Source organism: Elgaria multicarinata, chromosome 1, assembly GCF_023053635.1.
Source record: "Elgaria multicarinata webbii isolate HBS135686 ecotype San Diego chromosome 1, rElgMul1.1.pri, whole genome shotgun sequence".
In the NCBI taxonomy this organism is placed as follows: domain Eukaryota; kingdom Metazoa; phylum Chordata; class Lepidosauria; order Squamata; family Anguidae; genus Elgaria; species Elgaria multicarinata.
In genome coordinates this window covers 18495766-18556713 of record NC_086171.1, presented here as the reverse complement: position 1 = coordinate 18556713, position 60948 = coordinate 18495766, and the positions used below count along the sequence as shown (strand labels likewise).

The 60948-nt window shown below is 40.7% G+C and overlaps 1 protein-coding gene, 1 long non-coding RNA gene and 1 other non-coding gene across 4 annotated transcripts; 1 reads left to right on the top strand and 2 right to left on the bottom strand.

Moving 5' to 3' along the window:
* Nucleotides 1-548: 548 nt before the first annotated feature.
* On the bottom strand, nt 549-16591 carry LOC134397372 (uncharacterized). 2 transcript variants are annotated; one of them, XR_010025361.1, is made up of 4 exons: nt 16460-16591; nt 7606-7652; nt 2628-2765; nt 549-876 (listed from the first exon to the last, which is right to left on the bottom strand). It is a non-coding gene; the product is annotated as an uncharacterized LOC134397372 (long non-coding RNA). The 2 variants fall into 2 exon arrangements; XR_010025360.1 differs by lacking the exons at nt 7606-7652; nt 16460-16591 and adding an exon at nt 2889-3011.
* LOC134413515 (small nucleolar RNA SNORD93) lies at nt 7434-7523 on the bottom strand. Its single transcript, XR_010026521.1, has one exon. It is a non-coding gene; the product is annotated as a small nucleolar RNA SNORD93 (small nucleolar RNA).
* A 28-nt stretch (nt 16592-16619) lies between the features above and the next one.
* Nucleotides 16620-27973, top strand: TOMM7 (translocase of outer mitochondrial membrane 7). Its single transcript, XM_063123944.1, has 3 exons — nt 16620-16774; nt 22781-22829; nt 27761-27973. The coding sequence occupies exons 1-3, from the start codon at nt 16672-16674 to the stop codon at nt 27774-27776; spliced, it is 168 nt and encodes a 55-aa protein (XP_062980014.1). The 5' UTR covers nt 16620-16671; the 3' UTR covers nt 27777-27973.
* Nucleotides 27974-60948: the final 32975 nt, after the last annotated feature.

Genomic DNA, 60948 nt, shown 5'->3' with positions numbered 1-60948 from the left:
GTTTAGGAAGGACAGCTTCAGTTTGTTCACAGTACTCATTGCCAGATGCCCATCACCCTCCGCCCTGGAAACTCTTAACCTTCATTCCAGAATAGAAAGCCAGTTCTATTTACTGAGTGATGAAAGAAAAGCAGTTTTGTTATTGCACAAAGGAACTTCCTTCCTATTTTGCTTTTCTTCACTTGTTCCTTTGCAAGATCCGGCAACTCTATGCCAATGTTTTGTTTGCGCAGCTAATTAGTATGCATTGTTCTGTAGGTAATGCATGAGTTATAAAATATGAAACTTGATTTAAATCAATAATCTGAATCTGTCTCTTCCCCCACTGGAGAAAAGTGAGATAGGGAAATTATTTTCTCTGATTCCTCCTTCCCCTTGAAAAGTTATTCCGGAGGGTACATAATCACAGTAACCATTGTTTGAAAAATAAAAAACAAACATCAAAGCACACAATGAGTGTTGTATATAATCTACATTAAATAATCAAAATCACAAAATACATATTAATTGCACAAATTAAGAATATTTACATACATTTGCTTCCTTTGCCTAATTTTGCCTTTTGCAACTGGAAATATAAATGGCCTACTGCCTGAACATTGGCAATCCCGTTCTGCTATCACACTCACGTTTTGGTGGAATGTAATTTGACGAAGCATTGCTTATGCATTTTTGAGTCTGTCCTAGCTTTAAAAAGTTGATTCTCAATATAAATCTGTTATGAAATGCTGCCCTTCTGCTAAGCAGTCATAAAATCATGTAATACACACCACTCTCTTCAATCCATGGCTAAGATCCAAAGGGCTAGATGTGGAGTTCCATGCATACACAACAGGGCTTTTCCAGCCCCCTCTCACACCAGAGGCTTTTACACCCCTGAAAAATAAAAAGCAAACATCAAAGCACATACCTAGTGTTGTATATAATCTACACTAAATAATCAAAATTACAAAATGTATATTAATTGCATAAATTAAGAACATTTATACAAATTAAGAACATTTACATATACCCCAGAAACCCTCCAGAGCAGGACTCAATACCACACAAAGAGGTAAAGTTAGAAACAAAAACTGAAAACCTTTCAACCTTCTGCCCCAAAGTAGATATTCTTTCTACTCATACACCGGACACTTTGGATCCTAGCCCATCACAAGCTTATGGTTAAAAGTACTAGAAAAATGCTACAGGCAAAATTAAAGAGATAATTTGAACAAATGGAAAGCTCCCTCACTGGCTTGGAGCCAGTAAAAAAAGCATTTATGTATGCAGAAGCACAGAAGGTGCTGCGGTCAATTCTGCCAGATTTCTGCATGCTTGAGAGTTTGAATAATAAGATAACAAAATTCTATTAGTTTATTTTGCTAAATTTCCATTGAAAGGTTTGCAGTTTATTCACTGATGCCAAAAGTTTTGAAAGGACAAATATCTATTTGTACTGGTTTGAAAGTATTGTTACCTCAGCTATACACTATTTTTCAAATGTAGAATAGATTTTTGCATATTATGGAAACCATATGCTTAAGTTATTGTACTTCATTTTATATATACTTATACTGGCAGCAAATCTCCAGGGATTCAGCCAGGAATCTGGAAATGTCATAGATTGAACCTGCAACCATTTCCATACAAGGCATGAGCTCTACCACAGAATTTTGATCCTTCTCAAAGGAAACCATTTGTGATTGTGTTCTTTAGTTATGTAGCCACCAAAGTTAGGAATGGTTCACACGACACGCTAAGCCATAATGTTGAACTCAAAATATTTAAACACTGTGGTTTAGCATGTTGTCTGAACAGGGTCACTATCATATTGCATACACATCATTAAAGTAAGAGAATGTTCGGTTATCTCAGGCCTTCTGCTACTATCCAACAGTGGTTTTGTGCAGCACATTCCTATGCATACTTAGTTGGAAGCCCAACAATTTTCAGTGAGGCTTACTCTCTAGTAAGCGTGATTTAAGATCACATCCTTAAAGTACTTGCACTACAACATACATTTCTTTCAAAAAGTATTACTGACTTATTAACAATTTTAATTATCAGAGGTTTTTATTGATTAATCAAACAGACTGACTACACATTGTAGTCCTGGAAGGCACTTTGCAGAGGCCACCTAAGCTTCAGGTCACAATGAGTTATCTAGAACCCACAAGCTACATGCCTGCTCCATTACAGGGAGGGCAACCCCATCCTGTCAGAGGAATCACCCACTCGGTCTTGTCTGGATTGCCTTTCAGTTTATTAGCCCTCATCCTGTAGTCAGGCACCAATCTAGCACATCCATAGCTTCGCATGATGAAGATGAAAACGAGAAATAGGGCTGCATGTCATCAGTGTACTGATGACAATGCACTCCCAAACTCAGAATGACCACACTCCGTTTTATGTAGATGTTAAATATCGCTGGGGACTAAAACAACCCCCATGGAACCCTATGCTGGAGAATCCATGGGGCTAAGCAATATCCTGCAGGCGCCACCTTCTGGACATGGTGATCCAAGTAGGAGTGAAACCATTGTAATGCTTACCCCCACTCCTGGTTCAGTTGCCCCAGAAGTACACTAAGGTCAATGGTACTGAAAGCCAGCGAGAGATCATGGAGAATCAATAGGGTCACATACCTTGTTTCTCTCCCAACACAGGTCATCATAGAAGACAACCAAAGTAATTTCCAGACCAAAACCTGGCTGAACCCTTGAATGAAATGGATCCAGATAACCGGTCTCATCCAACAGCGTCTGGAGCTGATTGGCAACCACCTGCTCAAGACAAGAACAAAGGAGTAACACTGGTGTGTTAACATCCATGGTTATGCAGCGGTGGTTCTAGGGGGAAATTGCAGCAGTGATTCCCTGAAACAGTACTGTTAATAGGTGTACTACCTCAGAAGCAGTCAGGTCACTTGTCAGCCATTTCTCAGTTTTCTAGATCATGGATCTCTAGTCATAAAACAACCAGCCAATTTTTGCTTAGTAAATAGTTCACAATATCTTCCAGCAGTTTTCTTAGCTGCACTTAAGAAAAGAAGCACATAACAACAAATGCATTCCTTTCATTGTACTTTTAATTTTTACCTTAAAAATGTAAAATACCAGTAGCTACATCGACGAAAATGTTCATCATGAAAATTAACATTGTTCACAATACATTCCAGTTTAAAGACACCTTATTCTAGTAACTTTCTTTACATTTTTGTAATATTTATTGTGCTTTTATCTTAGTTCCTTTTTATTTATTGTTTTATTTATTGAAGACAACTTGGAAACGCTTTGAAATCAAAGGCATTGTAGACATGCTTTGAATAAATGGATGAACTAATGTTGACCTCTTGCCAAATAGGAACTCATGGGGCTCTTTTGAAAATCAAACTAGAGTTCAAGTCTGCCCTCCAGTGGTACAAAGGAAAAATGTTGATCTTATATTATTTGGAGGCACAAGTGGAAAAGGAGATGCATAATACTAGGGGGACTGACATAATGTAATATTAGGTTAGGCATCATTTGTTTCCATTATTGCAGTAATAGCATACTTCTTGAGAATGTCTGCATTCCTCTGTATCAGGATATCTACACATATTGTATAATCTCTCTAACTGAAAATCGTGCGCGATGGCTGAGAGGCTTAAATTAGAACTGTGAAATTAGTATTGGTAAGACTTGGCAGAACAGGGACTGGGAAGTGAAAAATAATAATTTTCAAGAATGCTATTAAGATTTTCCCAAAGGATTTTCCAGAATACATCTTTAATTAAAAAATAATACATTGAAATATTTTGAGGATTACCAGCAATAGCTAGTTACTGGTACACAAAAATAAGGCAATAGTAATTTAACAGTATTGTGTGTCTATAGATTCAGATAAATTTGCCTTATATTAATATTTGTTTTAAGTGCCCACCTGTAATTTCAATTCCAAACTAGATTCCAGTTTCTTGCATTTATTTGAGTTAGTTGTTGAAACAGTTGTCGAGGTGACACTGCTCTCTAAACATGTTCAGTCTTATTAAACTACAAGGATAATTAGAGTTTGGAATTAAAACATTACCCCCTAATGAAGCACAATGAAAATGAAATAACTGAAGTAAATATTCATGTTCATTCTTTCAGAAATTAAACATTTGTTGCTGTTGTTTAGTTGAAGTTGAAATGAAATAGTTAATTCTTTTTGTATCTTATTTTAAATCTTATATTCAATAACGAAAGGCTCCTACTCCACGTGCTATTAACATTTCCATGTTTCCATACTAATCTTTCTCAAACCCTGGATCTTTTAAGTTTTTTTCCCAAAGAGCCACAACAGAGTAACATGTTCTACTCTGTCTCTCTTATAAAGGATGACCTATACATCAGATAAGGTCTTGACCTCTGCTGTGTAGATCTGTGCCCCACTATCTTCCACTGCAGTGATTTTTTTTAAAAAAATGTGCGACCAGATACAAAATATGCATTTTAAAACAAACACAACAAAAAAAGTATTGATCTAAAAAAATATTTCTGCAGTTCAAAAATTCCAGTCATGCAGATGTAAAAAGTGACTGATAATGTGAAGAGTGAGTACTCCTGGATCCTTCAGAACCCCAGATCCTGAGCAAGCACCATAGCCTCCCTGCTGCCGCCACAGACATTCCCTGCAGTCATCAGTGTGACTCTCCAGAATGTTCACCAATGTTTCAAAAATGAAAGAAATCGTTCTAGAACAAGTCCTGTCAACCTTTATTATGGTAAGGGTGGTGATGCCAGAAAATATCCAACAGGACATTCTTAATAGGGGCTTTACTGGGGCAAAGCTACATAAAACCCTTGTGTCTGAAAGTATCATAGCACAATGGACAGTCTGGCCCCCAATTAAAAAAGGCTTCTTGAAGCGATTTAAAGATTCCAATAAATACAAGAAAATGCTCAGCGGCATGGAACTTCGGGAAGAGAGTAATTCATCCAGATTTGATTATTATGAGGTTTAGTCACATATTGACCTCGAAGAGGAACTTGGAAAGTATGCATTCTCAGCCCTTCCAAAATTCTTCATTCTAGGTAGAAATATGCTCTCTGCCACCTTGCAGATGACAATCAAAGTCAGCCATGCCCTACAACCATACTCTTTTCCTTTATTTTCATACAGCCCTCTAATCAATAGAGCACCTCACAGTCTTGGTAGATAAACTGAAAGCTCTCAGAGAGGTCCTATCATAGAAGGCTATTGTCTCTCAAGACAAGAGGACAATCTGATATTGGGAAGAAAACTTTTAGCTATCTGCCCCAATTACTTGATTTGTACTTTCCAGTTGCTTGTGATCTACCAGAAAAAGAAAAGTAAAATTAGCAGTGAACAAAGCGTTCCATGTTCTTAAGGTACTACTACTTTTTTCTCTTTCTGGTGTATGGAACACCTGCACAGTGTCCCTGCATCACAAGAGTAGGATTACTCTTTCTCCAAGAGTTGACCTCAGTTGTTCCAGGATCTGATCTAGTCTGTGTATCAAGGGTGCTAGCTGAGGCTTGCAGTACTGTGTTTGAGAATTTTTTCTCCCTTTTGTTCTTAGTTTTTTTAAATAATCCTCAATATGAATAGTTTGTTGGAGTTCATGATGCTTTTCATGTGAAATTTGAAAATAACACTCCTCTGCATTAGTGCTTTCAAATTCCCAGTTCTGATTATTTCCTTCCCACTGAATACAACTCTACGCAACAAAGCATGTGCATGCACGCACACAAGAAATTGCACAGATGTGTTTCAACAGTATGGACTACACGATCACATGCCACTATGCAAGTCTAAATTTTCCTTTAAAAACACCTTAATCCATTGTTGCTGCTTGGCAACCCTTAACCATTTTGTGGTTAAGCAGTATGGTTTAGCATGTTGTCTGAACCAGGCCATTGTGGGTTCTGAAGTACTGGTGACGATAATTACCAATCAGCAAAACTAAACAGCACACAGAAAAGCACCAAGGAGGCATTAAACTAGAATTGTCCCAATGGAACAGCATCTGTCAGTGGAACAGATTTCCAGTCCCCCCCGCTCCTCCTTTCCCCAAAGGGTGGAGGATTCCCTGGAGCAGTTTTGAAGGGAGGGCAAAGGAGGCTATGGAGGGCTGAAGAGGAAAGGAAAACTTTGTTGTGTTAGTTGCAGTCCACCCAGAGGTGAGGTCTGTACAAATAATTATTTATTATCTGAGGCTAGCAAGTGTGATCATATTGGCATAATTATTCACATGTAACAAAACATTGAACAATTCCAGTATATTGAATAAATGATCATTTCTCAAGAAATCAGCGGATTCTGGCAGGTGAACTGTATTTTCCGTTAATCACTGCCATCTTCTGGTAAAAGATGAAATGACATCATAAGGAACAGCAACTTCCCCTATTTTTCTGTTTAAAAACAGTTTAGCAAATGTTTTATGCATTTTTGTCTCTTCTGTTCTTTTCTTTATATAGAACTCTCATTAAAAAGCACTGATGCCTCGGTTTAAACACAATTTTGGTATCTTCACCTGGCTAATTGCCAAATTCTGTTCTACTGTACCTTGTTCTAGTAAATCTCTCCCAGTTTCTAATAAATAGTCAATAATTTGTGAGGCTCCTTCAAATTATCTAAATTCCAATAGCTGAAATAGCACCAAATTTTTATCCTGTATTCCACAATGATGATCTGTGTTACACAGCCTTTCCATAAATGTGTTATCTTCAGTCGCCAAACTTTGAAGAGCTTCTCTTTGAGGTTCATTTGAATAGTTCATCTGCCTTTTTAAAACTTCACTACAGAATAATTTTGAAATTTATTCAAGTTGTTACCGATTAAATCTGGAGGCTCATCTATGGTGCCTCCAGCTGCAATTCAGTGTATACGTGTGTGTAGGTGACAATCACATTCATATTTTGCTTATTCTTCTTCCAACTACACTCTTACTCAACATTTATGCCGTACAACCTACCTCCAGGTGTTTAAAAAGACAGTTTGAATACTTGTTGAAGGGAGCTGTGAAGGGCAACTGAGAGGACAACCCCAATGTATGCAATTCTAACACATACACGTCTGATCACATCAAGGCCAAAGCTGTTGCAACTTTTAGTCAGCAGTTAATATGATTAGTCTGCAATCCTACGCACATATACATGGGATTAAGCCCGACTGAATGTAGTGGCAGTTGCTACTGAGTAAAATTGCTCTGTTAGGCTAGTTGACAATTGGTATAAAAACTGTGCTATAATCCTGTTTATGTGCAGTGGTTTTGGGGGCAAAATATTCTTCAGTTGTAAAAGAGTTACTAGGAAGATTTTTAGGGCATATTTAGTATGCATTTTACTATAAACCAAAGACTGTAATACAACTGGGTTTTCTAAGGACAAGTGTCTATAAATCTAGTAAAGAAAATGAAAATAACTGTAAAGATTAGTGAAAATTTCAACCTACTTTAGCTGCTATTCTGGCCTCAGAAAATCCTTTAAGCCATCAAATCTGTGCATAACACTCTACAGAGGTATGCACGATCAGCTCATGGTTTTCATCTTTGGCCAGATACTCTATTCACAATTACACAGATTGAAAATATTTAGTAAGTGATGTGCTTCAAAGCAGGCAAGTACATATGCAATATACCTTTTCCTTGAGTAAGATGTGATGATGATGATCTTCTATTAAAGAATCTACAGAAAGAAAAGGGAAGCCTAAGATTAATATTTTAAAAGGAATTATGTTGCCTGACACATGCAAGATAGCAAAACTTCACACACAAATTTCATTCTTTGAAGTTCCATGAATTAAATTGTTTTTTTCTTAATGGAGCTAAACATTCTTATTTTAAATTAAGTTTTAGCTAAAAATGAATAATAACGGTTTTAGTATTTTCATAAAGTAGTAACAGAATTCTGACTAGAGATATAAGATTTCTGAAAATGTTGAGGCTGTAAAGAGGAGGGAGTTTTTTCTAGGGATTTCAGAACAATTAGAAATTTTGGAAAAATGGAAAAATAAACAATGCTTTTTTAAAGCGCTCTTTACAGATCTAAAGGCATTTTGTTACTTTAAGACAGCCGTCCTCAACCTGGTGCCCTCCAGATATTTTGGACATTGGCTTCCATCAGCCTCAGGCAGCATGGCCAATGGTCACTGTAGTCCAAAACATCCAGAGGGCACCAGGTTGGGGAGGGCTGCAGTAAGTACATAAAGCAGCCTTTCTGTTCCTGAAGTTATTTTATGTATAGCTTCATTTGTTCATAAAATTATCATTATATTTTACAACTTTTAAAAGTAAACCCAGTTAGCAAATTTGTAATTATTGTCTGAATAGTTTAGAACTACATTAAATGACTGCACAGCAACAGAAACGTACAACTCTATAGAACAAAACGCAAACTGTCAAGAATGCACATTTACTGTCAAGAATTCACAGTGGTGACTCTACTCACATGTTGGGAAACTGAACCTAAATATCTTATCAGTAAAATATACTTTAGATCAATAATTTTAATAAGGAATGAAAAAACTAACTACCCTAATTTACAGAGAGGATTAAAAAGATATTTCCTCCATGGCTTCATTATTTTCAGACATTTTACATCTCTATTCTTTCTATAAAAGTGTTCTTACTACATAGTTTTTAGAAATTATTTCTGGGGAAGTAGAGGCTGGGTAACAATATATAAATACTTTGTCTTAAATTCTAAAAGAAAATATTTCATAGCCCAAAGCTGTTCAATTTTTTTGGAAAAAAGAAAAACAGTCCTTGGGGGGGGAAATGGGGGAAAATTTGTCTCACTCCCATCCCCCTGAATTTTCCCAGTTTTTTCCCCCGGGCCTTCACATCTCTAATCCTGACAATCATCTCTCTTCAAGAACTAATTGTAACTTATTTCTTAAATCTAATTCTATACACATTCACTTCCCCACTAAACTCTAAAGCAGAACTTGTAGAGCCTTGTCTCAAATAAATGTGCCAACAGCCAAAAATAGGAGCCAACATAAACTGCTACACTATTGCCCCGCTCGTGCTCTTCGCTCCTCTGATGCCATGTTTCTCGCCTGCCCAAGGGCCTCTACTTCCCTTGCTCGGCTTCGTCCATTTTCTTCTGCTGCCCCTTACGCCTGGAACGCTCTTCCAGAACATTTGAGAACTACAAGTTCAATCGCAGCTTTTAAAGCTCAACTAAAAACTTTTCTTTTTCCTAAAGCTTTTAAAACTTGATGTTGTGCGGACTTTATACTGTTAGTTTTACCCTACCCTGTGCCTGCTTACCCTACCCTGTGCCTGTTGGCATTCTCTTCTCTTCCCCTCCTTATTGTTTTACTATGATTTTATTAGATTGTAAGCCTATGCGGCAGGGCCTTGCTATTTACTGTTTTACTCTGTACAGCACCATGTACATTGATGGTGCTATATAAATAAATAATAATAATAACATATCCTGCTTTTTGTAACTGCCAAAAACTTAAGTTGCTGCTACTAAATAATAAACAACTTGACATTCCTACATATACATTATCATTCAACAAGCCAGGTTTACATTATGACTCAATAAGCTACCAACTTTTCTCCTTTTTTACTCCCTTTCTACTCACCAAATTAGTCTGAAATTTATATTGCTCACTGCTTTGTGCTGGAATTTGGTGAACTATAAGAAGCCGTGCAAACCTAGACTACTGTGCTGTAAATAATAGCTTTCTCTAGCAGCTAAATGTTATCTGCCCAGCCCAGCAGTTTTTAATCTTTCAGTAGTTTGCTTGTTCTTAGTGGATCACACATTACTCTTATGCTACAGCTGCGATGTGGGAAGCTGTTTGAAAGGCTTCCAAATTAACCAAACTCTGGAATGCAACTGTGCTAAATGCCTGAGGAGAAAAGTGAAGTACTGATAACATGCAGTTGGGTTTGCTGGTTTTGTGGATTCAAGTTGTTCTCCCAAGCTGATTCTGAACAGTGAGGCACACAAGCTTCCCACCACTTGAGGGGGAAGATTGTGAAGAAATCTAATTCTGTAATGAGCCAACCTTTTCTACCATGTTGGGCACTGCAGCTTCCTATGTATAAGTGGGAGGCTGCCAGCAATTGGAATTGTACCCTGTATGTGTAAATATGTCTATACACGTTCCTCTTCCTTGGAAGAGATTGCCACTTCCAGCATCTCTTGTGCTGTCCCATTTGGGAAAAACACCAGACAGTAAGTGTTGGATGCAATGGATCTCTGCACATCAGGGATGCAGAACCTCAAGCTGAAGGCCAAACCTGGCCCTCTGGGATTCCTAATCTGGCCCTCCAGGATTCTCCAGAAGGCTGCACCCCTTTTCCCCAACTACTGATAGTTGGGTGGTTTCCCAGATTTTGTGCAGTTTTTCCTGATTCTATAAAGTTGAAATATCTCTCCAAAGGTTACTTGCAGTAAGAGCTGTAAGCTACGATACGCTGGTATTTTAGCCCTGCCTCCTTTTTCCTTCAGCCCAGCCCACCACTGAAATGTGCCTCCCAAAAGTTTCTCCAAAATGGAATTCAGCTCTCAAGTGAAAGAGGTTCTGCGCACCTGCTGTATATCATCTTTCCACCAATTAGACATGCTTTTGTATACCTCCACCCTATGCTGCTGCTTCAATGCTTTGAAGAACGCTATGCATTGAGGAGCAGAATTTATAGTGGTAAAATTCCACTGCTGTTATAATGCTTGTTATATTTGATAGATGAGATTCAGGTTGCATTGAAGCTTGATTTATATTCATATTAATGAAACACTGCTAAGTAAAGTATAACTTGTCTAATTAAGACATACAAACTGAATTTCAGTAAAAAGATGGCTAGGACAAATCCTAAGGAGGTAGCTATTCTTCATGTTGCAGCTGTGAAACAATCCAAAAGCGTTTCTCAAAACTGTGTGTATAGGCAACAAAATAGTAAACAAGACAGAGTGGATGAATTCACACAATCAGAGGGAAAATAAGCCACAGTGCCTAATTAAGCCATGAGCTGCCTAGTTAGCCACTGAATGCAGGTTATTGTGATGTCCGAACCTGGAAAGGGCGGGTAGCTGGGGTAGTTTACAAACCACCCTGAAACCCTAGAACAAGCCAGGAGTTTCAGAGTGGTTTGTAAACCACTCCAGCTACCCACCCTCACTGGGTTTGGGCGTCACAACTTGAGACTGGCGAAGGTAATTATGATAATTAGATGGCTTGCGACAGTCTCGCAAGGGGAGGGAAAATAAGCCTCTGTGTCTTATTTTCCCTCTGTGATCGTGTGAACAAAGACAAAGTAATTAAGTATGAAGTGCATATAGGGGCAAAAAACCGTATTTCACATATACTGATAGGTCTAGAAGTGGAAGTATTTCCCCAGGAAAAAGATTTTGCGGCTTTGCCATCTAAGTAGGCATTTAAAAAATTGAAAACAAAATGAAAAGTACCATCATACCTTTATATAAATTTATTCAGCAGTCAAATTTGTATTGTCTTAGGTTGTCCTATCTTTAAAAAGAATCAAGTTGGAAAATCTACAGAAAAGGGCAGTTAGAAACCAAGAGCTTGGACTATCTTTCTTAAGAGAAAAGGGTAATGGTGTGGCTTTTTACCCTTAGTCCATTAATTATCTTGATAATCATTTAAACCCCTTTCTGACTTATTGGCCCTATTCACATGATCATGGCTATGTGTGACTTGGGGAACTACGGAGTGGAGAGGAGTAGAGAAGCCACAACACGTGCACCCCATGTGGATTACTTGCCCATCCCTGCTCTGAGGTTCCTGCATCCTCCTCTTGCCGCTGGTTATCCCAGTGGCTGCCATGGCAGAAGAGGACATGTGCTGACTTTTCCAGCTGCTGCTAAGTGACAGTGACCAAAGAGAAAAGCTGCATTGCCTAGATGCTCTAGGCAGCCATCTTGCTGTTCGCAGCATTTCTTGTGAATTTATCCACATGTTGCCCAACAGACAACATGGGAACCCACCCGGGGTATGTTCCACCTACTGCAGAGGGTAGGTAACCGGGGTGAGCAAAGTACCCATCATGGGGGAACAACCCCCCGACAATATGCTAAGCCACCTTGGATCGCTCTCAAATGTGACCCACAGTGGCTTAGTGTTACATAAAACCTACAGATGGCAGATAATGGTACTGTAATGGTAAGCCAGGTGGAAAAAAGGCAGGATATCAATGTAATAAATAAATAATAAATAACTCCCATACAAGCTGCACGCCCATACATGTCACTTGTTTCCCATACAAGATGCATGCCTGTTAATGTAGCTTCTCTCACCAACCAGAGCAACCAAACTAATGATGAATTGAAAGCTTAAGTCATCCAAACTGGAGCTCTGGGTTTACTGTGCCCATTATAATCCAGAATCGCAAACCAGGAGTTTGTTCTTGATTTACAATTCTGACTTGTTTGGATAGTTCAGACATTTATGCTAAGCTTTTAACTGCTGATTATTTTAGTCCCTCCAGTTAGTGGAGTCAATTGGGACAGAATAGGTTGTGTGTATTTCATACATTTCAGTCTGGTTTCAGGCCAGGGCAAGGCACTGAAACAGCCTTAGTTGCTCTGACCGACGACCTACTCTGGGTGAAAGAAAGGGGGAGTGCTACCCTGTTGATCTTCCTGGATCTCTCAGCAGCTTTTGATACCATTAATCATGGTATTTTACTGGATTAACTCTGCGAGATGGGAGTTGGTGGCACTGTGTTAGTGGTTCCGCTCCTACTTGCAGGGCTGATTCCAGAGAGTGGTATTGGGGGATTCGTGTTCTACCCCATGGCTATTAAGCTGTGGGGTGCCACAGGGCTCTATTCTATCCCCCATGCTGTTCAACATCTATATGAAACTGCTCGGTGACGTCATTAGGGCTTTGGGTGTCATCAGTATGCTGATGATACTCAGCTCTACTTCTTGTCATCGGAGACAGCTGGGGCAGTGAAGGTGCTGTACATAGGCTGGATGAGGGCCAATAAACTGAAGCTGAACCCTGATAAGATGGAAGCTCTGTGGATTGGTGGTTCCCGAGTCCGGAATTGGGTACGCAACCTGCTCTGGATGGGATTGCACTCCCTCTGGAGGAGCAGGTGTGTAGCTTGAGAGTTCTCCTAGATCCATCCTTGTGACTGGAAGCCCAGGTAGACTCCGTGGCCCAGAGTACTTGGGGCCAGCTTCGGCTGATCTGCCAGCTACGGCCTTTCTTGGACAGGGACAACCTAGCCACAGTAGTCCATGCACTGGTAACTTCTCAATTAGACTACTGCAATGCACTCTACATGGGGCTGCCCTTCAAGATGACTCAGAAGTTGCAGCTAGTGCAAAATACAGCAGCTAGACTGCTGGCAGGTACATCTCACAAAGACCACATAACACCATTCTTAAAGGAATTGCACTGGCTGCCTATACGCTTCCGGTCGGAATTCTAGGTGTTGGTAATGAGGTTTAAAGCCCTAAGTGGCTTGGGACCTCGATACTTGAGGGAGTGCCTCTTATATGCCTGCCCGAGACTTGAGATCTGTTGGAGGAGCCCTCCTCCACATCCCACCAACGCAAGACATACACTATGGTGGGACATGGGAGAGGGCTTTCTCTGTTGTGGCACCCCAACTGTGGAATGCCCTCCCCTTGGAGGCCCAACTGGCGCAAACACTGATTTTATTCCGGCGCCAAGTAAAAATATGGCTTTTTAACAAAACCTTTAATGGTTAAATTCACCAAGCTTGCACATTGTTTTAACTGTTTTGTTTTTACTGCTTTTAAATTCTATACTGGTTTTAGCTTGATTCATGGCTTAATTTGTTTTTAGCTGTGTATACTGTTTTATATTGTATAATTTTATCTGTACGCTGCCCTGGGATCCTAGTGATATAGGACGGGATAATTTTTTTAATAAATAAATAAAATACAGCTCGTGAACAAATAAAATACAGCTCGTGCAGTCTCTTGTTTTGTGAGTGGAGAAGGAAGCCATAGAAATAAAACACAGACGTCATTATCACTCAGCTATCTTTATCAACAAAGCAACTATGTTTCCCCCCCCCCCAACTGTTTTACTCATATGGAAAATTATGCAGTTTCAGCCAAGTAAGAGTGCGATCCTATGCAGATTTGGACAGAAAAAAGCCCTATGGTTCCCAGCATGTTGGGAATTATAGGTCTGGTCTTTTTTCTAAACCTGCGTAGAATTATTATTATTATTATTATTATTATTATTATATTTATTTGTATCCCGCCTTTTGCCCAATGCTGGGCCTCAAGACGGCCTTACAAAGTTTAAAACATACATTGGGGGAGGGGGAACACGAAAACATTTAAAATATACAACAAAATTATAAGACATTAACATAGATGGAGGCCTGCTGGAACAAAAAAGTTTTAGCCTGCTTCCAAAAGCCCATTAAAGAAGGAATTGCACCCTAGAATACCTAGGATCCATCTACTAACATTTGTCTAGTGGAATGACCCTTAACGGGGGGAGGGGGGGATGACTAAATATGAATATGACAAAAATGTAGTTATGCATGATATACAGAAAGTAGATAGAAATATGTATTTTTTCTGGAGACTTTTAACTGTATTACCAGGAAATACTTTCCCCTACTAAACGTAACTAACTTATGAGAATTAACTACCATACCAGGTGGCGATACTAGTCTTTTAAGGCGGGTTAGCCAATTTCATTGTGAATGACGATCAAGACAGGAGTTCGAAGGAACCTCTACGATTAGAGTCAACATACTTTTTGCATGTTCGACGTTGTGGATAAGTAACAGGGAAATACTGCTACCTTCATTCATGCTTGTTTTAGGCACCCATAAACGTCTGGCTCGTCTCTTTCGGTCTAATGAGTCATGTCATCACGTTTTGGAGGTTTGCAAAGGCCCTACAGAAAATACTTCCCTGGATGGCAACATTTATGTGGCGGCCTTAAAAGCATTTTCGCACATAACCCGTTTGTCCGCGTGTATTGGCGGTGGGGGCGAGGGATTCGGGAATGCGGTATATTTATTATTATTATTATTATTATTTATTTATATAGCACCATCAATGTACATGGTGCTGTACAGAGTAAAACAGTAAATAGCAAGACTCTGCCGCATAGGCTTACAATCTAATAAAATCATAGTAAGACAATAAGGAGGGGAAGAGAATGCAAACAGACACAGGGTAGGGTAAGCAGGCACAGGGTAGGGTAAAACTAACAGTATAAAGTCTGCACAACATCAAGTTTTAAAAGCTTTAGGAAAAAGAAAAGTTTTTAGTTGAGCTTTAAAAGCTGCGATTGAACTTGTAGTTCTCAAATGTTCTGGAAGAGCGTTCCAGGCGTAAGGGGCAGCAGAAGAAAATGGACGGAGCCGAGCAAGGGAAGTAGAGGCCCTTGGGCAGGCGAGAAACATGGCATCAGAGGAGCGAAGAGCACGAGCGGGGCAATAGTGTGAGATGAGAGAGGAGAGATAGGAAGGAGCTAGATCGTGAAAAGCTTTGAAGGTTAATAGGAGAAGTTTATATTGGATTCTGAAGTGAATTGGAAGCCAATGAAGAGATTTCAGAAGTGGAGTAACATGGTCAGAGCGGCGAGCCAAGAAGATGATCTTTGCAGCAGAGTGGTGAACAGAAACCAACGGACTGATGTGAGAAGAAGGAAGGCCAGAGAGAAGAAGGTTGCAGTAGTCCAACCGTGAAATAACCAGTGCATGAACAAGCGTCTTGGCGGAAGAGACAGACAAAAATGATCGAATCCTGGCAATATTATACAGGAAAAATCGACAAGATTTAGCTACTGCCTCAATATGAGGAATAAAGGAGAGCGAGGAGTCAAATATAAAGCCAAGGCTACGAGCTTCCTTGACCGGAGTAAGCGTAACATCATTGACAGTAAGAGAGAATGAGAGATGAGGAGAAGGTTTAGGAGGAAAAACGAGCAATTCAGTCTTTGCCATATTGAGTTTCAAACGACGATGAAGCAGCCAAGCTGAGATATCTGAAAGACATGCCGAGATACGATCGTGAACATCAGGAGAAAGTTTCGGAGATGACAGGTATAGTTGTGTATCATCGGCGTACAGATGATATTGGAGGCCATGAGATTGAATAAGCTTGCCCAAGGGCAACATGTATAAGGAAAACAACAACGGGCCAAGCACCGAGCCTTGCGGAACCCCTACTGAAAGGGGAAAGGAGGAAGACGAGCTGCCATTAGCCAACACACTGAAAGAGCGACCCGCTAGATAGGAGGCAAACCAGTTATAGACAGAGCCACAAAATCCAAGGTCATGAAGGGAATCTAAGAGAAGATCATGATCAACCGTGTCAAAGGCTGCAGTTAGATCAAGGAGAATAAGAACGGAATAATGGAATAACGGAATATTTGCTACCACGCAGCTATCACAGACACTATTAGTATGGGTGGAAGCAACAAAATGCCCCCCTTGCGCCAGAGGGAAAGGGTGGGACACGGCTCGTGCTGGAATTTCTACCCGATCACCACAGCTTCTTACTTCGCCCTCGCCAGTATGTTCCGCCTTCGTTTTCCTCAACAGCGACAACGCGTTGCCTTTCGGAACGGCCTCAGGCACCACCAGAGTTTGGGAACAGAGACCCGCCCAGCGCAGGCTCTCCCGCATGCGTGGTAGTGTCAGACAGCGAAGCGCGGCCTTTCCTGCCCGCCCCCTTCCTTCTCGTCTACGGTCTCTGAGGCGTCACTGCCGCCATGCCGAAGCTCAGCAAAGAGGCGAAACAGCGGCTACAGCACCTCTTCAAAGGGGGCCAGTTCGCTATCCGCTGGGGCTTCATCCCTGTGGTGCTCTATCTAGGTCAGTGACGAGGGGCAGGAAAAAGGCTGAAGTCGGCTGCAGCCGGGATGCTAGACTTGGTCTACCCGCCTTGCTTGCCTGCCTTGAACTGAGCGAGGCGCTGGCCTGAGGGGTGGCGTCGCGTCGCGTCCCGTCCCTTGGCTGTCCGTTAACGGCCGTCCTCCCCAGGGCAGTTCCATGGCGCGCGGCGGGTCACAGGCGTAGCGCCTGTGACGCAGCGAGGGTAGCGCGTGATGGGGCGCTTGGTGGCTCACGTGGCCGATTCCCCATGGCTCCTCGTGAGAGCGGGGAACCCTCTGTGGGCGAAAGCTCCGCGTTCCTTCGCCCCCGCCGTTTTGACCTGCGTATTCTCCGCTTCAGAACTGACCCCGGGCTGATAGTTTCGAGTTCAACTTGCCAGAAAGAAGCAGCAAAGAGATAGTCGGGTTTCTCCCTATTTCGGAATAGCCCGCCTGCTTCTTTCTAGCACCGCCTAGTCTACCCATGCTGCAGAATGAGGGGGTTGAATGAATCTGTCATCACTTCAGATTTAGGTGGGACAATACAACTTTTGGATGCTCCTGTGCGTTAAAGACAACTCCTCCCTGCAAGAAGAAAACCAGTAGAACTTGGAGTGACTTAGGCAACAACATAGCTCTCTGATGTATTAGTTTTCTGCTTGTAGAGGGTCCTAATTTGGGGGTGGAGGACACAAGCAAACTTTCAAATCTGGCATCTCCTGCCTGAAGTGCAGAGACAATTCACTTCAAGATCCTACCACTTGATTTTGTTTTATCTGTAGAACAGATGAAATCTTTGTATTCTAGATTTCTGTGGGCTGAAAACATGCTGCTCAAAATCACAATGGAGCTGAAATAGCAGCAGATCTTTGTGAAATATCCTATTATATTGTGCTGAAATAAGGGTTCACATATTCTCTTATTCAGGATAGGACTTCCTGCCCATGCCATATACCTGCCTTGTACAGTCATGTGAAATAGAAAGTACACCCTCTTGGAATTGTATGATTTTACATATCAGGACATTATAACAATCATCTGTTCCTTAGCAGGTCTAAAAATTAGGTAAATACAACCTCAGATGAACAACAACACATAACATATTACACCGTGTCATGATTCATTTAACAGAAATAAAGCCAAAATGGAGAAACCATGTGTGAAAAAGTAAGTACACCTTATGATTCAATAGCTTGTAGAACCACCTTTAGCAGCAATAACTTGAAGTAATCGTTTTCTGTATGACTTTATCAGTCTCTCACATCGTTGTGGAGGAATTTTGGCCCACTCTTCTTTACAACGTTGCTTCAGTTCATTGAGGTTTGAGGGCATTTGTTTATGCACAGCTCTCTTAAGGTCCCACCACAGCATTTCAATCGGGTTGAGGTCTGGACTTTGACTGGGCCATTGCAACACCTTGATTCTTTTCTTTTTCGGCCATTCTGTTGTAGATTTGCTGGTGTGCTTGGGATCATTGTCCTGTTGCATGACCCAATTTTGGCCAAGCTTTAGCTGTCGGATAGATAGCCTCACATTTGACTCTAGAATACTTTGGTATACAGAGGAGTTCATGGTCGACTCAATGACTGCAAGGTTCCCAGGTCCTGTGGCTGCAAAACAAGCCCAAATCATCATCCCTCCACCACCGTGCTTGACAGTTGGTTTGAGGTGTTTGTGCTGATATGCTGTGTTTGGTTTTCGCCAAACGTGGCGCTGTGCATTATGGCCAAACTTCTCCACTTTGGTCTCGTCTGTCCAAAGGACATTGTTCCAGAAGTCTTATGGTTTGTTCAGTGCAACTTTGCAAACCTAAGCCGTGCTGCTACATTCTTTTTAGAGAGAAGAGGCTTTCTCCTGGCAACCCTTCCAAACAAACCATACTTGTTCAGTCATTTTCTAATTGTACTGTCATGAACTTTAACATTTAACATGCTCACTGAGGCCTGTAGAGTCTGAGATGAAACTCTTGGGCTTTTTGCAATTTCTCAGCATTGCACAGTTTGACCTTGGGGTGATTTTGCTGGGACGTCCTCTCCTGGGAAGATTGGCAACTGTCTTGAATGTTTTCCACTTTTGAATCATCTTTCTCACTGTAGAATGATGGACTTTAAATTGTTTGGAAATGGCCTTATAACCCTTCCCAGATTTATGGGCAGCAGCAATTGCTTCTCTAAGATTATTGCTCATGTCTTTCCTCCTTGGCATTATGTTAACACACACCTGAATGCTCCAGACCAGCAAACTGAAAAAACTTCAACTTTTATAGAGGTGGTCATACTTGCTGATGATCAGTTAATCATGGGCATTTGATTAGCAGCACCTGTCTGCTACTTAGCATCTTAATTCCTATGGAAGCAGTAAGGGTTTACTTACTTTTTCACACATGGCTTCTCCATTTTGGCTTTATTTCTGTTAAATAAATCATGACACAGTGTAATATGTCATGTGTTGTTGTTCATCTGAGGTTGTATTTACCCAATTTTTAGACCTATTAAGGAACAGATGATTGTTATTATGTCCTGATATGTAAAATCATACAATTCCAAGAGGGTGTACATTCTTTTTCACACGACTGTAACTGCTTTCTCATGTATGCAGTAGGTTTTTCTCCCTGGGGGAAACAAATGGGAGTTTATCTGAGTGAATGGATGAGTGAAGTTAATTGAAAAGATAATTAAAATAAGGGCTGTTTTGGTCAGATGCTGGATACTGTATGACTGGAAGGAAAATCAAAGATGTCAGCACAAAGACTGTTAACTATCTATCTGAGAAGGTGGTGGAAAGTATAACAAGTAGCATTTCTTGACTTGCCCCAAATGTGTGCAGGCTGCAGGTGGCCTTCAGAGGTCTTTAGTGTGGCCCAAGTGGGTGCCTTAGCTGCCATCATCACATCACAGCCCTACAAGCCCTGGTGATTAGTTGTTTGGCAAGCTTGGGGAATGTGATTGTGATGAGCAGGATGGTGTGTGGGAAAGGTAATCTCTCTGTGCCATCTTCTCCATCGGAATTGTGAATCCCTCAGCCTTGTCACCAGTTCTGCTGCCACCGGAGGGTGGGTGAGAATGAGAGGCAGATACTCTGGGGCTTGCCCTCTGGATTAGGATAGCATTGGCAGGCACAGAGACAGTTGTAAGAGAGGCAGACCAAGTTTGTGATTGTACGAGCTATATAGTTGCCTCTCTCTATACCTCTCTATATAAGTGTCTGTGTGAAAGAAATTAGATGGATGGATGAAGGGGAGACGGTCTGGGTTTGTAAAAGAGTATGAATGGGTGATGGAAGAAGGAGGGAGGCAGAAAAGAAAGAAGAAAGGGATGGCCCTCCCAACTATTGGATTTGGCCTCATCCACTACTACTATTATTGAACCCCTGACCAATGAGGGAATATTAGGGCCCTTAATCCGACAAACATTGCCCACCTCTGACTTGCACAGTTGATTTGGTCCTGCAACATTTCTGTAAATGCTAATGACACTTTCCTATGTTTTACACTATTAATTATATTAAGTACTATAGATAGAGCAGTGTGAGCAGAAGGTAAATGGTGGTCCATCAGTGGACCACCTAGGACAATTGCTGCAAAAGATGCTAGACTAGATGGATCTTGGTCTGATGCAGCAAGGAACACTTTGATGTTCTTGAGCAAACATGCATACTCACGATCACAACAGAGATTAGTTTAATTGTTCACAGATCCTGAGTATGCATGTAGGTTAGGGTGACCATATGAAAAGGAAGACAGGGCTCCTGTATCTTTAACAGTTGTATTGAAAAGGGAATTTCAGCAGATGTCATTTGTATATATAGAGAACCTGGTGAAATTTCCTTTTCATCACAACAGTTAAAGCTGCAGGTGCCCTGCCCTCTTTTAAATCTGGTCACAGTAAAGCTGCAGTATAGCTCATGCAGCTTTAACTGTTGTGATGAAGAGGAAATTTCACCAGGTGCAACATGCATTCAATGGACACCTGCTGAAATTCCTTTTCTATGCAACTGTTAAAGATACTGTAGCCCTGTCCTCCTTTTCATATGGTCACCCTAACGTAGGTGGATGACAGAAGATCCTAATTTTCTTGTTGCCAACACAAATACTGAATACTATTTGTCTAAGAGGTTCCATGGATAAAAATACAACAGTAGCATTGCCAACCAAGAGTTGCTATTCCTATTTGATTCTGTCTTAACTTCCCACCCATCCAATAACTGTCAGTTAAAGAGCTGGAACTGTATCCCATGCATATTTACTCAGGAGTAAGTCTTTCTGAGTTTAGTGGAGTTTCTCCCTGAGTAATCATGGGTTGTTGTTGAATTGTGGGTTGTTGTTATATGAAAATTGTGCGCTGTAGTTTAACTATAGATTGTTAACTACAAACAATCCAGAGAGCCCATGGTTTGTGTTGGGTTGTGAACTCTGGGTTGCTTGTGGTTAAGAACCCATAGTTAAACCATAGTTTAGGGTTTGCACATAACAAAACCCACAAACAGCCGTACCCTGCGTTATCATTAAATGCGAACTGGGCCAAATAATTATGTCAATGGTAGATGTTGCAGGTAGCAGAGTGCATCTAGTAATGTATTTTGGGAGAGAAGATGGCAATTTCCCTCCATTTTGGGTAGCAGGAGGGTTACTGATTGCTTGAAAGTTACCAGGTTTCCTGAAACTGGAGGCTTTAGAATCTTAGAGTGTTCTTTATTGGGATTTCCCAGTTCTTGCTGAATTCATTTCACACACTCTTTCTATTACGCTAAATTTTCACTTGACTAATTGAGAATTTTTTTGTGAATTGTAACCTATGCATGAGTGATTTTTTTGTTGCATTGTGAACAAGGAAAGCAGATTTAGCTTTCCATAATAGTGTAGCAAAACTTCTCACAAATGTTAGGATGCAATGGTTCTGTCCTTTAAAGTGTCATTAACAGGATCATTTTTCATTTGCTGAGCAATAATTCCATTGATCCATGGAATCATAGAATCATAAAATAGTAGAGTTGGAAGGGGCTTATAAGGTCATTGAATCCAACCCCCTGCTGAATGCAGGAATCCACCTTAAAGCATACTTGACAGATGGCTGTCCAGCTGCCTCTTGAATGCTTCGGGTAGGAGAGCCCACTACCTCGCTAGATAATTTGTTCCATTGTCATACTGCTCTAAACAGTCAGGAATTTCTTCCTGGTGTCCAGCTGGAATCTGGCTTCCTGTAACTTGAGCCCATTATTCCATGTTCTGCACTCTGGGATGATCGAGAAGAGATCTTGGCCGTCCTCTGTGTGACAGAGGTTTCATAAGACTGGTCCTACAGGCTATTACTTATGAAACTTCAATAAGGGAACAGGCTCAGCTTGCTGCTGCTTAGGAAGCTCTGTTCTGCTTTTCTTCAACAGCAGAGATGACCCTGTTTATTAAAAGCAGAGTCTTGTCTCACTCAGTGGCCCAGTTCATATAACTCAGGTCTTTTTAAAACCCTGGATTGTGAACTGAGCAAGAACAAGCAAGTGTGCTGGCTCCCATTGCCTGATCACTCTCTCTGAGCAGAAGAGGCTAAACAACCCAGGGTCATTGTGCCCCTGTGTTGTTTAGCATTGTGTGCAAGAACTGGGAACTCTGGGTTGTTGTGGGAGAAACAGCCCAGGTTTGGAACCCAAGGTTTGTCTCAGGGTTCGAACTTTGGGTTGTCTTCCCCCAACAACCCAGAGTTCCCTGTTCTCTCACAATGCTAATCAACCAATGAATTGAGTATCCCTGGGTTGTTTGGCCTCTTCCAGTTACAGCAGGAGGAGTCCAACAGCAGGAGCCAGCATGCTTGCTCATTTTAGCTTAGTTCACAACAACCCAGGGTTTTAAAAAACTCTTGATTGTTCTGACATGCAAACCAGTCCAATATAATAGATTTTAGTGGGCAACTAAAGCCACTTGATGTAGTGGGCAACTACATCAAGATTTATTCTACTATGTAAAGAGCTATAATATGTTCATGATAAAATTTGACACATGTATTATTATAACCAGGTTTTAAGAGAGGTGCAGATCCTGGAATGCCTGAGCCCACCCTTCTGAGGTATGTGTTCAGTTTTTAATACCTCTGCAGAAATCATGCATGTTGAAGCAAACAGTGGGAAATGTACTTCGATGATTAGCTTGTAGGTGATAGTTTGAGACTTAGGCTGCAGTCCTTACTTACTTGGGAATAAATCCCTTTGAACTAAGTGGAGCTTACTTGTAAAGAGACACATATAGAATTGCATTGTTAGACATGCTCAGGGTTGGGCAGAGGGGGGCAGTGGGGCCAGTTCACATGGACCTACGATTTTGAAGGGGTCTACTCTGAGTCCCCCTGGTAGAGGCAAAGGGGGACCTGTTGGTAAAGATTTGTTACAAAGTAGCTCTCCCGTGAGTGAGCTTACTGACTCCATTTTGAGACGGCCAAAAAGCTGTCATTGCCAGCAACAGCGGCCTCTAATGAGAGGAGCTTCAGTGTTCTAAAATGAATAAAATCATACTTTTGGTCTGCAATAGTGCAAGAACATTTGAATGGATTAGCAGTTTTGAACATTAACATTGACAAAGCAAAGTTGCTTGATTTTTCTGTTGTTGATGATGAATTTGCCCAAAGAAAAGCACGTAAAGCATTTCTGAATGTGAAGAAGTGATGTCTTATATACATCCTGAATAAAAGTGCTTGCCATTACCTTTTTTATAAATCGTTGTAGTTCATATGCATTTAAAACTGATTAAAAAATACTTAATGAGCAGTTTGAAATGGGGCCTACATTTCCCATCTGGCCCGGGCCTATTACCAGCTTTGCCCGGCCCTGGACATGCCAGGAGACTTCAGACAAATAAATGAATATGCTATGTTCTCATTAGATAAGTTATAGATCAGGGTTTGATATAAACCCTTTTTTTAGTTTATCCAGCAAAAGGAAATACTCTTTCTGTTGGTTGCTAACATTAAAGCTTCAAGAGGTGTGACTTCTCTTGAGTGACGTCATCTGTCTTTTGGATTCTGCTTCTGTGATGTTATAAACAGAACTGGTAACCATAGAATGATTTAAACACTGACAACTGAAACCACATGAAACTTTTTTTTTTTAAAAAAAGGCAGTTTATAAGGTTGTGGTTTGGATACAGCCACAAGATGAGGACCATTTTGTTCATTTTGCTGTTATCTGATGGGAGTGACTTCATGGGAAATAAAAGATTACATTTTAACAGTTGAAATGAGGTGAAGAGTAGGAGCCTTGTAAAACTAGATTGGGAAACAACTAACCAGTGGGCTTCAGAGTGAAAACAGAGTAATTTTTCCAGCTATTGCAGAGGAGCGAACAAACATGAAGTTTAATGACCTCAGGGATTGTTAGAAGAATGCTGCATTCCTCATTTTTAAAAAAATACTTGACAAGGCAAATCATGGTAAAATACATTACCAATGCTATGTTAAAGATGGTAACTTGACGTCCAGTTTTGCAAATGCATAAATAAAAGACATCTCCTTTATTTTAAAATTCTGGGATTAATACAAAAATCTCTCTCTCCCCCCCCCCCCCCCCCCTATTTATTTCTGTTTGCATTTGTGTTACCTCTGTATGGTGTTACTTTATTGTTTGGATATTCTGAGAGCAGACATTTAATATTAAATTTATCGCTTAATAGTCTTCACACTGTCTGATGTCTGACTGCTCTTTAGACTCCTGTAATTAAACTGTCATGTTAGGTCTCATTGTATATTTTAAAAATCTGCAATTGATAAATTTACTCAATTTTATCTCTTGTCATATGTCTGTACGTATTTGCATATATGACATTTTCTAGTTAAAATGCATTTGTTCTTATGGAAGAATACACTTTTCTCTAATATGAAATCTTAACCTACCATGTTAAGCAATTAAGGGTGCAATCCTATGTTTAGACAGTGTTTAGACAGAAAAAAGTCCTACAATTCCTAGCATGCCCCAGCCAATTTGTTTGGCTGTATGGATGCTGGATGTTGTAGTGCTTTTTCTGTCTTAACAATCCATAGAATTGCACCCAAAAACAAAAATGAGAATCTAAATTGCTCTGTAAGTGCATGATGGCCAGGTTGGCTTCATAGAATTAAAATAATAATCTGAACCTTTTTTTTTTCTTAATTTGGTGGGATATTAACCTTAGTCATCATGGTAACTGCTTTTCTTCTAACATTTTGGAACTGGTTTAAAAAATAAATAAATCTGTGGCCTGGACCATGTGTTACTAAATTCTGTTTTAAAACATGGATTTCCATTTCTCTGACATGGATCACCATATCTGAAGGACGTTTGGTATTTTGTATTAAAAATAATTGTGTTGTATCACAGTTTTGTAGCATCTTACACATTTAGGGTACAATCCTGTACATGTTTAATCAGAAATAAGCCCTATAATTACCAAATATGCATAGGATTGCACCCATAAAGTGTCATTGTAGTAGTAAAAAGAAACAAAGAAGATATGTAGGTATGGGTCTTTAACTATTTTATATTTTTGGTTAGGCTTTGGAATCTCCAATGCTTTTTCTGATGAGCAGAGAAAGAATTTTAATATGATTTCAGTCTTCAGTATTTGGTAGTGCAATCCTATATTTATTCAGAAGTAAGTCACATTATGCACAATGGTACTTATTCCCAGAGAAATGTGCATAAGATTGCAGCCTCAATAAGCAATATTATAAGGTTGCTGAGGATAGAAATAAGTGAAAATCAGATGAAGCACAGACAAGATAAACCCTATAGATTATTTCTAATGTCTTGAACATTACTACTTAGTACCCTAATCTTGGTTGCTTTTAAAATAGAAACCTTATTTCGAACTTTCTGAGGGCCTTTATATGCATTTTAAACATCTTTACTCTAGAGCAAGCGCAGGGTCCCAGATCCAGATTGGGACTTGAGTGTGGGGCAGGGTGGCTTTAACAATTTCCTCCTCCTATGGGCCTGCTCTGCGCCTGCAATTTCTATTACATTAAAAGTCAGCTAAAAGATAGGTTGCATTCGGGCACCACTTTTAGCCATGATGGGTTAATAAGCTACTCATAGTAGCTTATTTTGCAAATAAGCTTGTTTTCCACTTCACAGTCAGACAAATAAGCTAATGTGTATAGTTTATTAAGCTACTGCACTTAAGTTGAGCCATTTCCCTGTCCTGTTGCAGTCCTCCCACCCCAGCAGTGGCGCTGTTTCATCCATTGACAACATCTCAGCAGCCTATTTTAACCTTCCGCAATATCCCAATGGTAGGGGAGAGGTTAATTCACACTACCAGCATCACCCTGATAAGGGGGTGGTGACTCTGAAGTGCTGGAAGTATGCAGGATCGGGACTAAACTTCATACACAGCTTCCCCTAGTTGGGAGATATTCAATGCACCAACCAAACCCTGTATGAATACACACACAGGAGCACAAACCCTGGGTGCACCGAACCCAGTCCTAGAAGTATAATGTCTGTTTTGAAAGGAACCAAGATTATTTGGGTAGTAAATAGTGCTTAGTAGTGCTGTGTTCGCTTTATGAATCACTACTTTGCAATAGAAATTGCAGTTGCAGGAGCCCCAATCAAGATCAAACCCATGGTGTGTGTATGTATGTGGGGTGTGTGTAAAAGTCCCCATAGTCCCCCCTCATAATAGGGTCTTGATCTAGTTCAGGGAGAAGGCTGTGCCTGCTCTTGTTACATGTTTAACGTAATGTCCGTTTTGGCCCTTAGTTGGCCTGGAATAGGACAATTTTCATGTCTTATTTTGTTCTATGTTAAAAGGGTTAATCGACAATCATAAGTGAAGTGTCAAAACTCCTGGCAGAAAAGTATGTTTCTAGGAATAAGTGATCCTAGAAACAATATGTGGGATTTTTATTTTTGGTATGCATAATGGAATGTAAAATTCCCATGAGACACATGCACTGCAAGTATTTTTGGAGGGAAATGTGGCTAAATCTTAATATTCCTAGTCTACATCATTATGGGTTAGTCTCAAATTAACAGTCTTGAGATGTTAATGTCTTTAAGCCATCTATGATTTCACTGAAAGAATGTGACCATATACTACCCCACCTACACCTTCAAAACTAGAAAACAGATAAGACTATTCAGTTACCCCATCTTATCTGGGAGGGTTCACTTAGGACTTCAAATATGATGCTGTTCCTAGAATTTATTATCACCTCAAGTTCTGTTATGATTTGACAGTAACTTCCAAACCTGACTCTAAACCCAAACCCCACTTCTGCCATTGACTCATTGGGTAACATTGGCCATCTGTCCCTTAGTTGCAGGTACTTATTGGAGTAGTGTTTAAAACAAACTAAGTATCACTGGTCTTTTTTAATCATTCTGTGATCATACCCAAGTCCTGTTTATTAATATGGTTCTGTTATATCTGCATTGGGCTGGATCGTGCCTGAGTAAGGGCTAAAACAAACAACAACACCCCCGCTATTTTTACTTTAGAGTAGGTGCAGGAGCCCTGAACTGGGCTAGTGGGGCTTTAAACCTCCCCTCAGCTATGGGCCTGATCCATTTCCTTACCACTGTGCCTACACTAGAGTAAAAATGAAAAAAGGAAAGACATAGCTACTAGATACAGATGTAAAGTAATGTCTGTTTTGTCTCTAAGTTGTTATTGAGTAAGTAGGGCACCAATCCTGTACCACTTTGTTGCTAACCCTTTTGCAGCAAATGTTTAATGAGTGTGTTTAAACTGTGGTTATGTAGCCACCATGGTTAGGAATGGTTCACACTACACACTAAGTCATGGTTTACATGATATGCTAAGCCATAATGTTCAGCTCAAAATGCTTAACTACCATGGCTTAGCATGTCGTCAGAACAGGTTAAGTGAGACTTAATTGTGAGTAGACAGTTATAGGATTATGCTCTAAGTGACTAAGTTGTTGCACTGGTGTGTGTGTTTGAAAGAGCTATGTTGCTGCTTCTGACAATGTTGTTCCTCTTCTTCCCCGTCCTTCTCTCCTAGTCTGCTTTGGGGATAAAGGATTTAACCACAGCATTTTGGAAGCAGCTGCTGAAGATGAATACATTCCAGATGCTAGAAAGGACACTTGTGCTATGCTACTGGCCGGCTGTTTCCTGAGAACACATAATACATTTAGAACACAATGGAATTTCTTTCAATCTAATTTATGTCACATTTCTTTTACTTCTGTTGGAATAAATATTTAATCTGAAATCCTTGAATTTAATGATGCATCTATTTTTTCAGATTATGACATATGGGGCTCTTTATACCAGTGTTTCATGACAGGGGGATTTGATTATTTCAGCTTCACCTTTGTAATCATCAGATTACAGAGCCTGTAATCATCAGAGCCATCAGTCTTCATTTTAATCATGGGTTGGACAAAATCACATCTTTGGTTCTCCACAGAAAAGCAATGTCATAAACTATGATGTTATCAATTTAATTGTTGCTGAAAGATCTCCTGAACTCATTCAAAAATTTTAGTAGAGGTTATGGAAAATGTGACTATTGGAAGGATAGGGAGTAACTGTTGATTTCCTTGGAATATTACAAGATGAATCATAATGGACATACAAGCAAATCAAGATGAATCATAATAGGCATACAAGCAAATCTAAATGTTGATTCCAATGTTCACCTCAATACACTATGCTGATAAACCCTCCTTCCCACTCACCCCCAAAACTAGTGCAGTCAATTGACAATCTTCATATACCTAGGAATCTTCATGTACCTGGGAGCCATAGGCTATAGTTGCAGAAGTATAAGCTTCACAGAACATATTAAACTATTTATGAGCCCACATGCCTACATTGGTAGTTGGTCCTTGGTGGCTTAAAAGAAAAACAAAACTTCCTTCCATTTTTTAAAAGCTTTGTCTAGTGCCTTGAAGGCAATTCACAAGTGAAAAGGCATGTACTACTGATAAGCCTCTATTTGTGTTTTGATGGGTAGCATACAATCATGCATCATCTGTGTATTCTTTCTAGACTTGCAAATCAGCCCTTGCACATACTGAGGAACTGGGCTGGTATTTCCTTTATAACAGTACATTCTTCATTCACCATTTTAAAAGCATATCTAGTCACTTAGCTAGGGATGCTGGAGAAATTCGAGACGGACTAAAATGAGGTAGGATTTTTAAGAATCTGACCTGCGGAATCTGCTGCAGACCAGCCTCCCCAGGTTGTGCGGAGCCTATGCAAATTTATTTGCAGGAAAATATACACGTTTCTGCTGAGACATGTTCTGCTGAAAATATAAATAGGGGAGAGTTGAATGCAATGGGGGACAACACGCTAAATGTTATGTACTAACATAATTTATATAAATTGTAGCAAGCTTTCGTACAGAATTATTTGTGTATTTTTCCACATAATGGAAGAAAAAAATTGAATCCATAAGTGAATGGAACAAACAACACTGTACAATCTATGAAACATACAGGATGGATTTCACAAAATCTGGACATCCCTATCTATAGCTTCAATCTATAGGTTCAGGTGGATCAGTAAATCCTGGGGCATTCTCACATTGAAAATCTACTGGACTAGGAACCATTGAAAGCAATTTGTGATGGAATTTTCTCTGTCCCTTCTCCAGTGCTAGCTTAATTCACTTTTAGTTGCCTTAACGACATATACCTCAATATTGAATAGGTGCAGGAAACTTCTCATAAATAGGACAGAGCAATTTGTTATAAACATACTGATGACACCTCCATAAACTGCCCAGTTGCGCCTTGTGTACATACTGAATGGGATTGATTCCTTTAGGATCCCATAAGGAAAGTTTAGGGGAGAACAGCAGCCTGGAGTTTCACTAGAGACCTATCAGAAGGGAACAGAGTGTCTTGAGTCCATCAATGCCAGTCAGTCCGTTATACTGATACATGGTTCCAGTGGTAAGAAAAAATAATCTGGAGGTTTGAATGTGATTAATAAGGTTACAGTTGTCCTTTTTTGACTCTAAAAACCAGTTACCACGGCAGTAAGCACAGTCTTGATGCCATATTCTTATTAAATGTCAGATGAGTAGGGAAGTAGGAAATTGATAGTATCGAAGCATATATGAAATTGTACAGCAACTTAACCAAGGAGAGGATACTGGTGATGACTAGTTATGGAACCAATTGCCATTGGCCTGATTTGCACATAATGACAACCCAGAGTATGGGCTGTTGTTGGGTTGTTGAGTTGTGGGTTGCCCTATGCAAACATCGTACTGTGGTTTAACTTTGGGTTGTTAACTGCAAACAACCTAGGAAGAGAACCCATCATTTGCTGTTAGGTTATGAACTCTGGGTTGTTTGTGGTTAACTCCGCTTAAAACATAGCACAGAGTTTGCATGTACCGACAACTCACAACAGCCCATATTCTGGGTTGTTAGATGAGAACCAAGTCAATATCTTTTAAGATTTTGTTAGCAAAATCTGCTACTGCCCTAAGAATTCCCTTGTACTGGACAAAAAGACGTCAGTATTCTGTAATGGCTACCAGCTGCCACAGTTAGGGCTATTAGGAGAGAAAGCAACAGCCAAGCACCTCTCCAGCCTAGATTCAACTACCATGAATGAGGCTACCAATCAGAGGGCAAGGAGCAGCTACACCACTGTATCTAGATCATGCTTAATGACCTGAATTATTATCCTATCAGGTAGTTCTGAAACACTCTAGAGTAGAAAATACAGTATATACCACCCTTCCCCAACCTAAGGATGATGCCTTCCAAGTGTTTTGGAATACAACTCCCAGCATTCCTGACTATTGGCTATGCTGGCCAGGGCTGATATAGTCAAAGTCCAGATCACTTGAAGGAAATCAAGTTGAGGAAAGACAGTCTAAACAATACCTGAAATGTATTGCTATTTCAAATTCCAGTAAGCCCAAAACTGCTGGGCTGGGCAGTCATGAAGGGGTAGATGGCTACTCTGTATAGGTCAATTGCATGGATCATGTTGGGGAAGCAATAGATGGTAATTCTAAGTTGCTGCTAGAGTTTTTACCATTTTTTAATGGATAATGACATGTAAGCCACTTTGGTGTGTCAAAATGCAGATAGGTGGAATGGTATGTTGAGTTATGGCTTTAAAAGCTGTTTAGTTACAGCACAGACTGGGATTCTGGCACATAACCTTTTGTGTTAAGTCTCTGTCTGGGCCCCCAGAGACTAGCAGAGATGCAGCGGTTCTCAGCCAAGACAGTAAAGACGTGAATTAAGACAAAGATTCTTTAGGTTAAAATCAAACCTTTTACTGGCAAATACATATAATTTAGTTATGGCAGTACAGATACAAATACTTACAAACGGGACAGCTTCATACGCAGATGAAGTTGCAGATGATACAGCATACAGCAATGAATGAACACATACAAAACACATTTACTTTTATAGATAACCTGTACAATGATGCAACTCCTTGCAACCCTTAATTGAAGACAATCAGTTACAATTATTCAATTATGACACTCAATGTCCAGGTGTAGAGTTGACCTTTAAGTTTCTGCTGAGTCCTCTGTTCTTTCAGATCCTCAGCAATTATCAAAGCAATGGAAAACATAACCAAGATCCATTCCAGGATCCAACATGGTACCCAACATCATAATGCATATTAATAATAAGCTCAAGTGCTGAGTTACGTTTGTTTTGTAGCCAAAACAAGGCTAGTGAGAAAAAGGAGGCACCCACTTGAATGCATCAAACTTGAATGGGTGTATCTGAGATTCACCAGATCACGAAATAATACAATGACTTTAAAGGACAGACTCTACTCAGTGATAAATTTATAAATCCAGCTGAGTGTTCTGGGCATCAAGAATAAATATATTGGGTTGTGGACTCTGAAACGTCTCTCAAGCCAAGTAACACAAAGTTGTACCACAAAATACACATTTATTGCTCAAACAGTATTAGAGAATAACTAATTATGTAACGATAAAACAAACAAAATACATTACTACATATAATTTTATTTATTTATTTATTTATTAAATTTATATACCACTCCATAGCCGAAGGATGATTAGAAGCATAATAGAATCGTGGTTAGCATCTTTAGAAAAATTAATGTTATATTCCTCTCAGGCAACACAGCAGTCATCATTAAGTTTTTATAGTAACTAATCTGGCAAGCATGGTTTGCAGAGTTTAGGCAATCGTGTTGGGTAGGTGTCTTGTTCCCCCAGGATCTCTCTGGGCAACCAGATCTAACCTTTGACTTTTATAACTCTCAGAATGTCAATGACCTCATCTTTATTTTCAAACTATTTTCTACTATTTTCATTTATTTCAATGTAACTAGGTCTGACACTGACACCAGTAACACTTAGGTTAAGGTATATCTCCAAATTAAGTTAGGTGCTGCTTCCAGCAGTTGACCAATCTACTGGTGGCAGTCTCTTGAATTCTAAGAATACATTTTATTTCTCATAGTTATAACACATACACAGAACTAGTCACATCTGTTACTGATCACTTATAGTCGGCATATACAGATAATTAGGAATAACACTCTTATGAAATACAATTAATTCTTAACAATATACATTACATTCATACTGTGTGACAAGCTTGCTGAGGGGAACCTCAATGTTTGCAGAAGTAGAAAGAAAAATAGAGAAAAAAACAAGGGATCAAGTGGCCACAGAATACTGAGTGTCTCTTAAGAGAGGGAGAGACACCATGGAGTATCCTGAAAGAAGGCATGTCTGGCTAGATACGAACACTGGATAAGATCAACTCCACATTGCAATATTTTGTTCTAGAGCACACTTATTATTATTGTTGTTATTATTATTATTAGTAGCAGTAGTAGTAATTCTGACCAGCACCATTTCTCCTCTGAATATGGGTTAAAGATTGCCTTACTGGCTGATGGGTAGAGACTACAATTCATATTTAACTTTTTTTTAGGTCACTTCTAGAATGAACAAATGCTGAAAACATTCTGATTAAATTTAATATAAAGATAATAAAAACTATAATACAATGCAAGCAAGTGAGGCTGTGTTCTATTATAAAATGAGACACAATTTCCCTTTTAAAATACTTTAAATAAATGAAAATATAAATATAATATAAACATATAATAAAAAATTTAAATATATAAATACTAAAATTGCATAAGTTGGCTCTTAAATCTTCAGAATAAAAAGGCATAAATTGAAGGGGCTGGATCCAGTTTTACCCTCGATCAACTGCACTGATGAAAGTGCAGTTCCCCATTCTCCTCTTGTCATACATACCAACCTCTCCAGCCCCCTGAAAATAAGAGGCTGGAGGATCAGTAGACCCTGCTGAAGGGTGACTACCCTAATGGGGGGAGGGGCATCCCCAAAAATCAGGCCGAGAAACCTTTCACAAGTGGAGACTTCCCTCTCATGGAAGGTAGATCCTGGATTCAACCCAATAAATACATTAAATCTAATAAATACTCAAATCGATACCTAATTGGAGAAACAGCATAGGTTCGCAAAGGAGAACAACAGTGGATTCAAGCCAATAAATACTAAAATTTAAAACATTCAGGCATTAGAACAAGCCTTTCATAAAAAGGTGAATAGCCCTTGTAGCTTTCTCCACGAATGAAGTAAAATCTTGAAGTATGAGGTGCTTGATAACTAATATTCCAAACTCTGTTCTTGTAGCTAATACTAAAATTGCATAAGTTGGCTATTAAGTGTTCGGAATAAAAAGGCATAAATTGAAGGGGCTGGATCCAGATTCACCTTGGATCAACTGCACTGACAGAAGTAGACTTCCCATTCTCTTGCCTTGGCAGTCCCTCCATGCCCCTGAAAATGAGAGACTGGAGGGTCAGTAGAGCCTGCTGAATGGGGTGACCACCCCATTGGGGTGGGTTAGGGGCATCCCACAAAATTGGGCAGAGAAACCTTCTGCAAGTGGAGACTTTCCTCTCATGGAAGGTAAATCCTGGATTCATGCCTATAAATACATTAAATCTAATAAATACTCAAATAGATACCTAATTGGAGAAACAACATAGGTTTTCAAAGGAGAACAACAATGACAATCTGCACTGCAGATGTTTTGAAAACTGATGTGCCTGAATTAAACATTCAGACATTAGAACAAGCTTTTCATAAAAAGTGAATAGCCTTTGCAACTTTCCCATAAATGAAGTAAAATCTTCACGTATGAGGCGCTTGATAGCTAATAATCCAAACTCTCTGTTCTTGTAGCTAAAATACTCAATTTGCATAAGTTGGCTCTTAAGTCTTCGGAATAAAAAGGCATATATCGAAGGGGCTGAATCCAGATTTACCCTCGATCAACTGCACTGACAGAAGTGGATTTCCCCATTTGGTTACGAAGGCAGTCCCTCCAGCCCCCTGAAAATGAGAGGCTGTATGGGGTGATCACCCTAATGGGGTGGGGTGGATCTCCAAAAATTGAGCAGAAAAACCTTCAGGAAGTGGAGACTTTCCTTTCATGGAGGGTAGATCCTGGATTCAACCCAATAAATACATTAAATCTAATAAATACTCAAATAGATACCTAATTGGAAAAACAACATAGGTTCTCAAAGGAGAACAACAGTGGCATCTGCACTGCAGAAGTTTTGAGAACTGATGTGCCTGGTTTAAAACATTCAAACATTAAGACAAGCCTTTCATAAAACACGAATAGCCCTTGTAGCTATCTCCATAAACAAAGTAAAATCTTGAAGTATGAAGTGCTTGATAACTGTAACATTCCAACCTCTCTGTTCTCGTAACTTTGTAGAAAGGGTTTTCTGAGCTTCTGCATGCGGCATTGTCACAGTCTCAGGATTGTTCATCTGTTAAAGGAAGTGAGTGGGGGGAGATTAAAGCTCATTGGTTATAATGTTTTTGTTTGGAAGAATGTGTGTTTTGTTTATTTGACAAAATAAATGCAATGCAATGCTAAACATCTATTTTATTTGAATTATACACCACTTTTTCCTGTAGGCTCAGTGTAGTATATAATGTGTTTTAAAATCCTTTGTTTTGTATGTGCAGATTCCTAACACTCCCATTTGCTGTAGGCTACCCCTTTCGAATTCTTCATATACCCATTCCTTTTCTAGATAGATAAAATATGTGAAAATCTTCCTTTCTGTCTTACTCAAATGAATGTTTAATATGCACATTGTTCTTCTAAACTGAGGCTGGACACACATTTCTCTACTTAGCATTAATTGTCTAGATAAAATTAATGTTCTTCTTTCTTGGAAAATATGATTTGCAGCTTCCATATAATTTGATTCTACTAAAAGTTGGAGATCAAGATCTAAAGATCAGCTTATATGCTGATGATGTGATGTTATCATTACGAGACCCTAAAGCAGCGGTCCCCAACCTTTTTGGCATCAGGGACCGGTTTCGTGGAAGACAATTTTTCCATGGTCCGGTGGGGAGTGGGGGTTGAGGGGATGCCACAACAGAAATAATAATAATAATAATCGACGTTATAGAAAAGCAGGATACATTTAACAAATAAATAACTGGTTTTCATGTCAGAAGAATTATGCATGAGCTTACCATTGATTTTAAGGTATCTGCTAGGTGCTGTGTACTTGGCCATATAAATGTAGAGTTTTCTGCATTACTAATAGAACTTTCTTCTATATATTCCAAGAATGTTCGAAATGCATAAAGGCCACTAGAAAGACTTCTCAGACACGTCTCCTAAAATGGAAGGAAAAGGAGAAGTTTATTCTTCTGAAAGATTATTTGGCAAAAAATATTACTCACATATTCATTAATTAATATTTTCAGTGCATTGAAACTGTAATTAAGTGTAAGCAGCCCAAAAACTCTGAAATGAATAAAATATTACTATTAACCCAAGTCTGCCTATGTTTCAGCGGGACCCACCACTAGCACAACAGGAACCTAGCAGTTTTAAAAGCAACCAAAATGTCCAGAATCGCTTGTTTCCATTATGGGGCAGGTGAGCAGAGCTTACAGAAGGAATGCTTTTAGAATGCAAGCTTCCTATTACACAAGCGGTGGGTCTTACTTGCATAACACGAACTGGGAGTGCAGTGACAGTATTGGATACTGCCCTAAAGCTGCAATCCTATGGTCCCTGTGAAATTTTCCCAGAGGCCATAGGATAATTTTCAGGATGCAGGGAGAGGTCCACCCTCATAAACCTCTTCCCATCCTCTGCAGAAACATCTGACACTGGAAGAGGCAAAGGGGGGGGATTAGGGATATGTCATAGGTGGATCAGGGGAGGCTTTGGAGCCGGTGGATCCAACCCCTTCCCAGTCCCAAGACATGCCCCCAACATGGAGGAGAAATGTACATCAGCCATGGAGTTGGCGCACATTGTTGCCTGTCAACTGGTTGCAATGAGAGGGAAATCACTGAGTAATAAGAGGGAAAATCAGCTTGTGTGAGTCCATCTGGGCTTTGGATGAGACAGTGTCCTTTTTCAAATGTTCCAGGATTGCTCTGGCCATTTATTTTTTTACACTGACATGTTAATCAGACACTACATGAAGCATACATATTTCTGTTATACATTAATACATTCCCTTCTTACCTTTTGGAATCCTGGGACGTAGCATCTATCTTCTTTAACAATTTTTGGGAGATGGAGAGAATTCTTGACCGTCATTACTAGTTTGCCTTTACATACGTTGTGGTCTTTACACAGCTAGTAAAACAAAAAGGTTTAATGGAACTCTTGTTGTATGTGCTCTTCAGGCCTTTATTGAATCATCAATATACATTGTCTGAGATGAAAAACTCGGTGATATTCAGTACGTCGTTCATAATCCTTATTTCTGTGGTCCTCGGACCCCTTTAGTCACCTTATATTGGGGGTGCACAACCCACTGCCTGCTCATGGTCCTTGAGTGCTGTTAGTACAGCCCATGAAGCTGGCAGGACCCCTCCCGCTTCCACCAGTTTTAAAGTTACTGCCTCGTAACTAAGCCTTCAAAGAGGCATTTAAACCTTTTCTAATGGACGGTGGGGGGAACCTGCGCAAAACAGGGGAAACCACGAAACAATTGTTGGCTGGAGGAAAGGGAACAGGGGAAGGGGGCTTGGCCGTCTGGGCACCCAATGAGGGCCAAATTTGGCCCCCAAGCCTGAGGTTCCCAACCCCATCCAACCACTGCCCTGCAACTACATTCTCCCTGTCTGATAATGCAGCAGCAATAGCAATGCTGAGTCTGGTTTAAATTGGAATTGAAATGCATCATAATAATATTTTAAACAGGGGATTTTTAGTGCAAAATTTAGTGCAGATCCTGCTCTCACATGTGCTGAGTTTGAACTTTTCAAGAGCCAGGCTCTCAAACTTCCCACCCTCCAAAACGAAAGACCCAAAGGTTTCAAATCTGAAAATCATACTTTCCTCTATAAGATCTTAACTTTGGGGGGCGTTGCAAGTGTTTTGGTTTAATTTGATACTTTCACCCATTGTGGGCATTCTTAAGGGTTTATGTTTCCATGCTTCTTTCAGCGCTATTAGCTATCCGGGAAAGGGAAGAAACCTTTAGCTTGCACCCAGGAGTCCAAGACCTTGGAAACATTCTGTGCCAAGTCGGGTTACTTCCGACGGGGCGATGGGAACACCCATCTCTGCCCTGGGAAGAGACGTTACTCCTCGGCTGAGGGAGTGTTCACCTTTGAAAAGGGCCGAAATCTCAAGCCGGGGGAGAAGAGGCGCAAGCAGTGTTCGCCCCGCCTTTTCCCGCCGATGCGGGCTCCAACGCTCCGTCCGCGCCAACTCACCTCATGATGCCAATCGGCCGCCCTGCTTTGGAGCCAACGAGCCAACTGCACGCTCGTGTTCCTCTGGAGGCGTCCTAGCGAAACAGTGCCGTTACTCCCGGGAGAGGGATCCTCGCCTATTTCTTCTTCCCCGGAGGAATCCCCGACAGGGAAAGCGTGGGCCGCAAGGAACAGCGCAGTCACAGCCCAGAAACAGCCTGAGGAAAAAGGAGGAAACAGACAAGTTGAGTCAACGAGATTCCTGCCGGCTCCAGCTGCGCGCTCGGCTACTCGTTCACGCCAGACGCCTCACTGCGTATCAAGACCCCGTAAAAGCAAACTCACATCCCAACAGAACACCCATGGTTTCCCTTGACCCTCGTGTTTTTCAAGAGGCCTGGTAGCTTGTGGGGCTGAAGGGCTGAATGAGTTGTAGGGCATTTCTCAACCTATTTATTGGAATAGTTGGGGAACTCCGTTCTTGCATTTTCTTAAATACTAATATGGAGAAGTAAAGAACGGTAACATTAAATTATATTGGGAAATCACTAGAGTAGAATGATGTTACAGAGAACTAGGACATTCTTTAAGGGCCCAATCCTAAATATGCGTAGTATTGCAGCCTAATTTAATCTGAGCTCTCTTTTCCAGGGTTGAGTCTCTTTTGGTGCCAGATAATGTCTTTAGTTGTACTGTGAGTTGGGGATGGAAGAAAGAAACTTCAAAACAGCAGGGGAGGGGAGAAAAAATAATCAGGACCCCTAAAAAAAAAGAATTTCATTTTCCCCTTTGGTGAATCTCTCTTAGGCAAGTAAGTAGTCATAGACTACTTACTAGGGGATAAGCTGTACTGAAAACAATGGGACTTGCTTCTGCATAGGCTTGTATAATATTGCAGCAAGTGATTAAGTACTATGTGTAGGACAACTGATGATTTTATATGAGGAGGAGGGATATATTCAAGATATATTTCCACATGAAATAAAGTGAACAAACTAACACCTACAAGTTGTACATCTATCATTTATTTAAATATATTTCTATTATATTTTTCACCCCAAAAGTTCTGTATCACTGTTATATATATCCTGTCATAACCTCTAATTAGGGCTCTGTAGACAAGAATAGGCTTGGTTTTTAATGGCTTGTGTTGATGGAGCAAGGAACAGATTTAGCCCCTGCTCTACTGGGGTCCTTTAATCCATTTGTTTACTTTCTCCCATATGAATGAACAGCTGGCACTGACTCCTATGTAAATTGTTTGTTTGTTTTAAAAAAAATCCAGTTGAGGACAATGTTGCATTGAGGGGAAAACCTGTGTCCCCCGTCCCCTCAAATACTGGGCAGCCTAATACTGGCAGACATGGATCTCATAGGAAAATGGAATGTATCTCTGTGTACAAGCCCTGAAGCTTCTCTCTCTCTCCCCCACCCACACCATAATGTCAAACTTCCTGCTAGAGTTATATATTAGTGCAATAGATTAGTAGGAATATGCAACAGTGATAATTTTGTGCCATGAAGCCATCATAAAACATGGATGATGATGATGATGATAATGAGTGCTAGCAAAGGACATCTGAGAAAAACACAGCAATTTATAATGTGATAAGATTCTAGAGGATGAGGCAATCTGTCCAGATAAGAGTTTCACTTGTGGTTTAGTTTTAGAGTTCTAAACCCAAAATATGAGAGTGTACAGTAAAACACCACATGCAAGAGAGACCAATTAAAGTGTTTGAGGCCAGAGGCCCCTTTTTGGACTGTGCTAGCCACTCTGAGGGCCATCTGCTATTTGGGTTAGATGCCTGTGGTTATCAGGTTCATTGAGTTAGGCACCCAAGCAAGCCTTTGTGTGAATTTTGTCCCAAGCCACTTTACACATTACAGTTTTAAAGAAATGCATAGCTTTTGTGGACTACAGCCTTCTCCATAGTTCATAAAATTTATGCCATAATAAATGTGTTAGTCTTTAAGGTACCAAAATGTGACAAGTAACTGCTTCTCTCTCCACCTGACTAGCTTGTTTCCTAAACAGATTCACCAGATCAAGAGAGAATGAAACAGTTTTAAAGGACAGACTCCACTCAGTGATAGCTTACAAATCCAGCTGAGTGTTCTGGGCATCAAGAATTAAAATATATAGGTTGTGATCCCTGAAATTTCTCTCAAGCTAAGTAACACAAAATTGTACCACAAAATATATATTTATTGCTCAAAGAAGATTAGAGAATAACAAATTATGCGATGATAAAACAAGCAAAACACATTACTACATACAATGCAATTAGGATGCTTAGAAGCATAAAAGAAATCATGGCTAGCATATTCTTTAGTAAAATTAAAGTTCCAACAAAGCAGTCATCATTAAGGCCTTATAGTTACCAATCTGGCAAGCACAGTTTGCAAAGCTTAAGTAATCGTGTTAGGTAGGTCTCTCCTTCTCCCACAATCTCTTTGGGTTCCCAGATCTAATCTTTGCCTTTTATAACTGTCTCACAATGTCACTGACCTCATCCTTATTTTCAGAATTCATTGTACTACAATTTTCAATGTAGCCAGGTCTGGTACCTACCCACTGGTGGCAGTCTCAAGAATACATTCCATTACTCATAGTTACCTCATAAAACATACACGCAGCTCGTCCTGTCTATTACTGATCACTTACAGTTAGCATATACTGTTAATTAGCACACTTATGAAATACAATGAATTCTTATCAATAATTGTTACAGCCATACTGTGTGACAACAAGACTCTTTGTTGCTTTTGCTGCAACAGATTAACATGGCTACCACCTCTGGAAAAACATACATTACAGACCTTTTATATTTGTATACATTTGTTACATTTATATCCTGCTTTTTCCTCCTAGGAGCCCTAGGTGGCGTACATCATGCTCCTCCTCTCCTTTTTATTCTCACAACAACCTTGTGAGGTAGGTTAGGCTGAGAATCAATGACTGGCCCAAAGTCATACAATGACTTTCATGGCTGAGTTGGAACTTGAACCCGGGCCTCCCCAATCCTAATCCAGCATTCTAATCACCACACTGGCTTTCTGTGGACTCACTGCAGTCACAAAATATGAAGCACATACATGTCTTTTTTGTTTATACACATCATGGGCCTGTGAGCTGCAGTTGATGTATCTTTGATACATGCTCTTGGCAGTGTGCATGAAGTTGCAAAGAAATGTGTCTGTGTGCACTCCAAACGTGACCGTTTTAAAAGGCCCACAATGCAGTTCCTTATGATGTATCCAGCAGAACTGCAACCTGTAAAACAGCCTGTGTATGGAAAGGATTTTAATTTATATTCACAATGGCCTGTTAATGAAAAATACTGTCAGAAAATGCTAGGAAACATTACTCAAGTCCTGCTCAACTGTAAATCTCACTGGCTGGGCCCTGAGCAAATCATTATCTCTCAGCCCCAGTCTTAGCTGTGAGGATTCATAAGGGACTGTTTTCATCATTGGTTATTATTTCTTTATTTCTTTATTGCATTTCTATACTGCCCAATAGCCGAAGTTCCTAGGATCGTGGTTATCTGTTCTCACTTGAGCCTCTGAATGGTTTACATGTTTATGGTGTGAGTCAGGCTGAAGTGAGTCGAAGACAATCAGCAACTCCTGGCACAATCAGAGTCTCTTGTCTCGCCTCTGCTCCATTCCAGGACACAGATCTCTGGTGAGTAGAGTCCCTGTGCTCCATAGTGGAACACAGAGCAGCTTCAGTTGTTCTAACAGTTTCTGGAACAGGGAGTTGTTTTAGTGCTTTTGTTGCCACTTTTGAAAATGCTGCCCTTGCAATGGTTCAAGATTGTCCACTCCCAAGTCCGGGAGCATGTTTCTGCTTCCAAATTAGGCATTCCAAAAATTGCTTCCAAAATTGCTTCTTTTCCCCCTGCTGCCCCCATCATGGCAAATTTGAGGGCAGTGGGTAGAAGTGGGCCCCACAAAAAAAGGCAGGGCGGAGGGCTGGGTATTGGCCCTCCTGCTCTAAAGCATTTTTCAGAGCATGTACATGTGACTGGGTAAAATAATTAGGGATAACATGTTGCTAATGTGTTTGTAAATATGATTTCCTGTGTTACTGACAGCTGCAACTGTGCATATAGAAACTTACATCTGATACTTTACATTATTGGTTCCTCTGCTACTTGTCTTGCAACACAAACAGGGTGGGATTTTTTTCCCCTTATTCTCCCCTCTTTTACTTTCAACTTTTGCTTGAAACAGAAAATTACAATGATATGTCTCATAGACGATAGAATGAGAAATTTGCCCAAAGCATCAAAGCTTTGTACTACCCATCTATGCAAATCGCTCAGACATCGTTGTCTGTGATGTAAGGGGGAGTCTCCAGTTGAGTTGTAAAATCCTTAGTCAGCTTTGCAATACCCCCTTTCCTTCTTCTTTTTCTCTAAAGTTTAGTACTTAATTTCTGAGTGAAAAATCAAGTCCTTCTGAGCCAGCAGCTGCACACTTTTGATCAGTTTCAGTTATTGAGGCCTGAGGATGTGGACAAGGTGCTTGGCCAAGTCCGGTCGACCACCTGTGTGCTTGACCCTTGCCCCTCGTGGCTCATTACATCAAATAAGGAGAGGATCGCCGGATGGGTCCAGGAGGTTGTAAATGCCTCCTTGAGAGAGGGAGTGGTGCCGGCCTCTTTAAAAGAGGCAGTAATTAGACCACTCCTGAAGAAGCCTAATCTGGACCCGGAGGATGTTAACAACTACAGGCCGGTGGCTAATATCCCTTTCCTGGGCAAGGTGTTTGAGCGGGTGGTTGCAGGACAACTCCAGGCACTCTTGAATGAAACGGATTATCTAGATCCATTTCAATCGGGTTTCAGGCCTGGTTTTGGAATGGAAACTGCCTTGGTCGCCCTGTGGGATGACCTCTGTCAGGAGAGAAACAGGGGGAGTGCGACCCTGTTGGTTCTCCTGGACCTCTCAGCGGCCTTTGATACCATCGACCATGGTATCCTTCTGGATAGGTTGTCTGAGCTGGGAGTTGGAGGTACTGTGTTGCAGTGGTTCCGCTCCTACTTGGATGGCCGATTCCAGAAAGTGGTGCTGGGGGATTATTGCTCTGTGCCGTGGCTCCTAAGCCATGGGGTTCCGCAGGGCTCTATTTTATCCCCTATGCTGTTTAACATATACATGAAGCCGCTGGGGGAGGTTATCCGGAGATGTGGACTGAGGTGTCATCAATATGCAGATGATACCCAGCTCTACCTTTCCTTTTCATCAAACCCAGGTGAGGCAGTGACTGTTCTGAACCAGTGCCTGGGCACGGTCTTATGCATCTTTATTTGGGAATCAGTTCTACCAAATTTAATGGGACTGATTTCTGAGGTTGCAAATTTGCTTTACTCTGTGCTGGATTCAGACGGGAGAAATTCAGTAACAAATTCCAGACAGAAGCGTATACCAATTAAACATTAAAGAGCAAAATGGTGAAAAATCAAGTAGTTTAGTGGCAAGCATAGCACCTAATCTCCACATTCTAACACGAGGTTACAAAAGGAATTGAGATCTTGGCACCTAGCTGTCAACAAAGAGAACTGTGTAAATGTGAAAACACTTCAGCTAAAACCAATTAACATATGTTGGTATCCAACTAGCATCTTCTGCCGATGGACTGGCATAGATCGGTGGAACAGATCCCTCCCTGCAGCCATGGACCCCCAATCTGCACCTGAGGGTCGGGGGTGCTCCAGAGAAGAGTGTGTAGGAATGTGGCGGACTGCAGGGGCAGAGGCAAGGCGAGAAAGGGGAAGGTCTGTTGCACAAGTGAAAGTCCATTCATGGAATGTTGAGTATTAATATTTTAAAGGGAGAGCACTGGAAATACTACATATTGTTTTAAGATGCAATCCCATATGCGTATCTGGGCAGAAAAAAGGTCCTATAACTCCCAGCATTCCCCAGCCAACTGGCTGGGGAATGCTGGGAGTTGTAGAACTTTTTTCTGTCTAAACATTCATAGGATTGTGCTCTTAAAGCATCATTGAATTTAATCAATTGCAAAGCTTGGACTCACTAGGAGAAGTGAGTAGGCCGTCAGCCAGGCAAGCTCAGTGTGGAGGCAGAAACTTAGCTCCCTACTGATTAACCCTAAAATCTTAGTACACTTGGTGGCAACTTCACTGAACACCAAAGGTGGAACAGATCAAGATCAAGACTGGTAAATTGTATTCTCACCATCAATATGACTAGACTTGAATGTCAGCTTTGCAGGAAAGTGTTTGTTGTGGTAATTGGGGGGAAAATCTCTTTAGCACAAATTGGCCCATTACAATCTTAACCTTCTTTCACTCTGGTCAACCAAATTATAAATGCACATTATTCAATGTCTTATACAGATAATTTTACTATGCATTTCATCTCATATATCTACATCTGATGTGTAATAAAATTCTCCTTACTACTTAGAAGAATGATGGTACAGATGACCAAGCTACCCTGAGAAAGCTCACCCTGTTATAATTAGGTAGGGTGACCATATAGAAAGGAGGACAGGGTTCCTGTATCTTTAACAGTTACATAGAAAAGGGAATTTCAGCAGGTGTCATTCGTATGCATGCAGCACCTGGTGAAATTCCCTCCGCATCACAACAGTTAAATCTTCAGGCGCCCTGCCCTCTTTTGTATCTGGTTAAGAGGGCAGGGTTCCTGCAGCTTTAAGTGTTGTGATGAAGGGGGAATTTTACCAGGTGCTGCATGCATACAAATGACACCTACTGAAATTCCCTTTTCTGTAGTGGAGACAGCACAAAACCAAATTCCAAGACTGGATCTTCCTAACAACATCTAATCTAGGGTGATCATACAGGGCTTCTGTATCTTTGACAGTTGTATTGAAAAGGGAATTTCAGCAGGTGCCATTTTTATGTATGCAGCAACTGGTGAAATTCCCTCTTCATCACAACAATTAAAGCAGCAGGAGCTATAATAATGTGACCAGATACAAAAGAGGGCAGTGTCCTTGCAGCTTTAAGTGTTGTGATGAAGGGGGAATTTTACCAGGTGCTGCATGCATACAAATGACACCTACTGAAATTCCCTTTTCTGTACAAATGTTAAAGATACAGGAGCCCTGTTCTCCTTTCCATACACTCACCCTCTCTTGTAGGCTATCAGTCCACATGCATTACACAGGTATCACTTGCCAGCTTTACAGTTTGATAGGGTAGAGTGGATGGACAGAGAAAGACAGGAACGGATAATACAGTCATGCAACTGCAGACTTTCTCCGTGTTCAAAAGCTTACTTAGGGTCAAAGCACAAATACTTAATGCAACTATAATGTCTTTGAGCAGCAGAAGTGCTTCTTTTCTCTATAACTTCTCTATAACTTTGCAGCACAGGTATTGCCTTTTCATTTGGCTTCCTATCTTTTATTCTAGGGGTGCAGAGGGGAAACTACACTTGCATGGTTTCTAAGCATTCATTCAGAAATATCAGGCTATTTTAAATCTTCTGCCCTTTTTTTTATTCTGCATGAAGACCGTTCTTGTGATTTAAAAAAAAAACCCATAAAAATGTAGCTTTTCCTTCTTAAGGTTGTCCTCTCTCTCTCTCCAAGGGGCGCTGTTATAGAAATACAGTGTCTACATACATGGGCTTGATTTTAGCATTTTGTTAGGAGGCAGCAGAGAGTTGAGTCCCTATTTCCGTGCTCAAATCCAACGTTCACTTCTGTTGCTGCACCTTCTGATATTTCATAATTTTCTACAGGAAGTACAATAAGTGAAACCAGTATTTGTGGTTTGCTTAAGTACCCAGACTAAAAATAGCCTAATTGTCAGTGATACTTATTTTGAGGGGAAGTTCAGAGTTTTTGGTGTGTGTTTATAGTTCCGAAAATGATTTCCCCAGAGGAAGAATGGGCTTTGTGACCCATTAAAAAATTATGAAAGAAACACAAGAGTGTGCTGATGAAAGAGAACAGCCTATAGTAACACACTCGGGACTTCCTGGGTGGTAAGAAGTTCCAGGGTTTGCACAAAGTTTGGTTTCATTTGGAAGTAGAGATAACTGCAGACTTATGAGGTTGTGTAATATTTGAATTTCAGGCGGGATGCTGCAAAGCTCTATCCTTGGCCTGATACTCTTCAACATTTTTATCAATGAATGAGTGGAGGGAGTCCTTATTAAATTTGCAAATGACACAGAACTGAGAAAGCTTCAGAAGTTGGAAATAAAAGTCAAAAAGACCTTTATTGAATGGGAAACTGGGCTGAAACTAACCCAATTAAATTAAACAGAGACACATCCAAAGTTCTGCATTGTGGAGGGGAAATTGAATGTCCAGTTACAGGTTAGAGGATACCTGTCTTGGCACTAGTACTTGTGGAAAGGACCTCAGATTTGCAGTAGATAACAAGTTGGACGTTAGGGTTTCTATATGAAAAAGAGAACAGGGCTCCTGTATCTTTAACATGTGTGTTGAAAAGAGAATTTCAGCTGGTATCATTTGTATGCATGCAGCACCTGGTGAAATTCCCTCTTCATCCCAACAGTTAAAGCTGCAGGAGCTATACTAGAGCAGCCAGATACAAAAGAGAGGAGGGCTTCAACTTAAGGATACTCCCTAAAGGAGGGATTCAGAAAAAAGCCTGTTGGACACTGCAGGAATTGTTCAATCAGTTGATAGGCAACTGCCTTGCTATGTTAGCTTAATTAAGGTTAGAGGTTAGCTCCTAGCATTCACACTCCCTTCAAGTGTGAAGAGATGTCTATTTGCTGAATAAAGCTTTGTGGGATTGCACAGCAGATCTCTTTATTGTTTCACGTCTCAGTGGGAGAGCTTGGAATCACAACCCATTTATACTTTGTGACAAAAACCCTTATGAGGAAAGATTGAAGGAACTGGGTATGTTTAACCTGCAGAAGAGAAGTTTGAGGGGGACTTCATGGCATCTTTCACATTCCTTAACAGTTGTCATACAGAAGAGGGCACAGGTTTGTTTGCTTCTGCCCCGGAAGATATCTATAGACTTAATTTATAGCAGAATAGATCTTGGCTGAACATTAGGAGAAACATCTTGATGTTAGCAGCAGTTCAGCAATGGAACCAATTATTTGTGGTGGGGTTGTGGTGGCAGTGATATCTCTATCAGTGGAGAACTTCGAGAAGAGGCTGGACAGCCAGGTGTTGGGGATGCTCTAGCTCTGATTGCATATATGTAGTTGGAACAGTTATACAGCATACCTTTAATGGAAAAGGCAGAGAGAAATTAAATTTCTACAAGGGAAAAGGCCTTTGATTTCTATGAGCAGAAATGATAAATCTGTAACCTTAAGGCACTTTTTGCACTGAAATTAGCCAAAGAATTGCAGAACTGTAGCTAAAACAATTAGCATGTGTACTATCCATTCTGAGCAAGAAGGAAAGGAGACCGGTAGTAAGATGCCAAAAGCTGAATTGCAATGGCACCAAGAATTAAAAAGGTGGATCCAGCCATGAAGTAATTTTCTGATTTGCTGTCTAGACCACTGACATCAGAAGTGGAGGGTATTGCACTATTGGACAAAACAACAGTCAATCTTCATTAAGATCAGTGGCTTTCACTGATTTCAAATTAAGAACATAAGAAGTGCCCTGCTGGATCAGACCAAGGGTCCATCTAATCCAGCACTCTGTTCACACAGTGGCCAACCAGCCATCGGCCAGGGATGAACAAAGCAGGACATAGTGCAACAGCACCCTCCTATCCATATTCCCTAGCAACTGGCACACACAGGCTTACTGCCTCAAATAGTGGAGACAGCACAAAACCAAATTCCAAGACTGGATCTTCCTAACAACATCTAATCTAGGGTGACCATACAGGGCTTCTGTATCTTTGACAGTTGTATTGAAAAGGGAATTTCAGCAGGTGCCATTTTTATGTATGCAGCAACTGGTGAAATTCCCTCTTCATCACAACAATTAAAGCAGCAGGAGCTATAATAATGTGACCAGATACAAAAGAGGGCAGTGTCCTTGCAGCTTTAAGTGTTGTGATGAAGAAGGAATTTCACCAGGTGCTGCATGCATACACATGACACCTGCTGAAATTCCCTTTTCAATACAACTGTTAAAGATACAGGAGCTTTGTCCTCCTTTTTATATGGCCAGCCAAGGTAAGTAGAAGACGGTTGGAGGAAAGAGCACCAGAAATGTAAGCAAAAAGAGGGAGAGACTAGCTCTGGTGCTGGTGAAAGGACTAGTGCTTTATAGATTATTCATAAATGGAGTTCTTGGAGTGGTGGCTAGCTCTATGGAAACATTGGCCCACTGTGCAGTTGCTGTGAAAAAGGTAAATTCTATGTTGAGAGTAAAGGAATCAAAAATAAAACTGTCAATATGATTATGCCTTTATACAAATCTAGGGTGCAACCACACTGCAATATTGTATGTACACTGATGGTGCTATATAAATAAATAAATAAATAAATAAATAAATAATAATAATAGTCACAGTATCGCAAAATTGATATTGTAGAGCTGGAAAAGTTGAAGAAAAGGGAAACCAAAATAATCAAGGGTTTGGAGAAACTCCCATATGAGGAAAGAGTTGGGAGTGGGTTAGCGTAGAAAACAGAGGAGTAATTGACAGATGATACAGGTTGATAACATTATGTATGGTGTGGAGAAAATGGATAGGGAGCTATTTGTCTCCCTTTCTCATAATGCTAGAACCTGATGTCACCCAATGAAGCTGAATGGTACGAGATTTAGGAGAGATAAAAGCAAGAACTTCACACAGTGCAGTGCATGGAATTCACCCAAAGAAGTAGTGAAGGCCACCAACTTGGATGGCTTTAAAAGGGGATTAGGCAAATTCATGGGGGATGAGGCTATCAGTGGCTACCAATCACAATGGCTATATATTACCTCCTGTATCGGGGTACTATGCCCCTGTATGCCAATTGCTGGTAACTTGAGTAGGAGAGTGCTGTTGTACTCATCTCCTGCTTGTGGGCTTCTCAGTGGCACCTGGTTGGCCACTGTGGAATCAGAATACAGGACTAGATAGGCCTTTGGTCTGGTCCAGCATGGCTCTTCTTAGTTCTTACCAGTCTCAATGTCCCTCATCTGTAAAGCAAGAGATTTGAGTGGTTGCCTTTGACTAATTATTTGTGCAATGCTGCTGGCCAGTTTTAAGTTTTGTGCTAAAAGAATCTTGTGATGTACCGCCATTTTATATCTGGCTCCAACATAATCTTGGCAACTATATTGCATCTTATTCTGATTGGTGGACCTCAGGGCTCTGTTAAAAAATAAAAAGGCTCCACCAAGCTTGACGTCTACCCAGCCCTGGTCGAAAGAAATAGAAATGCATTATCACTATCAAGATGTAACAGTTATTAATCTTGAACATGCTGACTTCTTTGTCCACCAAATGCTTAACAGAGTCTTGACTTTGATCTTCCAGGAGAAGACCTATAATGAACTTTTCATTGCTGCACAACAATAATAGTGAAAGTGAAACTCTCGGGACTTCTTTCTCTCCCAGATGTTAAATTTAATCTCAATCCTTTACAGCTATGGCGTTAAAACAATTACTCATTACTCCAGCGCATCACCAAATATCTTGCGTAAGTCAGAGTTTCTTGGTCTCTTTCAAAACAGAGACTGAGGGTGAAGATACATGTCACATCTTTAAAGTGGTGGGGCTGTTCTGTAAGTAACCTTGCTATAAATAATCCAGAAATATATCTTTCTCTTCAGGGTTGAGTTCTGGGAGTGTGGGAAACGTTTATCCAGTTGAAGAAGCAGCTAGCTGTGTATGGTGTTGGTTGGTCGCTTTATGATGTTACCAAGAAACCTTGCTGCCATTCCAGAATATTTCAAAAAAGAATAAACCCATGGACACTGATGTGTTTAAAAACTGAATGTGGGGAAGCAGTTATCCCATCTAAATCATACGGGAGAAGTAAGACTAGTGGAGGTTGGTGGCTCTGATTTTGGTGGGGCTGTAAATCCATTCTGTGTTTCAAACAGAACCAACCAGAACTGTAAAGGAGCAGGTTCAGCACCTTCGACAGCTCCTTCAGAGTTCTGGCTGGTTTTAACTAAAACCCAAATGAATTTACAGCTCCAACAAGATCAGAGCCACCAGCTTCCACTAAGTACGACTGATGCCAAGCTAGCATTTGGTCTGCATGCCTGTCTATTGTAGGATCAGGCTCAGCCCATGTCAATAGATAGTCTGTAAATTCTCTTTTTATATTACATCTGTCTTCACACTGAATTTTAGTTGTTGCCAAATGTATTTGGTATATGAATTGGTTCCATTGTCATACTGCTCTAACACTCAGGAAGTTTTTTTCTGAATATGTGATCCTGCCCCAGTACCTGTGTATATGATTGCAGCCTAAAAGGCAGTAGTAGCCTAATGCAACTTAAAAAAACTTGCTGAAATAAAAGCAATATTTTATGTCTGTCAGAAATCGAGCAGCAAGGGGACCAGGTGGACCTCTCTTGGGGTGCTGAAACTATGATGAAGAGGGTACTGAAAGGGCTCTATGCACTGTACATTTGATGGTGGGGACACCTAAAACCAGGTGTTAGAAAATGAATGAAATTGCTGAGCAGAATCACATGGAGAAAGGTGGTTCTTGAGATATACTGGACCCAGGCTCTTCCACACTCAAAGAAAGAGTTATTACAAGCACTTTGCTAATATGTAGAAATCCTAGCCTTCTACCTCGTATTGAGATTAAACTCCTGGAACCGTTAGTGCCTACTTCGGCGATTTACCCATAGCTCTGTCAATCAACCAGCCTAGTGGGGATCCTTGTGAAACATTGAGGGACCAGGATGCTACCCTGACTGCTGAACTGAAGCACTATTTACCTCTATCCTCTCCAACTCATCTGGCTCTGTACCCATTGCATAACGAAGTTTCCTCACCCCCCACAACGATGCAATTGTGAATTTATCATGGAAATGGTGTGTATGTGTGCGAGAGAGAGAGAGGGGGTGGGTGGGAATCCACCCTCCCAAACCCAAATAAAAAAAGCAAACTGTAGATGATCATTTGGAAATTACATTTTCAAACTAATTGCAAAAGAGAGCAGGAAGGGGAAAAGCCACAGTGGAAAAGATTGTGTTAGAACCATCCCTTTCACAAAGGGCTTTCTGTACATGAATGGATGACATGGCTTTACTTGTCTCAGGTATTGCAGTCATTGAAACTAGAGCCAGGATTTAGCAAGGAGACCGCAGCTGTCTCCTTGTTTAGCATTCCACTGTAACCAGAACCATCCCCACCATTGCTTCCTTTGTAATTACGTGCAGGAGGGAACTGCCCTTCCTATTCCTTGGAATTGTTGTTCTAATGAGACTGATTAAGACTGATTCTGTATATCCTCTTTAGCAAGGCTTGCCAAACATTTAAACTTTCAGTTTTCTTTCTTTGCAAAAGGCCAATTTTAGCCAATCGAATCCTGACTAATATACTGGCAAATGCAATCAAATTCTTCACTTCCCCTGCTGAAATTGTTACATTTTTATTGTATTTCAGTGCAGTTTTTTTAAATTCTTTTAATCAGTTTCAATGGTGTAAACTGTCTTGGTTTACACCATGTTTTGGTAGGAAAGTGGGTACAAATCAAATAAATAAATAAACACGTTTTATCTCTGAAGACTTACTCTGAGGTTGATGGCAGGGCCCCACAACAGGATGCCTCCAAAGGTCTCTACTCCCTGCAACCTTAAAGAAATCATTTTTAATTAAAAAAAACTTGAGAAACGTTAGGGCACCAGGTTCTCCTTCCTGTTCCTGAACCTGCCACTGATCAGCTGTTCCATGGGTAGGAAGAGAAGGAAAGAGTTGCTTCTTGGCCCCACTTAATCTTGGAGCTGTAGGAGCCCTGCCCTCTTTTGTATCTGGGCACTCTAGAATAGCTCCTGCAGTTTTAACTGTTGTGATGAAGAGGGAATTTCACCAGGTGCTGTATGCATATAAATGACACCTGCTGAAATTCCTTTTCTATACAACTGTTAAAGATACAGGAGCCCTGTCCTCCTTTCCATATGGCCAGCCTAGGTAAGTGCCATTGTTGGTAGGATGAACCAATCAGCCCCCTGCACAGCCAGCTTCTGCTAGAAACTAGGGCTGTGCTCCACTTTGTTTCGGATCGTAGAAGCAGCATCAGATCGGCCTGATTTGCCTCTGTTAAAGGTGGAGGAAGATCAGGTCCGGGGGGGGGGGGGGCAGCAGAGCAACGCGGGTTGGGTCATCCATTTGTGGATCGACCCGCTTCCTCGTGGAGCTCCGCCTGCCATGTTGGATGTTGGAAGGTTTTCCCCATAGGATTGCATTGTGAGTACAAAGTGCATATAACTTTTTTGTTTTAAAAGCTACATTCTTGAAACTTACTGTGCTTAGAGAGTGCTTGTTGGGGGTCATTTTTGTCAATTTTCAGAATTTTTTGTCATGCAGTTTGCTTGCTATTAATTTGTATAGAATGGGTAAAACGGGAGAGGGAAGCTCTTCTTTTCCACCTTGATTGACAGATTGAACTCCCAGTCTTGATGATAATGTGAAGCATCCTCCAATCCCAATGTTGGAAGGGGGGGGGACTAAGCCAGAAGGAGCCAGAGACAGTTTCCTTTCTCGAAGGGTGAGTTAGTTCTGTACTGTCGCTGCGTTTGTTTGGAGGATATAGGATTTAGCTTGGTGTGTGTGTGTGTGTTTGCTGTGCACTGCTTGTTAAGTGCAAAAGGCATTCAAATAAAGTTTGAGCGTTCAAATAAAGTTTGGGCAAAGCACAATACACACTTGTCCCATTTCCCCAAATAATAAATACATTATTAGTATTAGTCCTTCCTCGTGATGAAAAAGGCATTGCTGCCCAGTTGTATCTGTAAAAAATGTCGGAGCTATTTGTATTTTTTAAAATGGGGTGTGGAATTTTGAAATATTTCCCCAAAATCAGTGGATGCTTGGATTTTATCCAAACTGGCCATGAATGATATGTGGATAAGCTCTCATGGTGCCGATTTTGAGGTTTCTAACATTAAAAATGATGGAGATGTAGAAAGGTTTGTTAATTGGAGTTAGGGTTGAGGGTTAAAAAGTTTTAAAAATCGCTAAAAATCAGGGCATGCTCGGATTTCCTTGAAACTTGGCAAGAATGTGGATCTAGGTGGAAGCTGGGATAGTGCCCATTTTCAAGTTTGTATCTGGAAAAATGACGGAGATATTTGTATTTCTGAAAATGTGATGGGGGATTTTGACATATTTGCCAAAAATCACTGGATGCTTGGATTTGCTTCAAACTGGCCATGAATGTGGATACATGATGCCAATTTTGAGGTTTCTAACGTTAAAAGTAAAAAAAGTTATAGGCGTTTGATTTTTCTGCAGCCATGCCGCAGAGTAGACCATAGGTGGATCAGTGTGGGGTGGAGTGGACCTGATCCGGAAGTTGTGGATCAGGATCCAGAGCAGATCGGGAGTCTGTGCGCAGCCCTACTAGAAACAGCTGATTGAATGTGATTATGATTCTCTGAGTAGGGCTGTACAGCTGGTTAGTGTGGCTCTATAATGGGCTCAGGGCTCAGTACTAGAGCAATACGACAATGGAACTAGTTACCTAGGGAGGTTGTGGGCTCTCCCACACCAGAGGCATTCAAGGGGCAGCAGGACAGCCATCTGTCAGGTATGCTTTAAGGTGGATTCCTGCATTGAACAGGGGGGTTGGACTCTATGGCCTTGTGGGCCCCTTCCAACCCTACTATACTATGATTCCCCCCCCACACACACACAGTGGTCCCAATGTGGATCAGGACAGATTGTGCTTACTTTCAATTAACCCCCCGCCCCGAAGAAGGGCATTAACACGTTACATAGTTAATGTGAAATGCAATGTTCTAATGTTGTTCCCCGCCTCAATCTAAGGAGAGGTGGGTAAGAAATAAATAAATATATTATTATTATTATTATTATTATTATTATTATTATTATTATTATTATTATTATTCTATGATTCTTCCATTCCCACAGATCTTTCTCCTTTGCATTCTCTCTCTCTCTCTCTCTCTCTCTCTCTTCATTCCCAGCCACTCTTCCTGGCACTGGTGGAGTAGCTTCATGTACAGCACCTGGCACTTCCATGGACACTGGCTGTGCAGTGCTCCTCCTGGCACTTGCGGAGTCCCTTTCTCCATGCTGGAAGGAGGGGGGAGCACAAAGGAAAAACACAGGGCAGCAGGCCAGGGATTGGGGCTGTGACCGCCTAATGTCATCTAATTTTCAGTGGTCCTGAATCTGCCACCTCCACGCGCAAAATTTCTGCACCCCTGGTATGAGGCAATTTTCACAGTAGCTGGAAGAAAATGCATTTTCCCCACAACAAGATATTGTTTCCTGTTGTAATACAAAGTATTTTGCATTTGTTTGAATGGCCAATTAAGACCCACTAGCTTTCCAAAAGACCTCCTCCTGGTGGAGATGAAAACTGCTAGAACTGATTTGTCAATATGGATCAACACAGCTGCCTGAATTTTTGGACTGTGCTTGGGGACGTGGCTACGGAGACCATCATGATAAGCATCTGCACTTCAAAATGTACCATTACACCACTGTATGTGACTGGTTGTGATGGCTTTCTTTCTTCATCCTGTTCTGTGTCACACCTCCAAGGAAAAAGCTGTGGGACAATTATCCCGTCATTCTTTTCCAGAAGATGAATGCATACTATAGTATTTACTCTAGATTAATTAATCTGAAATAAAAGGGAAGAATCGCTGAATTTGCAATGCATTGTCTTCCCTGGGAAAGGACATATATGTAGATGGTCCATGTAGATGATGCTTAGCAACCTACTCTGTCAGAAAGTGCTCTTTGCAAACAGAGTTTGACAGCCTTTATGCCTCATGCAATTTTCAATACATAATATTCTGCACAACACTGGCTGCACTTTCATATGTTCTCATCCTCATAGCTGTCATTTAATATCAAAATATATTAATGAAAAGGCACAGCTATCTCTGTCACATGCGAAATCATCCTGGGATGCCAAGGGACTGTGAGAATGACAAGCATCATGGTCTGTCTGTTCTCATGATCATTCGTCACAGGCAGCTAGCCATGAAGTGAGGATATTATTTCATATGCCAAAAAGAAAGGGAAGTTGTGGCAGAAATGAGCACCACAAAACCTATTAGTTCAGCCTGCAAGAGCTGTAGATGCAGTTACAATTTTGCTTGACCATTGCTTACATTAGGATCAATTTAAACATGATCAGGGCAGGCAAGGAGAAATTATCCATGCTGTGTTGGATGTTCCAGCATCTCATTTTAACTGAGCCCTCAGCAGCTACGATGTACATCAGGATTGCACAGTCCAAGCAGGTACTGCATTGGTGTGCTATTTTTGCGGGCATAGCAACTGAGGATCCATATTTAAATGAGATGTTGGATACGTGCAATGCTGTACGGGTAAATTCTTCTTGCCCTCCTCCTGCATCACATTTAAGTTAGGTCAAGGTGGTTATAAAGTAATATTTCGACCATCAATAGGAGATGAGGGTTAAAACTGGCCCCCAAACTCCACCAGCAATTAGACCGATAAACATGGTTTGGACAACCTTTATATTTCATCTGCACTCAGATGAACAAAACATGTATATTTGGATCCAAAATTACAAGAAGCTCTCTAGGACATGACCTCTCTGGCTCTAGGATTTCCCATAGTTTTTGTTTCCCTAATTAGCAACCCCACAGGTTTGCTTTCCAGCTTGGGGAAGTAGTGTTCTGGGAGAAGGTTTGAAATCCCCCACCACCATTAAAGCTGCTAAAGGCATGGAAGGAAAGAGTTAAACATCTTGTCGCAGAGCCCTTCAAAGTAGCCCTTTCCAGAGTTAGGTCTGGCTTAGCTCTCTTAGATGGCCACCATTTGAATAAATCATCCTTCCCCAACCTGGTGCCCTCCAGATGTGTTGGACTACAATTCCCATCATTCCCACCCAGCATGTCCAAGAGTAAAGGGCCAGTGACTTATTCGGGACTCTGGCATTCTGACCATTCATGTTCTTTGGCCTCACCTGCAGCCCCAACTTAAGACCAATTTGCTTTGTGGTTTCCATAGTCATATGATGAACTGCTTACAGAGCAATCCTATGGTGATGGTGGTGGTGATGGGGAGATCCTGCTGGCTCTCAGCAGCTGGGGCAGGAGATGGATGAGCAGCTTTTTCTATTTGGGTTTCCTTCCATTTCGCAAACCTGCACCCTCTCCCAAGTGCCCACAGAGGAAGGAGGGGGGAATTAGTTTCAGCTACAGGTGGAACTTTGAGGCTATTGGGGAGCATGTCATGGGAACAAGGGGCTGAAGGATTCTATGAATCTATGGCCTCCCCAACATGCCCCCAGATTGCCCCCATTTTCACCTGCAGCGTTGGTGGAACACCACTGGTGACACAGCAGAGGTGACAGAGATTTCTACCATCACACCAGGAGTATCTGTGACAGCAGATGTGCTCCCTTGCTGTCTCCATTGCCAGTTCTGCTGCATCCTATGGCCCCTCAGAGTGTCTTCCCAGGGAGCATAGGCTCCCTCCCTTAGTGTACTTTCATGCATTCAACTGCTTAGCATTGTCTCCTCCTCTGTGAGGGCATGGAGAATGCTTTATTAACCAATCTGTGTATTATAGTCAAGAACATTCTAGAGTGGTCTGTCTCAGGAAAATCTGGCCCTTTTTGGGCCCACAGATCCCTGCGACGGTTCACAAAATGCAGAAACTTTACTGAGTTGTTTTTACGCCAAATCACAGGCTGATTTGCAGAAAATGGTGGCCGTAAATGGTGTAATTTGCACAAATTAGACCATTTTGAGCTGCCATTTTGTGCAAATTGGACTAATTACAGCCCTCATTTTGTACTAATCATGACCATTTTGTACTAATCATGACCCGTGCCCCCCCTCAAAATCAGAAAGTTGGCCAGACTCGTCGCATGCTGAGTCAGGCCAACTTGCAGATGGTCAAGCCAGATTCTAGGGGATTGAGCTGGTGATAACCCACCAAACTCCACCTTCCAAACAGATGCCTCCAACATCCCTAGTGCTCTCATAAATCCATCCAGCTTGTGTTCTGGTCCTTTGGAGGTAACACATTTTGGTTTTTTTGTAAAGGTACAATACCTCCAGGAAAAAACTAGATGGTTCTGATATGGATTTTTTAATGAAATGTTTTGAACATTCTGTGTTTTTTTCACTTTCATGTAACAAATCTCTTCTCGCAAGAAACAACAACTACGGTCACCTTCCCCCCGCCTTTTGTGATTGCATGAAGCAGCTTTTTTGCCACGATTGTCAAAATGATTAACTGTGTAAAATCAATTTCAAGCAGCAACAGCATTCAATTTTATTGGATGAAGGAGAGGGAAGGCAAGAAATCCCTTGAAAAGTGTTAAAGAGATGCTGTTGCCAGGTGGAAAGTTCACGAATCTTCCTGAGGCGTACTCTTATGTAGGTAGGTCCACACGATCCCACCTCATTTCCTTTTCAACTCCCCCTCCTCTGTCTTTTGCCCTTTGCTTTGTACCTGAAGACAAGGAATTACTGAGTAAATGAAAGGTCATGCATAAAGCATCCTTGTCTTATTCACATAGTCAGCTAAAACCAGTCTTGCAAAAGATATTTTTATGACATTTTTAGGTCATTAATCCTTTATACAATAGCGCAAAAAACAAGTGCTGGCCTTAACCAAAAACAAAACAATAGCTAACAGAGAAGTTAAGGAACTAAATAATAAATAATATTTAATACATAATATGATTTTAGAATTAACACACAATATAATTTTCAGAGAGCACTTTTTATACACATCCAATACAAATAATATAATTAAAACTGTGCTCAATGATCACAATTAGCATAGGCCAGACGCGTTTTGACCAGTTGTATTCCTCAGTGGCCAATTAGCTGGTTGTTCCCAAAATTCAGGGATATATAAGCGTCACTCCCCTTAATGGAAAGTACGGTGCATTAGCGTTTGTGATCTGCCTCAGCTTGCATGAATCAGTAGCTAATCCTTTATTCCTTATGTGTCACCTTTCCTTAACTGGGCAAATCTCTACAGAATGTGAAATCGGTATACACACACTCAATTAACTTTTAGGAATGCCATAGAGCAGCAGTCCCCCCCCCCCCAGCATCACAGTGGGAAAAGTATCAAGAACAGTAATAGCTGTTAAATTCCTTCCCAAACTTTTGTTAAATTTTACACCCCAAGAGTATTTGTTTTGAGCATTCATCTCCTACTTATTGTTACATCTCTACCTATAAAGTGGTAGAGATCCCTGTTTGTTTGTTACTGTGATTTTAGAATGTAAGCCATATGGCAGGGTGTTTTGTATTTTGTTTTATTTTGTTCTGTACAGCACCATGAAAATTTGATGGCGCTATATAAATTATTATTATTATTATTATTATTATTATTATTATTATTATTATTATTATTATTAAGTTTGTGTGTGCAGTGTATGTCTGGAAATGTTTACCCACTTCCAGATAAGTTAGAAACTTGAAATTCGGCATGCTGATAGGTCTGGCTATACAATTTGCCAGAAAATCTAAAAACATGAAATTTTTGGTTTTAAGTATTTTTTTTAAAGAATTTAATAAAAAAAACCTAGGCTTGCACCTACAACCCCCAGCATACCTTGGGCAGGAGGCCAGACTTACCAACCCTTGGCAGCCATTGTGAGTGTGTGGGTGTGTGGCTGCTGCACGTATTTCATAACCCAAACTCCTAAGGTCAATCTCGAGTAGTCAACCCAATTCCACATAAAAGGAAACAACCCACATAAATGGGTTGCATCGATTTGTGGTGCTTCCTCCCACCCAGTGTGTGTGCTTTTAAATCATAACTAGATACAACAGCATGGCTTTGGCCTTAGCTAGACCAGGCTATATCCCAGGGCGAACTCCGGGATTGTCCCTGTGCGTCCTCATGACGTAAAGGGGATTCTGGGATCAGGGAGGGATCATCCCTCCCTTGTCCTGGGATATAGCCCTCCCCTTTGGGCCCGCTTTTTCCACGGTGACCCCGCTCCATATGATTACTCGCATGGAGCCGAGAGCCACGCACGGAGCGCAGTGCTCCTCAGGAGTGCTGCACCCATCAGGGTTAGGGTGGGGAGCGGGGAAACCTTACCTTCAGTGCACAAGCTTTCGTGCACTGCCAGTCCTTTAAGAATTTTTTTTTTAGTGGTGGGCGCGACGCCTCTCTTCCTGAGGTCGTCGCGCCTTACGTGTAAATGGAGGAGGGATCTTGCGTTAATCACAATGCAAGATCTTCACTCCTTCATCCTGGACTTTCAGGTAGGTCTAGCTAAGGCCTTTGAGAGGCCAAACTCTGAACTCGATAAAGTACGGTCATGGCCAGCATTTTATGCTGCATTTTACCTCTTTTATGCAGACTTTATTGATGTTTTGATTATTTTGTTTCTCTTAGCATTTTATTTTATTGTTAGCCACTTTGAATTTTTCTTTTCAAAAGGGAAAAAAATTACATATTTATTGTGTTTAAAAACACAAACCGCAAAACAAACATTGTGAACGCTAATGTCTTACAGTCCGGCTGCTTCTTGGTGCTCCCCTGCTCTTTCTTCATTCTTTTGGCCCCTCAACCCCAAAAGATTGCAAATTGTTTCAAGTAAACTAAACATAGAGCTGGATCCCAATGAAGTTAGTCATGCTTTATTTAGTCCCGGTGACATCCGTAGGATCTAACCCATCATTTGTACTGTAATTCAGAATGAATGAATTATGACTTTGCACATTTATGTAAAAAATTAGCCCTTCTCTGACTATTTGTGTATTATATTTTTAATCCACCCAATGACAAAGGTTCTCCAAGTGGATTATGTAAAATTAGAAGAATATAGTGCAATACAATAAGCCACAATTAGCACAGGAAAAACGATACAAAATGTATAAAAAAGAAGACTAAAGGCACAATCCTATGCATATTAAGGGGCTCATCAGACGGGGGTAAATTGCGGGAAATCATGTTTCCTTACCGTGGTCTCTCTTTCTGGTTCTCTTCTGCTTTCAAAATGAGCACTTTTCACCAAGAAGAGACTAGTGACCATGTGGCCTGTAGATTTCAATGGATTTCAATTGGGACAGCACCCTCTAGTGGACAATTTATAACACAATCTCAGAAGACTTGGATTAAAACAGGTTTTTTTTGTCACTCTAAAATTGAGAAAAGGAATGGGAGGCACACGGGAGACAGACATTGTTGTCAAAAGGATCTGCAAAAAAAGTGAGTGTGCAATAAAACACTCATCTGATGATGCTGTTACTGAAAAAAGTCCTACAACTTCCTGCACGACCCAGCCTTCTGTCTAAATATGCATAGGATTGCACCCTAAATTGTCTTAGGTACTAGACATAACTTCAGTATCTATCACTGCAATATTAATAAGGACAGCTCATTTGATTTCTCAACAAGACAGGTGTTTTTTTGATGGTGTTTGTTTGCAGCACAATCCTACTTGAATCTACAAAGACGTATGTCTCATTGAAATTCATGGAACTTACTCACAAGTAAGTGTGCACAGGATTGTACCTGTAGTGTCCGCTTTATAGAGAAAATTACTTTCAGGAAGAGAACTAAACTTGACAGTGAATGTTCAACGATGGATACTGTGACTTCTATATGCTCATCAGTATGAAATTTGTCTTGGCAGATGACAAACATCTTTTCCCATCTGTTCATGGTCCATCCGTTCAGATGGTCTTTGATTATGAAAAGCACAAGGATGATAACAGTCATTAGCATCTGTGTGACATATTATGTACTCAGAGCAAAACAGAAACGCATCATGCCCTGAAGGTAGTGGTAGATAATTAATATCAAAGTCCTCATTTCACTAGATATCCCTTCCAACAATTGAGACATCTATTAGAAGTAACATTGTGGAGCAAATGGCATTGCTTAGATGTTATCTCTTGGAGATCCCGACAAATGGAATCTGTCTGATCCTATTACCTGTCTACTTGCCTGACCTTATTAATTGTCACAGACCTGGATCTTGTTTATGGCTTGTGTCCAGTCTTCATAACTAATTTCTGACTTTCCAACCTTTACCTTTTGTTTATTGCAGTTTCACATTGTGCAAGAGAATGAATCACTTTTAAACCCATGGATAAGCCTAGGTAACTGATTTAATTTATTCTGAAGTGTTGACTGCACAATGCTTTTCAAAAGGTTAATGTTTTAGTATCAGAGCAAAGAGTCAAAGACTCTTTTTTAAACATGGCCTCGTTAGGAATTAGACAGGTGAAAACAATCTCTGTAATGTGTGCATTTTGTACAAAGGGCACTACCACTGCACCTTTGATATTTGGGCACAGTACAGATATTTAAAGAAGTATTTGTTAATATAAAGTCTCAGCAGTGCTTAGCCACAGAGTCCCTGCTCATCACAAAAATTGTCTAT

Bases quoted from the DNA above. Each gene is read 5' to 3' on its own strand.
- TOMM7 (XM_063123944.1), top strand. From the start codon at position 16,672: ATGCCGAAGCTCAGCAAAGAGGCGAAACAGCGGCTACAGCACCTCTTC. The intron at 16,775-22,780 runs GTCAGTGACGAG...TATTATAACCAG, and splicing joins CCCTGTGGTGCTCTATCTAG to GTTTTAAGAGAGGTGCAGAT.